Here is a 72089-nt window from a genome sequence, read left to right as displayed (position 1 = left end):
AGACCCGTAGGCTATCCTATCTGAGGCTAGAGGTTGTTCAAGCTTGAACATTAACAGGAAAACCTCCATTAGGTGTGCCTTCTCTAAAAATATAGGCCCTCATTCTGACCTTGGCGGGCGGCGGAGGCCGCCCGCCAAAGTCCCGCCGTCAGGTTACCGTTCCGCGGTCGAAAGACCGCGGCGGTAATTCTGACTTTCCCGCTGGGCTGGCGGGCGGTCGCCTTCAGACCGCCAGCCAGCCCAGCGGGAAAGAGGCTTCCACGATGAAGCCGGCTCGGAATCGAGCCGGCGGAGTGGAAGCTGTGCGACGGGTGCAGTTGCACCCGTCGCGTATTTCACTGTCTGCGCAGCAGACAGTGAAATACATGTAGGGGCCCTCTTACGGGGGCCCCTGCAATGCCCATGCCAGTGGCATGGGCACTGCAGGGGCCCCCAGGGGCCCCGCGACCCCCCCTACCGCCATCCGGATCCCGGCGGTCCGACCGCCGAGATCTGGATGGCGGTAGGGGGGGTCGGAATCCCCGCGGCGGTGCAGCAAGCTGCGCCGCCGCGGAGGATTCAATGGGGCGGCGGTACACTGGCGGGACCCCGCCAGTGGTGCCGGTCCGACCGCGGCTTTACCGCTGCGGTCGGAATCCCCATTGGAGCACCGCCGGCCTGTCGGCGGTGCTCCCGCGGTCCTCCGCCCTGGCGGTCAAAGACCGCCAGGGTCAGAATGACCACCATAGTCTGTCTATGATGGCGAATCCACAGCAGATACAAATAGCAGTTAATATGAGACAACCTCTGACTGCACATTTATTAGCAAATGGCCTAACGGTCCAGGCCAGGGGGGTCCAGTCACATTTGTGGTGGATGCCCATGCAGCTTATAGAACAGAACAGTTTTATTCTTGGGTCACATTTCCAGCAGTTGATGGGACTTCAAATACATTTCATCATTATACACATGTAAATGCACCGGGACAATACAGAGCATACGCATATTCAGAAATACCATTCTTATCAAGAACATAATAATTGACTTGATGGTGCCCTACCCCACACAATTTTACCAGTAAGGTTAGGTCCTCTAAGTAACAATGGTCCTACCTGGCCTCTATTGGCCACCTATACACCACATCCTGCAATTGCAAATTTAGTGGTAGCTAAGGTTCGTCACTTATATATTGAATTAACAGCGATATATAGACGATTAGTACAATTCGTAATGCAAACATTAAATACAAACCCAGCACGAGCTGCTCCAGCGCATCCACATGCAGCAACGCCAGGTATAAATCATGCGACTGTACATTCGATTATGGGTAAAGTACCCGCCAAACGGGAGGAAGCTCAGTTTTGGTTAGTAGAAAAAATAAATGCGCTGGAGGCAGTATTTCCCCATACGGGGCCTCAGGATAAATATAGAATATTAACGATGTGCTTGCCTTTTGGGATGGTCCCTACAGTGGATAACTATAATACCTGGGGCACGGTATTTGCCGCGCTCTATACAATCGCACACTGTACACTGACACTTGCCAATTTAACTGAGGTGTTAAAACAAATTCAAGATGAATATGGGGCTTCCCCGGCCCTAGATTTGTGGATGCAATTGATGGGTAATTTTGCCACAGTATCGTCAATCATTTTAAGTAACCTTAAAGGGGAAGCGGTCGCACTTGCAGTGCGCATGAGGCTCCGTGACGTTCCGCAACAGGATCAGGAACGCAAGCTGCCTAAGATAATTGCAGAGACCTATTCTAACATTGGTCGATACAGTCTAGGGGCCAGAACATCTAAACCACAATTTCAGGGCAAATCAAATAAAGATTTTCCCAAGCAAGCACCTGAGGGTAATAAGAAACGCTGGGATAAAAAACAACAAACTCCTAAAAAAGAGAGGGGAGAATCTCTGCGTACAGAGACCCAGCAGAATAGATATAATCTCAGAAATAGAGAGAATATAAAAACGCCTGATAGATATCAATATACTGATACACTCCAATCTTTCAGGACTCATCGGAATAACGAAATGAGAGAAGTGGGAGATCAGAGCGAAGAACAGAGTATGTGAAACCAAGACAGGAATCACAACGCTCATCTGAGGTTTCTGTTAAAAAGGAAGAGAAACCCGCCCAACAAAAACCCCAATTCAAAAAGAAAAAAGTGGCAGCGGTCACAGTCTGACATGCCACTCAGGAAGAGGGTCCTCTTGAAGAACAAGAAGTGGGCACTAGCACTGCTAGACAGCGTGGCAGAGGTCACAATAGTTCGCCAGAGTCTTCTAGAGCATCTGGAGGTGAAAGCAACTGATGACTTTATACAAGTAGAAACTGCGGACATGCATGTCTCCACGCCTGCTAGGGTGTATAAAGTAATGCTACAGTTAGAAGGAGACATTGCGTGCATAATAGAGGCAATCTTTTGGGATTGCGTAGTAAATATATATGACGTTTTGTTGGCCGAACAAGATTGGCCACCTGAATTTGTCCATACCTGCCCAAATGGGGAAGACCTGATTAAGAGGAACTCGCTGAATCCTATGCCATTGATTGGGCTTTGGCACAGGCACCTGCATTATACCGAAATCACGTAGGATGGGATAGAGAATGCCCCTTCCATGTAATTCTGATCAAAAATGAACCTCAACCTCAACCCCAGTATCCAATAAAACATGAAGCAAAACCACCTGTGATAGAAATACTCACACAATTAGAGTACCAGGGCGTAATTGAACCCTGTGTCTCCCCAATGAATAATCCATTGTTCCCAGTAGCCAAACCAGACCATTCATATAGAATAGTCTTAGACTATAGACACTTAAACAGTCATACACGCACTTCTGCTATTCAAAACTCACATAGCACAGCACTAATGAACAATATAGTGCGTAAAAAATGCAAAACAGCACTGGAAATTTCCAATGGTTTTTCTGCCAGAATATAGCACCTGAGAGTAGAGACTTAACAGGTTTCAGTGCACTAGGCTCCCAGAAACAATTCTGTTTACCTCAGGGGTATAAGAACAGCCCAGGACTGTTCCCAGCTCGTTCAACAGCAATTTTGCACCTGATCCTGAAGCATTGTCCTATGTAGATGATATCTAACTTACGGATGATGACCTGCTACAACATCTAAGATGGGTAGCCCGTATTGTGGTAGGATTTGCAGAATTTGGCTACAAATTCAATTTAGAAAAAACAAAAATCGCTTTCCTCAGCGTCCTGTTTCTGGGATATGAGCTGTCAAGTGAAGGGAAGAGCCTAGCGCCACAATACTTAGAAAAATGCACACAGTTACAACCTCCTTTATGATTAAAAAACTCCAATCTCTATTGGGTTTCCTAAATTTTGGCAGAACTTACATTCCAGATTATGCTACATGCATAAAACCTTTATATGATCTGAAACGTCCTTATTTTTCAAGCAAATTCTGGAAAATTGAACATACACGCATTCTATGAGAATTGCAAGCAGACATGCTTGCTGCACAACACTTACACACAAGGGACAACAAAACACATTTGGCCATCAGAGTAATTGCTGGTGCCATCTGTTTCACCTATGTGACATTTAATGAAGGTAAGAAAGTCCGATTGCGTACAAATCACACTTATATTCAGTGGCAGAACAACGCTTTGCTCCCAGTTAGAAAATTCTCACTGCTGTACAGATGGCTGTCATTAAAGAATGACCTCTTGCCCAAGGAAAACACATTATTGTTGTTTCTCCGATCCCAGCCCTAGAGGCTGTTATAAAAGCCAGTGTACCTAACGCAAAAGCATTACATCCACGTTGGATACAATGGGCTACGTCTTTGACAGCCACTGATTTTTGCAGTATGAACTAGAATACCCAGTTCCAGCAAATACATTGCCTATCGAACAATATCATAGAGTTATGTACACCGATGACTCAGCACAACCTGCGATTGGCACAAAACACCAATATTCAGCTGCTTGCGCTGTCGTAAGCGGCTATATGGAGGATGATACATTTTGTCCCCTACATATCTTTACACAAACCCTAGGGGATTGCACAGCACAATTGGCAGAACTAAAAGTGCTGTTGATGGCACTGGAACATACGGCTCCTGCACAGCCCACGCTGATTGTTTGTGATTCATATTATTGTGTCCAGTCCTTTAATGAATATCTGCATTACTGGCACCAGAATGGTTTCGAAGATTCCAAAAGCAACACCATTAAACACAGACGTCTGCGGGGGAAAGCAGCGGATCTGTAAGAGACGCTACCAAAAGTCCATGTTGTATATACACTTGGACACCAGCGCGTTGGGATACACGTTGCTGGAAATACATTGGCTGATGAAGCCGCAAAGTCAGCAGTGGCTATGGCTGCTGTAGCTGCAGTGACTCGTTTGAGTTCAAAACCGCACGCAGACATATTGGCTGCTGTGACAGCTACGGCTGATGGTACGCCCTATCCTAAAGGATTTCCTGACAAAGATTCCTACCAAATGGGAGGTATGCTGAACGCTGAGGTTAAGATTCGAGGCGTAGGAGTACGAGACATTCCCAATAGAGATATAAGATCACAATTGATTAAAGCAGCACATGAGGGAGTGGCATCTGCCCATGCTGGTGTGGCGGCTACAATTTCGATCTTGCAGGTCCGGATTTGGTGGCCAGGTCTCTATAAAGAGACCAGGCAGTATGTCCTTTGTTGTGACATCTGTCAACAAATTAAAGTTTCCACTGCCAAACGCCCGCTGCAGACACCCCTCTTGATTTCAAACAAACCATTACAATGTGTGTACTTGGATCATTGCGGTCCCTTAACACCGGATAGTGCATACAAGTACATATTAGTCACTATTGATTCATGCTCCAGATTTTTATGGGTGTGGCCACAACGCTCGGCTGACGCTCGGACTGTTATTAAAGATTTGCGAGTCTTTATCGGTACATATGCGGTTGCGGCTTTCCATTCGGACCGGGGCCCTGCTTTTGCCTTAAGGGCATTCAGGGATGCCATGGCTTCGATGGGGTCCAACTTCAGTACTCGTCTCCATTTCATCCTGAGGGAAATGGTGTTGTGGAGTGATTAAACCGTGATTTAAAGCAATCCTTAACAGCCGGAGTCTTAGGTATGGGTCGTAGTTGGCTTAATCACCTATATATAGCCCAGAGAGCACTTAATAATCTGCCTAGTAGAACCCTGGGTGTCGTACTTCATATGAGTGCCTATTCAGAGCTCAAATGTATGTTCCAGATCTTGATGGTCCTGGCGTAGAGGCAGCAGAAACACCTTTTGACATAAATGAAAGTGTCACTGTCTTACAGGACTTGCAACAGTTCTGTGAAGATAATTCTTCTATCAGTGCTGCCTCCACAAGAATCAAGGATGTGCCTGTAACATCTACTGGCTGGATTCCCAGAGTTGGGGATCCTGTCTGTGAAAAAGTCACTGTGAAAAAGGAATTTGTCCAGTCCTATCAGGCACCAGTCCCAGTATTGGGGATACACGGTACCAGAACTGTAATTCTACCACCGTTGGCAGGTGCCAAAGAAAATTGTTTTGTCTCCATTGACAATGTCAAATTACACCACGTGGCCGATCCGGCACAGCCGACCAAGGGGAACATCCAGTAGTTTCCGAATCCCTCTCACTACTGGTGAAGACGTTCCTCTACAAGTTGTTTATACCAACACTGACACCTCTTTGAGCTTGGGGAGGGTGGAAGATGATCTTGCATTGGTTCCACTAAGATTGAGCAATACAGAAATAATTGACCGATTTGACTCAACTTCAACACAAAGGGATGGTGCTATTTATTGTGTACCACCACGGGAAACACCAACTCCACCACTGACCACGGCTCCAGCATTTGCACGTACTGCTTCTGGATATTTTGCCGACATCAATGATGACGTCTCAGACTCATTCGCCTCTTCGATCCTGAATTATCAAAAACATGTAAGCTAATGAACTGGCTTAAAAAAAACATATTTTATTTTCCCATGGAACTATCTATGGCTTTCCTTGACTGTCCTAGCTTTTCTACTTTGGATTGGTTTTGTTATCACTTTCTTTTTGTTAATAAATGGTCATTTTCTTCCTGAATAATCAACAGTTGAATTGGTGGAGGAGGTCTTAAAACTACAGAGAGACTTATCATTTGTGAACATTTCCGCAGTACCAATTCCTGATGGGTTTGTTTGGGACAAAGTAATATTTGATATATATGGTCCCACGGAAGTTATTCAAATAGCATATGTGTTTAAACTATCAATGAACGATATTATAATACCAGGCATTGTTTCTGATGATTGGGGTGTGAAAACAGTTGATTCTATGATGACTGAATTGCAGTATTATACTGTATTTGAAAACTAAGATGTTTATCAATCTCAGGAAAATTATGATGATGTTTTGCTATAATTGTTATGGGCACCATTCCATACATAGAGCGAGCAGCCCCAAAACTCTTTTTAGTTATACACAATGGGAATATTGTCCAACTCAACCACAAAGGAGTTCCAAAACATATTCTGAAAAGTTTACAAGTTTTTCTGGGCACAATGTAAGAAATGCTGAGTCATGTTATTTTAAAGTACCACCTACTAAAGATTTACATATACTAATGACAGATACAAAATGTATATATTCAGAATCCTTTCTTTCCCGGTTGTCTATAGAAGGCTATGAATATTGGCTGAAGTCGATCGCTCTGAAAAGTGTATCGGGAACTAGACATTGGCAAATTAGGGGAAAGGAAGCTTTATTTAGAGCATGCCTCATACCTGTACAAATGATATTCTTAAATGAAACAGTACAACAAGCAAGTTGTTTAGGCTTCGTAAAAATTAAGGAATTAAACATGCCCAGTATACTTGCCCCTGCAAAGTTTTATAAATGGCAAAAATATACAAATGCAACTGAAGATCAGCTCGACGTATGGGTCCAGAATGGTACATTTAATGTTTCACTAACACGCCCTGGCGGGTGGTTATTGTGGCCAATAGATACCAATGGGTGTCATCAACGTTTTATCAACTCCTCCAGGGTTTAGGACTAGTAGGCCAGACACTTGCTACATATCATTGAACATGCGGGTATAGTTACGACATATAGGGCCTCATTTCAACCCTGGTGGTCGGTGACCACCAGGGGAAATGTGACAGTAGTACCACCAACGGGCTGGCGGCACTACACTGCGTATTATGACCGTGGCGAAAGCGCCACGGTCATACCGCCGGGTCCAACGGAATACCGCCATGATGGTCCCGGCAGACGTAATCCGCCAGGCAGCGCTGCCCTGGGGATTTCGACTCCCCTTACCGCCAGCCTTTCCATGGCAGTGAAAAATGCCATGGAAAGGCTGGCGGTAAGGGGACTCATGGTGCCCGTGGGGCCCCTGCACTGCCCATGCACCTAGCATGGGCAGTGCAGGGGCCCCCATACACAGCCCCATTGCGCAATCCACTGCCCAAATTTCGGTCAGTGGATTGCACGACGGGTGCTGCACCCTCCGCACGGCCACTTTTCTGCCAGCTCCATTAGCCGGCTGCAATGTTACAGCCCAGCGGCTGGTGGGATCCTGGCTGTATAGGGGGCCGACTGGCATTCAAATATTGGTGGTCGGCCGAGGCCGACCGCCAATGTTGTAATGAGGGCCATAGTGGGGGAAAATTGTGCCAGCAATGGTTTAGAACATCCTCACTAGATGCAGTTAGAGAACACCTCAGTCTCCTGTCTAATAACACTGACTTACAGGACTTCCTGTTAGGCCTCAGAAAACACTGTAGGAAGCGTTTCATATATGGAGTATAAAATGAAATTTGGAAGCTTTCCCAACAAGAAGCAACTGTCCGGTTAAGGCAAATAGACCAGGAAAATTTGAAAAAGGCATTAGCTGTTGAGGATAATGACATTAATGCCTTGTCTGACTGGATATACACTTTAAATAACATTGGCCCTCATTCTGACCTTGGCGGGCGGCGGAGGCCGCCCGCCAAAGTCCCGCCGTCAGGTTACCGTTCCGCGGTCGAAAGACCGCGGCGGTAATTCTGACTTTCCCGCTGGGCTGGCGGGCGGTCGCCTTCAGACCCCCCGCCAGCCCAGCGGGAAAGAGGCTTCCACGATGAAGCCGGCTCGGAATCGAGCCGGCGGAGTGGAAGCTGTGCGACGGGTGCAGTTGCACCCGTCGCGTATTTCACTGTCTGCGCAGCAGACAGTGAAATACATGTAGGGGCCCTCTTACGGGGGCCCCTGCAATGCCCATGCCGGGATCTGGATGGCGGTAGGGGGGGTCGGAATCCCCGCGGCGGTGCAGCAAGCTGCGCCGCCGTGGAGGATTCAATGGGGCGGCGGTACACTGGCTCCCGCGGGGTTTGACCGCCAGGGTCAGAATGACCGCCATTGTCTCTTCTGCTATAGACATTATACCAACAGATATGTCTTCTTCACGCCATGGACAGAGTCAGCTAAGGTCTATTATGAAGTTGGGTTGGACACTTCAAACTTTGAAGTGGGTCACGTTCCCTGGCAGCATGTCAGTGTGAGGGAGATATTTTCTTCCTTTAATTTAACGTGACAACAACAACTAATGGCTAAGAAGGAAGCAACTTATGTCATGCTTAATACTGAGAAATTAGAAAAGTTGCCTTTTACTGTGGCTGAAATACCATCTTCTGAGTGGCTAATACATGGGGTATTAATCTGCCTATTTCTACACTTCAATTCACCTCCTGTTTAAAACACATTCCGGTAGGCAGATATGAAAGGCTGGGAGATAGTTACATCCATGAGGTGTGGGAGCTTCTCTTCTTGTATAAATGTCTCAGTGGCATGAAATAAGTCTTTCTTAGCTGTAGTGAATGCAAGACTTCAGTCAGCCATTCAATGGTTTGTAAACAGCTGTCCTTGCGTGGGGCATGTAACGCCTCTGCTGCGAACTTAGCTTGTTATCTGAAGGGAGTTCCAGTCCCCTTGATTAGACCTACATTCCAGGTGCTTTCAAATGGCTGATACATCCTCCTCAATGGTGATGACTGTTGTGGTATGCAAGCCAGAATAGTTTACGTTGCTTCGGTCTCTAAGGTCGTTACATTCAGTGGAAACATACTTTTTCCCCCCACTAAAATTAAAGAGGTAGCTGACATTTGGCCTCACTTTGCTACTTCAAATGTGAATTTTGACAAGTTGAGCAGTATTTTGGAGCAACACTCCTGGAGCAATTGGCTTGTGCCTGGTCTTTGTCATTCAGACCGGTTTTGCATTGTGTGCAGCCTGTGTTTTGGTGCCTCTGGTGCTCTATTGAATACGCACTGGAATTCTGTCTTCCGACGCAGCGCTTGCCTACATTAGACGCTGATCTGTTGATGTTCTCATTTAGGGTTCATTACCAGACATGCACATTGAGGTTGCGTTTGCTACTAGAAGCTACTTATGAGTTTCCCTTCCTGGAGGATGTAGCTCACGACTCATCACTGGGCACTCCTCCATGGTCCCAGAATCAATTGAAATTTTTCAAAATTGACTTTGTCTTTTGAGATTCGGTTTAATGCCAAATGCTCATATTTTAATTTATCCTTTACCTGCTCATGTATCCCTTTGACTTGTCATCATTAACATTGCTTATATATATATATCTTAGGTTGAGCTCTTAGTAACAATTTATATGTTTTTAGGCTTTGAACTACCTTCAACCAACAAGGGGACGGTGTTGTGTAGCCATTTTAGTTATAGCTCCATGCACGTTATTTTAACACACTAGGCCGCTGTGCACTTTAACCTAGATATATTTTATTCAGCTTCAACTTATTTTGTTAAAATAACCATTTTTACGGTCTTGTTTTATTTTCTGTCTATCTAACTGTTTTTGCCTAGGCCAGCACTCTGTTCTCAAAAAAGACATTCTTGATCACTCTGTGCTTCTTCCAAGGCTACAGCACGGTACATTGCCGGTGAACGTGGTAGAAGTTTAGTCTCCAACATTCGTAGAAAACACACATCCTTACGTAGGGACATTTTCTCAGAACATCAGCTGTGTTATTATAAAAACACTTCCTTGTCCCTCACACGTTAGAGGGAGATTCCACCCAGGGAACCACGACTGTGTGCTGATTACTGAATGCTTCGCTACAGATGCTAACGCAGACCACATGCCTTTGCTCAGGTATGGGGGTTGATGTCTTCCCAGGGGAACCCAAAAGGCAGATTTAGAGCTTAACATGCTGTGCTCAATTATAACCTAGATAGGAACTAGCCCTTTGATTATAGTGACAATATATAGAGTTGTTTTTATGCTTCACTCTTCTCATCACAATTTTAATACTGTCATGTTGTGTTGTCCTGGTTATTGCAGCTCACGCTTTGCTATCTAAGATGCAGTTGTTTTATTAAATTCATTATTAAAACACATACTGCTTCTGTTGTCATTTATATGTGAGACTGAATTGTAAATGAAAGAACCGGATCAGACCTGAGTGACCATGACTTCCCTGAGAAGCCAAATATGTCATGCACTCGGCTGCCCAGTCATCCCTATCCTTGGGTAGAGATGAGGCACTGCTAGTTAGCTGGAGCAAAGCCCGGATTGGAGCGACAGGTGTCACCAGCAGTGGGTTAGACTTAGTCTCCCACACCATGGGCGATTCTGCCGCTCATAATCCAGCAGTCTCATTAGAATAATGAGAGCCTACGTGACAAATGTAACTCCCAATTTGAAACTAAAATTCAAAAATTCATTTTAGCATTCCAATTTATCACTGTTAACATGTTCTTTCAGTATTAGGTATTAGAACTAATAGTCAAGTTAATCTGCATAGTTACATGTATCTGCAATTCCTGTTTTCGAAACCTTAAAGTAATCAGGTTTCTGTAAGTAGGCCATTAGTAAGACAAAGGGCCTCATTAAGACCCTGGCGGTCTGTTGACCGCCAGGGCCGCGATAGCGATCATACCGCCGCCAATGCAGTGGTCCAAGCATCATATTACGACCGCGTCAGTAGTGCCTCGGTCAGACCATTAGCACTGCCAGATTCCATCTACACGGCGGTCTGGCGGTGCTGGTGATCCTAATCCACCAGGGTCAGCAACGCAAGCAGCACTGCCCTGGTGATTATTACCCTCTTCTCTACAAGCGATTTCATGGCAGTAACCCTGCCATAAAAAGGTTGGCAGAGATTGGGTGCAGGAGGCCCCAGGGGGGCCCCTGCACTGCCCATGCTCTTGGCCAGGCCCCGCAATACTCACTGTCTACTTTGCAGGAAATGGACATTGCCACGGGTACAGGTGCACCCTATGCACTACAGCATTGCCGCCAGCTCTATTATGAGCCAGAGACAATACTGTAGGCTGTTTCCCGCTGGGCCAGCAGGTGGAAACTGTGTTTCCACCACTGACCCAGCGGGAAACTCTTAATGGCCCCTGGCGGGGAAACTGCCATACTGGTGGCAACCTACCCTTCGGGACTTCAACAGACAGGCTTTTCTGTCCTCTGAAGTCATAATGAGGGCCCAAGTGGATGTTCAACTGGAAAGATGAAATGGGTGACTGATTTAATTTGTTCAGGGGAGTTAGGTGCTGAGTTACGTTTTCTCAAAGTAAAAAAAATCTCCCCATAAAAAATTTAAAATCTTCTGGAGTGGGATTTGTTCTTTTTATATAAGGAGAAATTGTAGGATGTCTGCATCTCTGTATAAGACACCCACCCCCAGTAGGGGATTTCATTCTGGAGCACCTAAAGTATTGAGTAAGGTTCTTACATTTTAAATACTTTCTCCTAACCCAAAGATCCAGCATTGTTCTACCCTTTTTCTCCAACCTTTTTGTACGTTTCTCCTCTCTTTCCACTGCATTTCACCCCTCTGAATGTATTTGGCTGGTTCCTAGCATCTTTCTTCTTTTACTGCCACAGCCTAACTTCACTCTCCTGTAGACGGCTACTGTTTTTGCTAATCTCTTTTACAGTAACCAATAACTGTATTTTCATACATGCCTCTATCACTTTTTATAGTTCACCAGATCTTTTACTCTACTCGTGTAAAGTTCTGCTTGTGTGTCATGCATAGACACAGGCTCTAAGCTGACATTCAACAGTGTATGCCAAGTGTGTGTTGTGTGTACGGAGCTTGTGAGAGGACTTCATATTTTATGTGAGGATGTGTATGCTGTAGCCAGTGGGATCTATTTAGGATTGCACCAGGTATAGGCATTACACAGGACAGAGGTGTTGAAAACACCTCTAGACACATTGGATATATATTGCCTAGATTACTGATTAGGGGTGCGTAGCTCTCAAAACATTGAGCCAATTACAGCAGGGGGGCATTTGGCCTAGTTTGCAGTTTAACAGTAGGAAGAACCTCAGGATACCTATGGTGCTGCCTCATCCTCTCTGCCCATTTTGAGTTCAGTAGAAACACTACTGCCCCCACAGATTTATCCTTTTATCTGGTTATATCCCCCTTGTGTGATTAAACTGAGCAAGTAAGCCACATCCTAGAGTGGAAACATAAACTCTGTACTGGTTTGCGTCACATTGGCATCCTTTTAACAAACCAGGAGCACTTTGCATCTATATTCTTAATCCTCCTATCATGTGCAAGAGTGGGAGGGCCTTCAGACATCACCAGTTTACATGGAAGCAGGTATGGAAGTGGTCAAGTGTCTGGTAAGTGCTGAGAGCCTGCAGTAGTGGCTAGGGCCTTTGGGGCACAAGCTGAGGGCCTGTAGTAGTGCTTGTGGGGCTAAGGGACTGTGGTGGTGGATGTGGGCCTGTGGCAGGGGCTAAGAGCCTGTAGTAATGATTACGGGGCTGTGACAGGGGCTGACAATGCTTGGCTGTTGCTGAGAGTGAATGATGGTGGTTGAGAGTCTGTGGCAGATGCTGAAAAGCTGTGGTGGTGACTGTGGGCCTTTGCCAGAAACTGGAAGCTGAGGTCCAGTGGTAGATATCAAAGGCTTGATGTGATGGGAAATGGTCCAGTGGATGCTGAGAGTCTGTGGTAGTGGCTAGGGGCCTGTGAGAAGAAGTGGGCTACGGTGGATGGGGAGGATCTGTAGCAGGTGCCAAATGCCTGTGTGTTATGGCTGATGGTCTGTGACAGAGCTGGGGGCATGTGGCAGATGCTGAAACCATGGCAGATGCTGAAAGCGTGGGGTAGTGGGGTCTATGTTGGTGGCTGAGGGTCTGTGAAATGGACCTGGGGCAGATGTGGAAAACTTAGACTGGAGACTGACGGCCTGTGACAGGTGCTGAGGAAATGGCAGATGATGAGGCACTGTGGTGGTGAGAGAGAGTCTATGTAGTGGCTGAGGACCTGTAACAAGAGCTATGGTTTTCCAGTGGTGGTCAAGGGCCCATGACAATAGCTGGGAGTTTGTGGTGAAGCTAAGGGTCTGTGGTAGATGCTGAGAGCTCAAGGTGGTGTCTGAGGCTCTGTGGCAGGTTTTCTATCCCATACAAGCAACAAAGGGGCATCTATGTGAATCTGAGATTCATGGGACAATTCTTTTTAATTTGCTGATTTGCACTGCTGGACAATTGCTCCTTCCACTTAACCCCCTTCCTCTCTGCATCTAATCCCAGAAGAAAGTGTCCTTTACCTCTGCATACCTGTACAAATCCCCTCTGTTATTATCTGTTTATTAGAAATCACTGGTCTGGGTGTTTTTTTAATCTAGTTCCTTCTGTGCCTCCGAGTTTTGCTCTTCATCTGCTCAAGACTGTTGAAACGGGGACACTCGCCTGAAAATCAGGATGTCTGCAGGGGCGATGGTATGCCTCCCGACCTCCTAAAACACCTCTTTGAACTTCCTGGTAGACACAGAAACCCCAGCAGGTATCCCAAAAGGAAAGGGGGCATGGAAGAGAAAGAGACAAAACACTGCCACGTCTTGCCAGTCCAGCCAGGCACCCTGTAACTTCAGGGGGCAGGTTGTTGTTGACAGAGTGATAGTAGAGTTAGTGCACTGAACTTCCTTGAAACTGAATCGCTCTCTCTTTCTAATATTGGCACAGGAGTGGTAGAAGAACACTGGGATGCTCCAGCACTTTTCTTGGATAATAATAACTGTTGGCACAATTACTAGCACTGCATTACAAAAAACCCAAACTGAGTACCATAACAATAAGTACTGCAACACTAGGGCTGGCTTCACAGAGATTCACTGTTGCACTCTACAATTAGAACTGTGGTTGCATTTATCATGCACAAGAAAGACAAAGAAGGGCATTAATTATATCACGTATAACTTTCCTGCATGCATAGGGTTAAACTAAAAGGAATAATCCAAGAAATACAAATGTCCACTCTGGGTTTAAACAGTTAGGGTGACACAGTTGGTTTGGTTTCAGTGTGTGTGTGAAAAACCCTTCAAAAGCAAATTCCTCGAACCTGAAACATAGGCATGAATGACACAATTTTAATCCAAGAGTTATGCTATTAGAGAAAGAAAAGTCACGTAAATGCTCTTTTAAAATTGCACTGTCACTTTTTTGTAGTACTTGAGCTCAAGCAGATTTCCTGAAGCACAATTAGGCAACTAACTACAATAATAATGTAGAATGTTCAGAAATGCATTTGTCTCTTCAAGATAAGCAAAATACGAGGTCTGAAATACACCAGCTGTTCTAGGAAAGCACGGCGCTCACAAAACAAACTCCCTGGAGAATACTAGTCACTTAGCCGTAGTCTTAACCTGAGTGCCTGGAGGAATGCCTGGTGTCAGCTGGTACAGGAAGGAAAAAAATGAATTGCCTCAAAAGTCTTGAATATGAGGCTGACAGCAGGGGCTCGACTGCCAAATCAGATGCTGAGATCAGGAAGCAAAACAAAGCCAAGCAGGGAGGCATGCTTCACTCTGCTATTTTTAGCCAATCAGGAAGCAGTTGGAGTCACCACACCCAATTAGAAGCACATGTCTACACCACACCCAATTAGAAGCACATGTCTACACCTGCTCACTTTAGCAAACAAGCATTGGTAAGACAAGCATTGATAAAACCAATTGTGTAACACAGCACATTATGTTTACTTAGAAACATGAAGGTTTAACCAAGAACAGAGATATGAGTTAACCCTAAATCCTGGGGGTGCTGACAGATAACGCAGGAGGCACCTTGGGGATTCCTGACTAAGACTTGGCAGAGTCTTCCTCACACCAATCCCCCTAGTTCCCTGCAAATCCCTCTCTGTTTCCCCACTTTCTGCTCTCCTTTTCCCTTCATTTGTTCTCCCTCTCCCTACCCCTTTCCCTCATCTCTTCTTCCACCTTCATCTTTTCTGCCATTTCACCCCCCTCTCCCTCCTTTTCTGTCTCTTTTTTCCTCCTCCTTCTGCTTCAGTCCTTGTATTTTATTTGCCCTTCTTTCCCCTTCCCCCTCTGTGTCTCCTCCATTGACCCCCTCTTAGCTGCACCTTTCTCTTCCTCAACTCACTTCTCTCTCACTGCCCATTCTCTTACTCCCTAAGCCCCTCCATCGCTGCTAATTTTTTGCCTCCCGGTCACATTCTGTCCAAGCCAGATGCATTTTCTCTTGTTTATTTATGTTTTATTAAGCCCACAATAGTGCCCATTGTACACTCACCTCGCCCCTCTCTGTGCTCCCCATCTTTCCTTGTCACCTTTGCTCTTTCTTTCCTTGCATTGCTTTCTCCCTTTCTTCTGCTTCACTGCTTCCCCCTCAGTTTTTCTGCCTCGTGGGTGTCACTGCCTCTCCCCCTCTGAAAACTTCCATTAGCCTGTGTCATGCTCTGCTACAAACTACAAAGTAAACAACACTTTCTCTGTCAGACTCTTATCTCCTTTTCAATAACTGTTTCCCCATTTTTTGTTATTGCTATCCTGTCTTTTTATCTCACTTTGTGTGTGCACCCAAGAGGAGCAGATTCATGTTACTGGGTTTTATCTACTTTTCTGAGGCCTAAGGAGGACCTGAGCACCCACAGTGAAGACCCTTCAATTTCAGGCCTAGAATACGCTCTTTGATTGGTGGTGCAAAGATCCTCTTCTATCTGTGGTCATCACACACACTTCCTTGACAGACTGGAGATTGAGGATGAGTAGCTACGAACCCACTCCATCCCCACTTTGCATGTCCAGTGCTAGATTTCTGGTTATCATGTGTGTTTCAATGTGAAAAGTGGCACACATTTTGCATGTCATTCTTCGGTGGGAGTCTGTCCTGCTTTTCTAGTTCAACAATCTTAGTGGTGCCCTCTCTATTGTGGAAGAGATCATCATGGACACTACAACGTATGAACATTATCTGCTTGGCCAGCAAAAGGTGCTAATAGAGTTTAGTGGTATTTGTGAGTCTTGTCTAAAGAGTTCTTCAGCTCTATGTCTTACATCTCTTTCTAGTGAAAAAAAACACAGGAAGAGGTCTTTAATAATGCCAATTTGCTTTCTGTTTGCTTTCAATCAGACAGCATGGTATGTTTCAGTACCCCATGAGGAAAGAGTGTTTTGTTTGTCAAAGATAATCTGAAGAGAAATAAAATAATGTAGACAACACCGACTGGAGTAAGTGGTTTCGGTCTAGGCTGCATACCTACTGAATAAAATGCTGGAAATATATTTGGCAATCTTGGGCTAGGTTTGCACTCCAGAAATACCGCATACATACCTGTGATTAACACCCTCATCCACCACAGCTGAGGCTCAATAACCTCTCTTCCCAGTGGCCTGCCCAAATGGGTTCTGACACTGTACAAGCATACAAGCAGTAAGTCAGGCTTTTTCTCTGGGCCTGCAGCTGCATGGGCCCCCAGGCACTTAGAAAGTGAGTATACTGAGTGTCCCAACTAATTAGGGCTAGGAATACTGGATCTGCCTCATTCAGCACTCTTGACTCTCTGGGTAGATGCGGATTTCATGTCAAGACCTAGCACAAGGTAGGTGGTGTAGGTTGATTCATAATACAGTGTAATATATTCCTCACACTTACAATAAACAAGTCAATGAGCAGGCGAAAATTAGTCAATGAGCATACTGAGCTCTACATACAAATTACTTTATAATAATAACTCAATAATATATGAATATAATAATTGTACACATGGTACATTAAATAAAATAACATACATAACATAATCGCAAATAAACAATGCATATTCAATAAAACAGTAGGAGGCAGATGAAGGTAGGTCTGATTTTGAGAATTGGAAATTGCGAGTCGGTGCGACTCGCAATTTCCGATTCGCAAAATCAGATGCAGAACGGTGTCTCAGACACCGTCTGCGAGTTGCTATGGGGTCGCAAAGGCCCACCTCATTAATATTAATGAGGTGGGTCGCATTTTGCGACCCCATAGCGAGTCCCTGCACTCACAGGGATGGTGGCCTGCTGAAGATAGCAGACCTTAATGTCTGTAACTGCTTTTTAAATAAAGCAGTTTTTTATTTTTATTTTGCAGCCCGTTTTCCTTAAAGGAGAATGAGTTGCTAAATAAAAAAAATAACAAAACCATTTGGTTTCGGATTTTCAGAGTAGGCAGTGGTCCGTTGGAAAAACAGTGGTCCGTTGCCTGCTCTGAAAAACCCTTTTTGGCAACATTCACAAAGGGGAAGGGGTCCCCCCTTTTTGCGAATGGGTACCACCAGTGTGACACTGGTGGTAACAGCGAATTGCTTTGCGACCACATTCACAGTCACAAAGCAATTTAGCATAGCGATGCGAGTGGCAAATAGGAAGGGGACACCCCTTCCTATTTGTGAGTCGCATTCACAATCGGCATTTTGCATGGTGCAAACTGCGATTTTCGCAGTTTGCACCATGCAAAATGCTTGCTACATCTGGCCCTAGTTTTCTAAAACTAGGGCTTCTGACTATTTGAACTCCATAATGTTCGTGGCCACTAGCTAATTGCAGAGCTAGCCATGGCCCTGAAAAACAATGTAATTACAGAACTGTTCAAAGAGCTAAGCAATGTTGTCAAAGAATATTGAGCACAAGTAATAGTTGACTGCAAAATGCTAAACATTTACTGTGTGTGAATGCAAAACAAAGTAATGGCAACAGGAAATGCTCACCCACATAAGAAGTGAACATTGTCTCTGAATTCAGAAAGTAGATATGCAGGGTCCTGGAAGATAAGTCTACCTCTAGGGTTTAGAGTTATTGAGGGTGGCTCTGAAAGGGCTATAGAGGCTTCAGGTCAGCTTTTCAGTGACTTCCTCGAGGGGACCAACCTTGATAATAACAGTAATTACTCCATTATCTGACCGATAGAGACCGATGGAAGTCCAAAGGCTGAAATGGCTCTTATGGCATATGAGCCTCTGCCATTTTGCTAGTTTGCTGGTAGATCAAACAGGTGCTTAATGATCACAACAACAACTGGTTTGAACGAAGAACAGGCGCAAGAAAGTATTGTGAAGAGCGGGAGTGTGCTTGATGGTCACCAGTTAGTTCATGTGCACTTGTAAAGGTTGTTTCTTGGGGCAATCTTTTTATAGTCTCTCTTGAGGAAGAACGAGGTCTTTATTGTGTTCTGCTCATGTCGCCGCAGTCCTTGTCTGGGAGCTTTCACTTAAGGTCAACACTTGAGGTCCAGTAAATGTATTTAGAGACCTAATCCAAAGGGGAAAAACTTCCACAGAAAAAACGTTTTTTTGTTAGAAAAACCCTCACCCACCAGGGTTACCCATTGGTGGCATGCTTCATCATTGGGTTTCTTCACTTTCTGCTGCAGAACGAGGCGTGCTGCGACCGACGGAATATGTGGGCGTACTATTGGTATCAGAGATGCGTATGCTAGGAAAGGATAGGAGTGGTGGGGTATTGGTAAATTAAAAATCCCCCCGGATGATATTACTAGTTTAATATGTCTCACAGCGGTGGTATGATTAAAAAGGGGTGTCAGGAGGGTGGGTATATTATGTACCTGACCTCCTTAATGGTCTACATGTTTCGGAGTTTACCCCTAAACTCCTCTTTAGGACTAAAGTGATCTCCCTAGTATCACTCCTTGTGCGACTTACACTAGTAGAAGTACTATTACTATTTACTGTGGTAAGGTGATATATACCAATTAAATTAAATTAAATAAATACTACCCATCAGTGTCACTGCTCTGGTGGGCAAATCTGTGGAAGAAAAGAGAAAGTAGTAGACATAAATGCATCTCTCAGGGGTATGGTGGAGTTGTCACCATCACCCAGCCAAATGGCATCAGTAGTTCATACATAAAAACGAATACAAGACAATACTCTCCTCAGGTTCTCTTGACGGCCAGGGACAGAGCAAGAAATGTCTCTAGAAAGGATCTCTTTACACAGAGATCTGGCTCTTCAAAAGATGAGGGCAACGTAAGATTGATCACCTCCTATAATGCTGAATTTTTGGAAATTCGGAGGATGATCTCCAAGCACTGACATGTGGTTAAAGCAGATAGTGTGATTGGTGATAAGGTGTCTCCTTCTCCTTTAATCACTTAACGGAAAGCCGTATCAGTGAGAGATTTCCTGGTACATAGTGATATGAAGCAGCTTCCAAAACAGGCCAATCAGTTAGCTGAACTGAAGGGTGTCTTATCCAGGTGACTGGTTGACACCTGTTCGGTAGAAGTCAATAAGGACGCTCAATGAAGGACCACACCCCAATTATAAATACAATTTAGCTTTACTAGAATTTCAGGTAAATGTAGGCACATATATATATATATATATATATATATATATATATATATATATATGTACACTACAAAGAGCATCTATGCATATATATAAGCAAAGAGTTCATTGACAGATATAAGTTTTGATTAACTGTATTCCAAAATGCATCACACTACGATGTTCAGGAAGCAAAATATAAATGAGTTGAATACTTCAGATAAGCTTTGATTTACTGCACACCAAAATGCATGTTTCAGTTACTGCAGCAGGCTCACACTACGATGTTTAGAAAGCAAAATATAAACGAGCTGAATACTTCAGGTTATAAACATAGTGCAAGCATAAATAATCAATCATAATATTAGAGCAGAGAAACAAAGGCCTTCCATCCCTGTGTGGAACTTAACTTAGTCCACAAAATGCTGGGAAGCCCTCTACCGCCTGCTTGGACCTCTCTCCCCCTCAAGCATCACCGTCAGCAAAACAGGGAGGCAGCGCTGGGCCATGGCAGCTTTCACAACTCCATCTGCGAGCTTCATATCACTCACCCACACTTCAGTGCTTAAATAACTTGAAGCTTGGATTCTATCTCTTTCTGGCATTTTCTAGCTATGTTATCAGCACTTTGCTGCTCTGCCCTTCCCCAGCTTTTGTTTTCATTCCATCTTCTCCCTGTACTCTCGTTCTCAAGGTTGGGACGGAGTCTTCTACACAAACAAGCTTGAAAATAATATCATGAACTTTTCCACGTTGTTCGGGGGGTTTCAGCAGGCATCACGCTCATCTACACTGCTCAAGCTAATTAACCCTTCACGTCACAATGTCTTCCGCACCTTTCCCTATACTGATCAAAGGGTTTTTATAAATGTGGCAATTGTAAAGCTTGTAAGAACAGTGTCAATGTTAAGACGTATACAATGCAGAATGGACAAGAAAAGAAGATCTATAAGGTAATCACATGCAATAGTGATTTTTGCGTTTATGTTTTAGAATGTCCGTGTGGTCTACTGTATATTGGAAGTACCATCTTCCCAGCAAAAAACGTATTTTGGAGCATTTACTAGCGATTAAAAACTGTGATAGGAATTAGTAGCTAGGCATTGGGAAAAAGAACATGCCAAGAATCTTGATAATTTGTCTTATTTTGGCATTGACAGGGTGGAGTTTCCAGCAGGAGGAGGAGACAGAGAGTGAAAACTCCGGGTGTTGGAGTATGAATATATTGTGCGCTTAACAGCAAGGCCCTGCTGGGCCTGAACCTTGATGAGGAGCTTTCAGTGACCATTGACAGTTAGCCAGAAGTGAGATGACTGATATTGATTGATGTATTTGTTAAAGATACATGGTGAAGAAGAATTAGAGATAGTTAGGGAGAACTGATATCACTGTTCAGCATTTTTTCACATTTACATATATATTTTTGGTGCACTAAATAACATGGATGTGTGTTTTTCTTTCTTTTTTGAAGTGGATATTATGTATGAAATAATAGAGTATATGAAATAAGAAAAAATGAATAATAAAAATAAAATGCAATTTTGTGAGTTGGACATGAAATAGTTGTGGGAGATGGTTATAAATGTTTTAAAAAAAGATTAATGATGTGCTATGGATATATATTGTAAGAAAACTTTGAAACATATACACATATACTTTGAGCATTGGCCAGATTTGTTTTATAGATTTGACTAGACATTTCTAGAGTTTATTAGGCATTAGATATTATGATATATCATTTGGCCTTTGTTTGGTGTATAAAGGATGGTTATTTACATAAAAGTTTTCTATAAATAATAATAGTATGATTTTTATCTTAACATTTATAACATATGTATGTTTAATATGAAGATATGTATATATATATTTTTGTATTATCTTTTACAACTAAAAATCCAATTTACCATCATGGATGTAATTAGAGATTGAAAAATTGTTAGTGTTGAAACATTATGCATTTTATTTCTTCTTCAATGGTGATACGTTTATAGTCTTTTTTCCAGGTCTATTGTTTGTTATGTCTTTTTAAGGGTGATAGCGCACTTTCATTTTATTGACTGTGAGGAAGATCTCGAGTAGATCGAAACGCGTTGCCATTAAAAACTTTTCTTATCACTGATCACAAGCCTGTGGAGTGCATTTTATTATCAGGTACTGGGACCGAGGTGCCAGTTTTCTTTTTCTTATATATAAGACCGGGTGACCGTTTTAGATGACATTTAACAAATGACTAAATGTAAGTGATTGCTTTATTCTTTTCTAATGTTATTTGGAGAAGTTATATTCTGGTCCTGAAGAAGCGTCAACGGATCCATCTGGAACTTCAGACGTGAAACATGTTGACCTTCTGGCAGAGGCACCACACTTTTTGGGACCCTCTATGTCTATTTTGAAAGTTGATGAGCATTACACCCAATTTCTACTTTCCTCTTGTGTTTTTAACCTTGGTCTTCATTTCCCTTTTCTGATGAAAATTATGATGGAGGCTGGAAATGATTAACCAATTTTAAACTATTCTTTTTTGCTCTCCTGTTTTTGGACTGGTGGTTTGCTTCATTCCACTAGTCATCACACTAGCAATTACGGCTGACAGCTCCCTTCTTGGGAGCACGTCAGGCATTGCAGTGCCGGCCTGACTTGGAGCAATTCCAGATGATGATCCCTGTCATCCAATGTGATGCGTGAGGGCTTTTGCTCCTGACCATCCAGGTTCCCTAGACCTTTTTGTCTTTTAGGAACAGTGTACTCTTTATGTGTTTGTCATTTTGAGTAGGATAAAGTGTGTCAGAAAGAGCTCACCTCGGAAAAGGAAGATTTAAGATATGCCCCTTGTTTGAAAGCATTTATACCAGGTGAAGAAACTTACATTATAAAAGATGCTAGTGTAAAAGGACCAGGTGCACTTTTAGCTAAAAAAGGAATGGGATGGAGCATTTAATTGCTTGTGCATCTAGATGCCCAAAAGGTTCTGAGTTAAATTACTCTAACTGAAAAATAGGCTCTGGTCATTTATTTGGTGTTGGGAAAATACAGGAATTTGATTTGGGGCATAAAAGTTAAGGTGCTCTCTGGTCATACGCCTTTGAATTAAGTTTTCTTAAAGAAGGGATTAGATGTGCGAGCGCCCCACGAGATCCTAAATATTATCAATACTGAATAATGGATCTTGCGCTAGAGGTCGAGTATTCGAAGCAACATAGGTTTGAGGGGATGTCACCAATGGGAAATGTGAGGACCAACAAATCAACAACATTCAGTATTATAAGGCTTCATACAATAATCAGACCAGTTTAGGAATAGGATGTCATAGATTTATTTCCTTATTTTAAGAATGCTAAGGTCACGAAAACAACTCTCAAACACAAATGATAAGCATATAAGATCAATTGTGGCTGATTAAACCGACTTATATATCTTAATTTGATTAATACAATTGAACAAATTATCTCCAAAAGGATCACACTTATTAATAATACAAAAACTGGTAACTGGTCTACACAGCTTGCTATACTAAAATCTAATCAACTCCTGATTGGCCAGTCTATGGAGTGTTTTATTTCAGCCAATGGACAACTAAATTGATGACCTAAACTTGACAGACCTACGCTAACTTTTTTTTCAGTGGAGACACACTCCTTCCGTCTCGTCTGTAACTCCATTGTTTCATCCACCTCTTGCGTATCTTGTTCTCAGGAAGAAGCTTTCTCTGATACTTTTACTTTCATCCTCGAGGAAATACCAGATATTAGTATAACTCTCAAACAATAGGACATTTCAACTTATGCAATGCTTCGTTAATATATGACCTTGTAAGACATGACACCGCAGCCCACTAGGGGTAGCTTTGGATACATCTACCCAAGTTCAAAAACATTTATTATGAAATCTTTGAATCATGGAAAATAACTGCAGCGTCTGAATATAATTTTACTCAGCCAAAACAGAAAAACATACATTTTAAAAGTTTTCCCATTTTACACGTTAGTTCATCACACATTATTGATATGAAAACCATTAATAAACATGTTAGAAAATTCACACTTTCACAGATGCAATCTTGTTAAGGATCATGAGATGGATTATTTCATTACAAGAACATGATTTCACTGTTGACTATATTCCTGGGGTAATTAGTTGGTCTGTGGATTGTTTATCCTGCTTGGTGAACGTGACCAGAGCAGGATGCAGAAACAATTTTAGATGATAAGGTGAATGTATATGAGGCCGCTTTGTGTGCTATAGAAGAGGTAGAGAGGAAGAAGGAAATAGACAAGGATCAAGAAATGTCTAAAGTGATTGAAATGACATTATCTGGGAGAGGTAAACAATTGGTTAAAGCCCGGTAAATTATTTCAAATAAACTTTCACTGGTGAATGGAGTACTCATTCGTAGAACAAAACTTATGCCACCAGTTGGTGCGTGTGGAAAATTACTCAGTTTTGTCCATGATGGACATATGGGTATTGTAAAAACTACAGAAAGGTTGAGATTACAATTTTGGTAGTCAGGAATGGCTACTGCAGTGGAAAGATTAGTGAAAGATTGTATGCAGTGCAGAGTGAGTTATAAGTTGTTACAAAATAAACAAATGCCCATGGTATGGAGACACCTTCCACAATAACCATGGGATGAAGTTGTCATTGAGATAGGAGGACCACTGCATGGTGAAAGTCAAACTTCTAATCTTATAGAGGCATTAGATTTGTTTTAAAAATGGATAGAGGTAACTTGCTATAGAGATTGCTTAACTTCTAGTTTAATAACATTTTTAGGGTAGATATTCCAAAGGGAAAGCTATCAAAATTATATTTTGTCTGACAATGGTCCCCAGTTTTGATTACATGAGATGTAGGAATATTTAGGAGATTGTGGAATTTTACATAGAAAAGTTAAATTTGTCATCCATAAACAATTACATGTCTCCTCATACCACTACTGGTAAAAACACCTTTTGGAATATTCAAAGTAGCATTGCGATTTCAAAGATATATCCAGGTTGGATGACATGGGATAAAGGGTTCAAAAACAATGATGTAGGTGAATGGAAAAATAAAGAACTAAGGGCCAGATGTACCAAAGGATTTTACCTATTTTGTGTCTATGGGAAAAAAACTTTCCTAAATATGGCCCTAAGACATCAAGAGTACAGGAAACAGTATTTTGATCAATACAAATGTACTGCAGACAACCAAGTTGATTAGAGAGATTTAGTGAAGACAAGGGCACTTGTGGGATGTTAACTGTGGTCAACATATTCAGAGGAGAGAAAAGTGGTGAAGTTATTTAAAAATCCCATAAAAACAGAGGATGGAAGGATCTGGAAAAAGAGTCAGGTTGTATTTATCAAACCTCTGAGTGACTCTATTCATGATCAGGACAGTCATGAGTGAAATCAATATACAGATCAGGATGTTACTCAAAGTCATAGAAAGTAACATCTGAGGCTCATTAGGGAAAGAAGTGTGAGAGCATGTGGAACAGCAATGTACATGCAAGATTATATATGCAATGTGTAATTTGGTGCAATGTTGTCGTATAGCATAAATGCAAGTTACCTTTATGATTTTTTTGGCAAAAGGAGAAGTGTGGGATGATGGATTATAATTATAATTTTATGTAATGTTATAGGATAGTATAGATATGAGTTAATTTTATAAGTTGCTCGTTACAGGGGGAGAAGTATGGGATGACGTAGTTAAGTTATTTTAATAACTTTAGAATGTAAGTGTTCTACATTGTGGCCCAGATTTACAAGCGACCTGTGCCACTGTTGCGTCACATTTTTGGAGGGAGTGGCAGGGCAGGCTGCTGACCCATGTTTATAGGGCCATGCAAAGCCACATAGGTTTTGATGCATTCCCAGATTTACTAGGTTTTGTAAACCTGGGAATGCGCCAAAACCCTACACCACACCAAGGGGGGCGTAGAAGTGACGCATTTTGTAGCACACATAGAAAGAGAGAAACTCCTCTTTCGATTGTTTTTGTGCAGGAACTTGCCCCTTCCTGCACAAAAACAATCAACTCTGCAATGCAGGCACTCTTGCACCATGGTGCAAAGGTGCCTGCGTTGGCGCACAGCAGCCATTTGTACGTCAGTGCAGGGGAAAAGGAAAGGAATCTCGTATCTTGTAGATAGGGCGCATTCCTGTCCTTTTGATTTGATGCAGGGTGGCACAGCAAGAATGCTTGCGGGGCTGCCCTGCGCCAAAACATTTAAATGTGGCCCTAAGTTTAAGAAAACTGTGAAGATTTTGACAGTATCAGTTGATCTGCCATGCTGGGGGATAGATGAGGTGAATACAGCCAGGCACTTCTCAGAAGTGACCCAGGGCCTGTATGTTCATTTTAATGTGGAAACACCACAGACAGAAACGCGTCTATGTTGAATGTAGAACTTTCTGAGTATGTTTTGCAGCTCATCAAGAGTCAACCAAGCAGGAACGTTTTGTCTGGCAACCCTGAATAAGTTGGCGCAATAGAGGCTTCGGTACAGCATAGATTTGGTAAAGCTCTCTGGAGTGAGGGAATTAAGTTGCTTACAGCCTAAATAACGTATAAACAGTAACTGATAAAAGCTCAACTGTGCTTCGTTGTAGCACTATCATAAAACTCTTGGGTTAATAGAAACACCCACAGCTCTGTTTTATGACAGGAGCCAACAGTGTTCTGCCGTGAAATCCTACTAAAATGTTATATAGAAAAAAACAGATCACCTAGACAGGTATCCTACAAAGTCCTGTGTTCTCCGACATTACATAATTATCACTGTTAGAGAATAGGGTCAGCATCTGATTTTAAACAATGCACTATTATGGATGCAAATCGCTCACTTACTATTTGCCACAGTTGTGGGGTGTGGGAATAATCGTGTGCAAATTTTCAGGAACTATCGTGAGCACAGTTTGCACCCAGTTATGAGTTTGCTATCTCAAAATGGGCAAATACTTGCAAATTATGGGGGTCATTACGACCTCGGCGGTCTTTTCGCGAGACCGCCGAGGTACCGCCGTGCTGAAGACCGCCATTGATGGCGGTCTTCCGCGCCACGTATTATGACCGCTGGCAGCCTGCCGTCCTTTTTCGTACGGAAAGCCGCCAGCAGCCATTCTGGTGGACGACGGGAAAGTGGAGGTTGCTCAACCTCCACCGCCACGTCAACAGAATACCGCCCACTGAATCATATCCCATGATTCGGTGTGGCGGTGTTCTGGTGACGATGTTCTGGTGGCGGAACTGCCCCCATGGATCCCGTCCCCTCCCGGAGGATCAACAGACAAGGTAAGTTGATCGTCCGTTAGGGAAGTGGGTGGGGGGTATTGTGTGTTGTGTGCGTGCATGGGGGTGTTCGTGTGAGAGTGTAGAGGGGGTGACTGAGTGAGTGTATGCGTGCAGGGGGGTGTTGTGTGTATGGGAAATGTGTGCGGGTCGGACGGTGTGCATGTCTGTTTGTATGTGTGCGGGTATGTGTTGTCGGGGTGTATGTGTGCGTGTAGGGGTGTGTATATGTGCATGTTGGGGGTGTGTGCATGTAGGGGTGTTTATATGTGCATGTTGGGGGTGTGTGCGTGTAGGGGTGTGTATATGTGCATGTTCGGGGTCGGGGTGGGGAGGGGGCTTGTGCCACCTTTGGGGGGTGGCACGGTGGTGGGCGGGTTTGGGGGGAGGATTCGTGGGGGGTAGCGAGGGTGGGGGAGACCCCTATCAGTGCCAAGGAAGGAATTCCCTGGCACTGATAGTGCCTACCGCCATGGATCTCATGGCGGTTCCCAGCCACCCGAGATCCATGGCGGTATGCAGGGTCCTGATACCGTCGGCGGTCTAGTGATGACCGCTGGGCTGGAGACCGCAATCTCCAGCCCAGTGGTCTTCACCGCCATGGTAGTCGGAATGGTGAAGTGGCGAATGACCATGGCGGTAACCGCCGCGGTCATAATTCCATTTATTTTTCCGCCGGCCTTGTTTGAGGTCTTACCGCCGCTTTACCATAGACCGCCAGGGTTGTAATGAGGGCCTATGTCTGAATTTACCCTGTCTTGAGTGCGCCAATTGGAACTACACAAAATTTGTCCTCACAATTCGGAACAAGATGTGGGTTAAAATTCTCACATTTTCTCGAAATTTGTATTCCTGCGCTTACATCAAAAAAGGGGTTAACAGTCTTATCATAAAATCTATTTGCAACATTAAGGACAAACACCAGAAGAAAAAAAGAACATCGATTGCTTTGATTTCATTTACATGTTTATTAAAGTTTAATAATTTTTATCTCATGGCAGCTTCGTTTTCTTTAAAAAGCTCATAATTAATTTAATTTCTCCATAAAAGACAGCAGGAACTCAGTACAAATTAGCAATGGACTAAAGTGCCAAGAAAACTGGAACATTCAATAATCATTTGCAATGCAAAAGAGCCACAGAGTCCTTTCTTTTCCCATAACCAAGACTGTAGTACGTTGGATAACGCGACCTTTAATGGGTTGAATATTTTGATTGTGAACTTATCATCACACAATTTAACTAACCGCCACCTGCGTAAATCATGCTCACACGTCCCTGCGTCAGGTACCAGAATCCAACACCAACGGAAAATACAACTATCAGCTCCCTTCTCTCATCCATGCAGGTCATTTTCAGAATCTATGACAAGGTCTACAAAGTGCTTTGGTTGGTCGACAGGTGGTAGAAACTATAGAAATTATGCAATTTCTTCCTGAACACAGGAGAAATAATGCCAGTTCTTTTGAGATGTAATAACAGCGAAGTCATACTAAGGAAATTAAATAGGATGATGTGGCAGTCCAAATAGCAATGCATATCTTTCAAATAAACATGCAAAGATTAGCACCTTTTAGAAAAAAAGAAACAGTGTTAAACACCGCAATTCTCAGTTAGGGGCACATTTATCATTACTGATGCAATGCTGTGTTGTACAGGGTTAAATCAGAAATGTCTGCACTGTGTAGTGCCATTTTCCAAAGCCATGGATGCGCCTTGTTTAAGAGACAGCGACTATGGTGCAATGATCAAAGATGAGTCACGAATTCCAACGAACAGTTTTGAGAATTGACATAAAATGCCACAACACAAGTACTACCCACCTGTCATAAAGTTGATTGTGTGTTGTAAAGCATCTATATGTGCCGCAAATCAGCATTGCGTCACAAAGGAATACTTTGCATCACAGGAGCGCTTGAAAAACCTACACAATCTACACAGCCATACTCCTCAATACAGAGAAGAACAAAAGGAAGCCAGAAGGGTAACAGCCCCAACCCAGAAGACTTGCCTGCATCCCTGGCCAATAGGAAGAGGTAGCCCAACTTTAATGAGAAGGAGAACCAGATATGAATAAGTGAGGTGGCAAAAAATTAACATCTCTTATTCGTCACTTCAAAATTGCCAGTCGAGAGAAACGATGCCATTTGCCAATCTATAGTGGACAAGATAAATGTTTTTGCACAAACAAAAAGGACCATCCTGGAGTGCAAGAAAAGGTTTCATGACTACAAACACAGGCCAAAGAACAACTGGCCAGCAACATTAAGGTAGCCATGAAGACTGATTGCCAGGAGGAGTTGGATCCATTGGAGGAACAGGTGGAATCCCTCATTCCAACAGAATTGGGAGCTGGAGTGGAAGGTCAGGACACTGTTGAAATAGAGGACCAGCAAGAATTATAGGGTGAGTGAAAACAAATTAGCATATGTTAGCAAACTGTCATGCAGTGCAACATAGTGCTGTGATGTGTGAACTGTGTACTAACAGAACTGTAGATCTGATGTTTTAGTTTTACTGGACAAAGTGCGAAGTAAGATCCCTTGACCAATAGGGACTTAGGAGGTAGTTTTAGGAAATCTAACTTAGTGGGACTGCACGGAGGAAAGACACCGCATTTGCCATTCGCCCTTTGCCTTTGTGCATTTGTTCATTTCCTATCTTGCTATCAGGCTAGTATTCTCTTGTGTGTCTTAAGAAGAGACGTGCTTAACTTTAATGCTTAAAGACTTTGCCTTTTCTGAACTTTGATGCTGAATCCTGATGCCTTGCTCACCGAACTGATGTCCTGAGGACGAAGACTGACACTGCTTGCTGATCCACACTGGGGTTTATGGTATACAAATGGAATTATATGTGCCATGCCTATTTGCCTTTGTTTCTAGGTACCAACCACAATATTTTGATCGAGCCATAGTTAGATGTTTTCCAAATTTGTGTTGACTAAATTGTTTTGCATGAAGCCCAAAATGCTAATTCTAATCTGATGCTAGTTAAGGCGCCCACTGTGAAGTTCACTATATGAAATAACATTTGAGGTCTTTTTTTGCTGAAATTAAATGTATGTGATATTGTTTGCGCAGTTATTCTTGCTGTTAATTTGCACTATAATATCAGAAAGTGTAGTAGCTCAAACCTTGATTAGATTGCGCTTCGTTAGACGCTTCGGTCAGCCAGTGTTGTTTCCGTATGTTTATCATTTGTTTTTTAGATTAATTTACTTGCCTTTAGCATAGTTAATATAGGAAAATAAAGATTCTAACTTTTACATAAAGGTGTGGTTATTCATGACTTCAAGGTCATGGTTTGTCAATTACTGAGCCAGGTGTGCAGCTCCCAGAACAAATCCATAATTAACCTGACCTGATGTGCTGGGGGCGGTTGTTCCAGTTGTAGCCTGCCATGGAAGAGAACACCCTAGCTCCTGTCTGGCTCTAATGGATATGGAGGTTGTGGGTAAATGCATGTTCTGCAGAGCAGAGTTTCACAACAGTTGGGGAAAGTGTAGATGGTGGGTGAGCTAGGTGGGTCCCAGGTAGTGTAGTGCTTTGTGAGTGTGGGTGAACATCTTGAACTGGCAGCGTGGCTGAATGAAGACCAAGCCACTTTGTCTGAGGTGAGTTGTGATGTGCGTGCCATAAGGTAGGTTGACCAATAGTCTGGTAGTGGTGTGTTTGAATGTTTGCCCCTTGTTTAGCAGATTTGCAGAGATGCTGTAGTAGGAAGTATTGGTGTGGGCATATCACATGTAATGAGTGCCTGTGTGATGGACTTACAGGTGTAAGAAGGGAGCCATATGATGAAATGTCTGAACATACAAAATATGTAAAAGCAGGCGGAGTTGATAGTGGCAATTTGATGTCACATGCTGAGGTTGGTGTCCAAAATGATAGACAGCTTTTTGGGGTGGTTGGGGGGTGAGGGGTGAGGGTCTATTTATGTGGGCAACCTGGGTGAGTTCATGTGGCAGAATATCATCACTCCTGTCTTGTCAGGTTGAGTATGAGATACTAATCTCATACAGATCCAACCTTGTTGGTCAGTAGCATATTGTATCAACTTTTGGTGGTGCTGATTTCTCCTTAGAGTTATTGTATGGTTGTATTGTTGGCTTCTTGTGTGCACGAGGAATTTGATCACGTGACACATGACGCTATGTGCTTCGTGCGGAGATCGGATCGGTGCAGGGAGCAAGGAGCTCCTAGGCTGTCGGGTCGGGTCGCAGCCCCCGAGCGTGGAACGTGGTGCCGGGCCGCAGCAGAGGAGCGGAGGGGCTGAGAAAGCCCAGTGATGTTGTGATACATCTCATACCCCTGACTCGTCACTGGACCACATGAGCAGTCAGCGATCCGTGGGCGGCCCATGAGCGCGGTTAGCTGCTGGTAAGCTTCTGCTCTTTTGCTGGCGGCCACCCCGTCATTTTGCCACTACCTTGCTGCCCTACCATTCTGCTGCAGGTTGCCGCAAGGGGGGAGAGTGGTCCGAGAGTGACCCTTGAGGGGCCCATGAGGGCAGTATCCCAATGCTCCCTTGCCTGCCTTGCTGGGGGGCCGACTCCCAACATTGCCCTGCCATCTTGCCGCTCTACTGTTTTGTTGTTTTGCTGTTGGGACCTGTGGAGTGGACTGCAGACTCTGTGAGTAAGGGCTCTGCAAGGGTTCCCCAAGGCCTAGTTTCTGCCTCCCACTGGGTGCCATTTGGCGGATGTTCCTTTGTCCTGCCGCCTTGCACCAAAGGCACTTTGCCCCCTATTATCTCACCCAGGAGACTATTTGGAGGGTGAGGAGCCGAGGTAGAGGTACTGTGGAGGTGCTGTTGAGGTGTGGCTGGTCTTGTGGCACATTTGTTCCCTGTAAAGTACCAGTAAGCATCAGACAAGGTTCAGAAAAGCCGCAATTTTTTGTCTGAGGCCATCCCCACGTTCCAGGTAGGTGCTGTAGGGGCTGAAGGAGGTCCCCCCCCCACGGACGCTGCACCTAGCTTCACCCCGTATCAGCCCCGAAATCGCCCTGACTATCCTGAGATGCAGTGGGGGTAGAATTAACTATGACCATGAAGAAGCTCCATTCTGGCCGCTTGCTCCTAGGAAGATCTTGTTTAAAAAACCAAATCCAACCCTATACGGAACAAAGCCAAACCTGTACTCCTGTTGAAGGGTCAGTCACAGACGCAACTATTTACCTTCTGGGGAAAAGAGAACACCTTATTGCAAGGAACAAATGGTGAAGACCTTTCCAACTCTACCCTGGTCACAGAGCCCTCTAAAGGGACTTTAAGGGAGCCTTCAAGGGAATCATATGAGGCGGAAGTGAGCCAAAAGAAAGGAGTTAAAGTCCTGGAACAGGGCCTTAGGATGTCCCTTGCGTAGACTGTCAGGACAGTCCTGTCCCCTCTCTTCCTCCACATCCGCTCGGTCAGGCAGTCCTCTCTCTTTAGCTGATATGGCCTCTAAAAGTTCCCAGGAAAGTGGTGCCATTTTATCAACAGCGTCTGTAGCTATTGGGCCCTGTGATTTTACGCTGCCGGATTTGGACCCAGAACTATTTCAGAAATGTTGCCCCCAGGCTAATGATCTCTCGCCTTCGCCTGTGGACCCCAGGTCCAAATGTTTACCGACGTCAACTGGCCTGCAGTTGTTTAATAGCATACCCATGTTACAAGATTCATCTCATTTGTCAGTGACGCCGGCCTTAGAAGCAAGTGGAATTCAGCCTATTCCACCTCTGGAATCTGAGACTAGGCTTTCAGCCTCTTTGTTCAATCTGCAAAACCTTCTTGCTTCAATCTTAAAGTTCTTGGAGAAATTTGTAGGTGGCTAAGATTGTATTCTTGACTCTGTTACAGCAATCTTAATGGAGATGACTAAAGATAAAAGGGGAGCCAAAATTTTAGATCCATAAAGATGAGAGGTCTTCTTGTATGACCCCCAGGGCACCACCATGGGAGTGCCCGTGTGAGGATGTGAGCACTCAAGCTGGTAGAACCTATTGCAATGCAAGGCAAGGCAAAAACATTTTCTGTTAGTCCTGTGGATTTCATTCAATTTATCTTTGATACTCCTCCGCCAAAGGATAATCAATCTGCACAGAGCAACCAGCCCCCATTGAAGGTATTCCCCATCTTTGAAAGAACTGACATCCAAAAGAGTGGGCCCATAGCTTCTCCTCCTACGCAACCCTTGGGAGACAAATCAAAGAAGAGAAATAATGTTAAAGGTGGGAAGAGATCGAAGAAATTAAAACCGACTTATTAGCAGGAAAAAAATAATGAAAGTTATTTTCCCCGATGTGATAACTGATGTGACAACTTCCCCCTGAACACGCACAGTTACTCACAAAGCAATCTTGTTTACCTTCATTGCGAAGCCTAGTGTTTCTAGAAGGGGGCTTGAAAGTGAGCATAATAATTACTTTTCTACCACTTCTGTCTTGAATACAGCTGCCTTGCCTTTCCTGCCTCCCATATGGGAGGTTGCCCCTAACGATTCCTCTACTTTTTTGGCTAGGGAAGGAGCACCTACAACAGGTTATTATGTGGGCTCCCAGATAGTAGACTTTTTACCAATCTTTGATGCAGATTTAATTGTAAATAGATCCACTCTCTTAAGATGCTTCTCAGAATCCAGTTCTCTGAAACACATTTCTAGTTATGACATTGATCTTGTTTCCCTAATGATGATTAAAGGTGGTTTTAGGGCTAGGGTCGCCTTTCGCTCCTTGCACTCAGCGAACATGGTCCTCTCTCACGCAGATGTTTTGCAGGGTCAGATGATAGACGTGGTTCTGTTTCTGTCTCACACTGTTCCTTGTGGGGATAAGGCCTTGATTAATGCCCCTAATAGGCCACAATCTCCTGATTATTTTAAAGGCACTGACTGTTCTGTGTTTAGAACTAGAATAGATTTACAGGCTCTTAAAGTCTCCCTAATAGGAAATGATAGGCAGGTGATGCTGCGGGAGTTACGATCCGTACCTAATCATTTAGCCACTTATGCCCAGGAAGATTGGGGTTGGCTTTCGGGTGCCCTTTCTCAAGAGCAGAGGCCCAGGGTCTCGTACCATCCCTCTTCCTAACAAAGGATTAAAAATAATTTCCTGGAATGCAGCAGGGGTAAAATTTAGTAGGGAAAAATTATCTTATCTTAATTTGCTTAAACCGGATTTAATTTGCACACAGGAGACTTGGTCAGACACGGATTAATTATGGGACAACTACTTCGTCATTGATTGTAAGGCCTCTTCGTTGTGAAGGGGACATGCTAAAGGGGGGGTAGCTTGCCTACTGTCTAATACACTTTAATGGGATTATACCTGTTATAAAGACCCCAGTAACCTCTTCATGGCCTTAACCATTCAATTGCATAGCACTGCACGAGGCCCTACATCATTGTTACTAATTAACGTTTATGTCCCCAATGAGGCAGCATATGATTCTTTATTACGAAGGGTTTTCGCCTATCTTGAGGACGCCCTAGACACTGAGTTTCCCCCATTATTAGCACTAATGGGAGACCTAAACTGCAAAATTTCCAATTTTGCCTTAAGTCATATGCGTGAAGCTGAGAGAGAAATATCGCTTTGAATTCCAGCCTGCGTTTCCCCCCCTTTAATTAAAACTAACAAAAGAGGAAAACTTCTCCTCAGCCTTCTTAAGAAAAATGACTGCATTATTGCCAATGGTAGGTCCCATCCTGATTCTCCCGCTTCCTTCACACATATATCCCCACGGGGAAAGGCCATTTTAGATTACTTATTACTTGGATATTCTTCCTATTGTTTATTGGAAGATTTTAGGATTATAAGTACCCCCTACAGTGACCATAATTTGATTCTTATCACTCTAGAAACGATCATATCATCACTAGATTCTTGGAAGTCTGGTGGGTTTACCCAGGGTTTTGATAAAAAGACAGGGAGGACCCAGTGGAATTTTAAGAGGGTAGCAGGCGTTTCAGCGATACTAGCACCCATGGTTGCTGACTTGATTAATTGGGAGGGGATGGAACTGCAAAATTTCTCTAATTTCATGAAGCAGTTGTTGGTTAATACCTTGTCCGGAGAGCAAAAAGTAGCCCATAAAACTATTCCCTGCACACTGCTTGATTTTAATAGAGATATAAATATTTTGGTGAGGGCCCAGTATCTAGTTTATTCAGAGGATAGGAAAGTCAGGGTTGCCCTGTTAACAAGGAGAAGGAAGCTGTTGAGGGCCCACCTCGCAAAAGAATCTAGGGATAGGCTTTGGATCCAGCTCTGGGAAGCTGCTACAAAGGGCCAGGCAAGGTGAAGGGTGCGGAAAGGCGAAGGGTGCGGGTCGAGAATCCGTCCCCACCGCCGCTATCTTTGAAGCCCACTGGTTTGAATTTATTGCCTTCCTGTATTCCTCAAATGGGGTCAAACCATTTAGATCCCCTGAAAGTTCAGGAATATAATTTTTTTCCCCTAAGTCTATAAAAGAGATTGACTGTGCTATTCACTCTATGTGCTCCTCTGCCGCAATGGGCTCTGACGAGCTTCCCTAATCAGTAATAAAACAAGACAGGAGTTCTTGGAGTAAGATCTTGTATGTGGTTTTTAGAAGATGCTGCCTTTCTAGATGCATACCTACCTCTTGGGTTGGTAGTATCATTGTTCTTTTATTTAAAAAGGGTGACCGAATTTGTCTTGGCAACTATCGTCAGATTGCCCTTCTGGATGCAGTGGGCAAAACTTTCACCAAAAGTCTGCTTTCCAGACTAAAATCTTGGGCAGAGGAGAATGCCATCATCCCCCTGGAACAATCTGGATTTAGACGCAATCATAGCACCCTGGATAATATCGCTGTGCTACAAGTTATCTCAGAAAAATATGTAAAATTGAGAGGCAGGGTGTTGTATGCCGCCTTCATCGATTTTTCCACTGCTTTTGACAAAGTAGATAGAGATCTATTATGGGCTAAGCTATCCATTCTGGGGATACCTCAATCCCTTTTCAAGTTAATTATAGCTCTTCACTCTAACACCTGGTGTAGAATCCTTCTAGGGGGTGATAGAGGTTTACCCCACAAGAGATCTACTTTTAATGGGTTAAATCAAGGTTGCCTGTTAGCTCCCTTGCTTTTTTCCCCTCTACATTTCAGATCTTCCCTCTTCCTTGGCTCAGGGCAAGGGTTTTCCCCCGCTATTAGGTGGGCTCCCAATTTGCTGTCTGCTATACGGTGATGACATTGTCATTTTTGATTTAACCCCGTAAGGGTCTACAGGATCGTCTGCTGTGTTTATCAAAATATTCAGACTTACACTATTTAAAGATCAATGTTTCAAACAGTAAGGTTCTTTGCTTTCTGGGGGGGAAAAGATGATTTTTCCCAATTACCAAAGGACATTGGGAAAGCAAAAACTTGAAATAGTGAAATTATATCCCTTTTTAGGGAGAATAGTTAGCGGGAACCTTAGTGATGTTGCCCACATTGCTTCAAATAAATCTAAGGCCGAATGTCAGGCAAGAGGCTTAGGGGCCCTATATACAGCCACAGGGAGAAGGCATTTTTTATTTCTTTTATCTGCTTACCGTGTCAAAATTCCTGCATCCCTGTTATATGGGGTGGAACTTATAGATACTTCTACATGGGGGTTCCTGAATCAGTCAGACGGAACAATTCTTAGAAAACTAATGTCTGTTAATACGGCCGCCTCAGTTGCGGCCTTGAGGTTGGAATTGGGGCTTAGAAGTGCGTATGTTCAAGGATTAGTAGGGGTTATTCGGTTGGCTGCTTCAATTTTGAAGAGCGAGGAAAACACCATAAGATCAATATTAAAGAAAGATCTCTTTTCAGAAAATAGTATGGCTAAATATGCCTTTTGTAGGAACTTTTCCTATGCCCTTGAAAGGCTAGAGCTAGATCGTAACCTGGTCCTGGAACTATCCCCATCGCATTTGAAAGTTATCTTGAAGAAAGCATCATGGGCATTGAGTTATCGTTTATATCTTGAGACCTTAAAAAAAAAAAGTTCTTTTGTGAATGTAGTAAATACTTTAGTAATAACAAAATCACAACCTTACATCACATGGAATGTTCCTCATAGTGTTAGGTGCTTTTGGATGTTGCTTCGCCAGGGATTTTGAATAACTTTTTGGCGAAATGGCATGGTACAGCTAAAGAGTGTAAATTCTGCCTGGCTGAATCCCAAGACCTAACCCATGTATTATTTGTTTGTCCATCTCTTGCTTCATTGCGGCGCAAATGGCTAAAACCAATTTGTCTTCAGCTCTCTTTGTTGTGGGTGCCTGAGTTCCTCCAAGCCTTGTATGATCCCCCTAATGAACTTTTTCAAATGTTATTGACATTTTTTAAAGACTATTTGTGGAATTGTAAGTTGGGTGGTAAGGTCGAACAAGAAGAATGTTGTCCTAATTCGTTTGTAACAGTATAATATATGTGTGGCAGAGGAAGCAAGGCACTGCATGTTAAAACTCGAAAAGAACAATCAAGTTTACCCCGTGAAGATACTGTTGTATGCATATGTGTTTATTTGTAATATTATCGTCAGACTGGCCCCATTTTAGACAGTTGGTGTTTGTATTTATGGTACTCCTTTTCTTTATTTACTGTGTTTTATTTATACTTTGGCACTCTGCACTTTCTTGTTATATATGGTGGGCAATTAATTTAAAAGCATAATATTTTTGTATTTTATGATATTTTAGTTGCACTGATGTGAGCTTTTGCACTTTTTTCATCCTTTTCTATTTTTATAAGTGCAATGTAGTGGTGTAATTTTAGGTTTGGAAAACTTTGTGGTGTGTTTTGATACAACTTTTATGGTATACAAAAATTGTTATTGTGTCCAACTAGATTTTAGGTGTAAATAGTGGTAGAGACTAAAGTATTGTTGTATTGTTTATTTTTATGTGGACCTCAATTGGGTTCTGCATAATAAATAAAATAAAATAAAAAATAAAATATTGTATGGTCAGGGTTCCATCAATTTAAGAGATAATAGAGAGTCCCTGGGTCTGAATGATGCTTGGTAGAGGAGTCATGTATAAGCTGAAGATAGTGGGTTTGAGTGAAGAGCTTTGTGGGACTCTGCAGATGAGTTAGTTGTGGTCTGAGGGAATGGAGTGAGCTTGAGCTGTCGCATACTTCCAATTATGAAGGAGGCTATCCACTTCAGAGATGGTCCTCACATTCTTGTGTTGTGGAGTCTGCAGATGACTGTGTATGTGCTAGGAAACTACACGATTCCCCTAAAAAATAGAAATATGGCATATACCTGCCCTTCTCTTTTCATGCAGTGCAGCAGAATGGCTTGCTCTGTAGTACTGTGTTTATGTTTGAAATATGACCCCTAAGGGGCCATAAGGCACTCATTGGATATAAGACAATATAGCAAGGCAGCTTGTTGTGTTTTGCTGTGTGAAATGTAGAGAGCAGGAATATGTGAGGTATAACAACACATGGTGCATTACATATTTTGGCTTGTACTCGTGCACAAGCCTATGGCTAGAGCAAATGCTGGTACCATTGATACATTGTGCAATTGTCCCTGCAGTGGTGCTAGGCAGCAGATTTTGCATCAGCGCAGGAAGAGAGCAGAAATGAACCGTGACATGTTCAATGTGACACATTCCAGCACTCACTCTTTCAGGCAGGGCAGCAAGTTGCCTAGATGTGTTGTGTTGTGTGAAATGTACACAAGTGCGCCCCCTAGTCAATACTGAGGTTGGGTGATCAATGTGCATGTAGTGCCATGTGAAAAGCAACAATAGTACAACATGACCTATTCACTTGTAGAAAAATATGTTCCATATAGCCCTGTGTACTTGCATGTGAAGAAAAGTGCTCCATAATGTAACAGATATCACTTATGTCATATTCAGTCATGGAACCTTTGTAACATATTTCTATTTCTTTCCAGAGGGGTGGTAGATTGGCCTGTCTGTGACACCCAACCGGTTAAGGACACCATACTGCCCCCCCCCCATGGATGAATACACCCTCCAACGGCTTCTGGATACTTTTGAAGCTTCGCTTCAGGAATTGGCAAGGGAAAACAATGTCCTTGAGTCTCCAAATCAGGTGCTTCCAACGAGTAGTTTGTGAGCTATTAGTAGCTCCCGAGCTACCCATAAGTAGCTCTTCTGTGTGAACCCAGCCTACAAAAACTGAAAAGTGTATATTTAAAACAAAATTTTACATTGTCTGATGTGATCAGTGTTAAAAGTCTAATATTCATAGCTACGGATGATTTTCATTGAACATTAGTAGTTTTTACTGCAGACAAAATTGGAGACCCCTGCTCCAGATAAACCAAGTTAGACTGGACAATGACGATCAACCTTCCTCATAACAGGTGAGGACTCTGAGGACCCCCCAAGTAACTTTTCAATTGTGTGTGGTAGAAGTCCATCAGTGAAAGGCTGATGAAGTCCAGTTGTGGATGGAGGCCATAGCAGGCACTCTTGAAAGAGTCCGTAGGTGTTGCAGCCCTAATAAGTGGTTGACAAAGGCAACCACAGACAACCACTCTTGGCTTCATGAGATTGATGACTCCCTGGCTGACTTTGCTGTTGTCATGATGCAGAAGGAAAAAGAAAACCAGCCTTCTACATCTGACACCAGTGAAGTTGTCAGGCAGTATGGAGCCATCAATACATCCATCCAGTCCCTGGAGGCCAAGACCGACTTCTTCATAGCATCAACAAGTGCCCTCAATCGCAATGTTGTTGCTTTGTTGGCTAATGGTAAAACCCAAGGACTACCATGTTGCTGTAATGACACTCCCAAACGTTGTTGGGAACATGATATTTACATCTTCTGCCTCTGACGTGTGTGTGTGCCTGAGGCCAGTAACATCAATCAGCTGCCTCTCATTCCAACACCACACTTTCCAGGAGAGGCAGAAAACTCATCAGAGGAAGAAGATGGGGAGTTCCCCAGTTTCAGATGAAGATCTTCCTGATAAACATTTGTGAATGCCCCTTGACCAGTTTTTATATCTGTCCTGTGTAGGACATCATGCCACCGTCTTTGGAACTCACCACTTGTGCTCCAAAATATTATGCTACATCTGCTAATGGCAAATTGTCCTTCTTTACTTAGCTCAATAAACAAATGTAAATGTGAAGTCACACATGTAACCACATGTATTTTGATGCATAATATATCATAAATTGCATATGTGTTGTTTGTGAAAAAATAGCTACTCACATACTGTAATGTGAGGATCTGAAACTCTGGAATCAAAAATAATTTTCAAAAACGGTTATGAGATTTGTATGATTGTTTCTCAAAAGTCCATAAACATATTATAACTCTAAAACACAAAGTTACTTTTTTGAAGCTGAAGAAGAGAGAGCTGAAGTTGATTGCACATGCTGTCTTTATATGTGCACCTACACTAGTTGTACCAATTGCGGTAAAAAGAGCAATTTGAAGTTTCTCAATGTAATGCCAAAGTGTATCAACAATCTGCATTTTGTGAATGGACACACAGTGAGCAGTATTTGAAAAATACACAAATACCTACTACCTATTAATGGGATGTGTGAGGCATGTGAGGCCACAACATTGATCCAATGATTCACATAAATGTTGCAAAGTAAATATGACAACATCATTGACTAATGTGAATATATCACTACACACACTGAAGATAATCAACAATACATAACTGTGGATGGTAGTACCATTACTAGGCAGATACTCATGTCCATATTCCTCATGACTTTACATTGTACACATCCCACAAAAGGATGCACAAGGATAACCCAATACCTTCAATGACTGTAACCAAGTAATGCAAGGGCACCTTGACTTGTCCTCTGTATACCGATAAATGTTGAGTAATGCAACGCAGCCCAAAATAGCTGAATTATGTTACTCTGCCCAACAGAGCCCTCACATATGTTCAGTGTGAGTGCATCGACACATTAAATCATTTGAATTACTATTTTACATAAGTAGCAGACCTGTAAAAATGTTACACCTCCTAAGGGAAGGGGAAATTGGGAGATATATAGCTAAAAATTATTGTTGTTAGCGTTTTCTAAGTTAGCTACATGATGTGACACACTTAGCAAGAAGTAAATGCCAATGATGATGGATGTTGTCTAGGCACAATTCCAAATCAGCCAACAACACTGACCCCTTTGCTCAATGGTGCAAGTGCGTCTGCATTAATGCTAGGCAGTAGTTTGTGGCCCAGTGCTGGCAGCAAACAGCAGTAAAATGCCAAATCCAGCACTTACATGCCCTCTCCCTTTCACACAGGTGCTACAATAAGGAGACTACCTGTCTTGTGCTATGTGTAAAATCAAACACTGAGCCCCACTTACAGTGTCTAACGTATGGAAATGGTTCCATACATAACTCTAATGTGAGTAAGACCTACAGTTGTCCAGAGGACTCTGACAATGCAGCATATTCCTGCAATGTATTCTTGACAAATTGAACATCATGTACTCACCTAACGCAATAGTACCAACTCATGACAAATAAAGAACAATGATTGATTCATTTAAATGCAAAACCTACTATCTAAAAACACTGACTAACCCTAATTAACCGACACCTACTATCAATAACACTAGCCTATACTACCACATCTAAAACTCGACCTATCTTAACCACCATTGACAGCACAAAAACTTCTTGCTTCTAAAATTAACCTAAACTATTCCTAAAGCTACACCAAACACTTCACCTATAACTATGAAGACAAAAAATAACAATATAAAATGTATAAAAATAGGGAAGGTGATGTCCACTGGGAGAGTTCAAATCTGTGCAGCAATCTGCTCCAGTGCATACTGGCACTTCAGCAAAATGCCCCCCTGCCACTTCTACTTCTTTTCTATGTTCTTATCCGATGCTGGTGCAATCAAATGGGAGAAATTTGGCGCTCAGGGCTACGAGGTAAGTATCAAATCATGCCTTGATTAGCATACGGTGCACCCTTGGGGGACCACACCCCTAATCCCCAACTGTGTGGCAGTCCATACAGCTTAAAGTAATAAACAAAAAGAGGCACTCGTTTATATCCACAAAATTAAACAAATAGTACAAAAAAATCTGTCAAAATCATTGAAACATCCAAAATTGTAGAACAACATCCCATATATCTCTAAAGAGGTGCCATGAAAATACACAAAATAAGATGCAAAATAAACTTCAGTGTAATTCCAAGTTTCTTGTGCTTTAATGCCAATGTCACCAATATTCTTGTGCTTTAATGCTACTGTCCAATTTTAGTTCAGTTCATATTGATGAAAGTTGTAATTCGTAATGTTTCAATCCATTCCATGGCCAAACATCAATGTCCCAAATCGTTCAGGCCATTAATCTACGGTGCTTGCCATAAGAAATATTCCAATTAAACTCCACAGCCAACGCGTGTTTCGTCCGGGGATTACCCCGTTGACTTTGTCAGGGCTGCAATATCATTGGTATTAAACAAATTAAGTAAATATAAGTAATTCACAAATTCCAACATAATATGAAAACCCTTCACCAGTACTCCAAGGGTGAGATGGATAGTTGTGAGTTACTCGAAGGATCATGCTTGACAGCAAACGCAAGCTTAATGTGACAAACCCAAGTAAGATCCACATGTTGAATCTATGACTAGAAATTAGTAATAAGATGTTGTGCAAATGTGCAACCTAAAATGTGATTAATCCTTGAAAAATAAAATTATATCTGTGCATAGAAATTAGTAGAAATTAGTAGTACGATATTGTGCAAATGTGCAAACCACAATGTAATTCGTTAAGAGATTCTTAATCCTTAGAAAGTAAACTAATAGCATCCACCCCTTCTGAAAAGTAAGCTCCCATGCAATAAGCAGTCCACTTCTACATGTGTGTGCTGTCGAAGAAATCAATAATGTAGTTACCTGAATGTTAAGTCTACCGTATGTCATACAATCTTGAGTGCTGCCATTGCGAGTCATCTGCTAATGAGCGCCACTATGTTCTGCTTCCTAAGCACCTTTATTTAAAGTTACTGTCCATCTGCCAAGTAGTGTGTAAACAATATAGGTTTCTACAGCAGTGCCACTATGTTGTAAATCATCCAGTCCATTCTACGCATCTGCGTGACTTGCAATAAACTTTGGGTTGCCCAGTGGCTTGCAGCAGCTGTCATCCTGAGGGTCCCGGGGTGGGGTGAAACGTGCTTGTCTGCTGAGTGGCATGTTGTGAAGCTGTTGGGGTGGGCCTTTTTTGAGCCTGTGGCAAAGTATGTCCTCCCCAAAGGCAGGCAGACTTGCCCTTATATTAAGTGCAACCCATTCTCTGAAAGCCATGGGTAATCTTCTGGATGTGGCCATACTGTGCCTGTCTCAACACATATGTCTTTGCCTCGTGTCATGTGAACTAGGAAGAAAATTGTACCTCATATTAGGGCAAGTATAATATATACATCAAGCATCACAAATTGTAACTGACATACAACTGACGTCATAAGTGCCTGGCCATACATACACCTATTCTTGGTATTTAAAATTGTACAATATATCTTCATTACAATTACTTTTCCAATTACAATATGTCAAACTAACCTAAGTGAGGTCAGAGTAAGTGTACTAAATATCTATTTAGGCAAAATATAGAACCATGCATTTCACTCATACCAGTGATCCCCACTCATTCTGATGTGTCAATGGTAAATAATTCCAATGGGCCCAATATGTAGACTTCTGCTGTTGGTCTTTCATCCTGCGTAAGGGGAAAGGTCAAGGCAAAACCCAAGTGAGATGTGTAAAGCTTAGTAAACACAGCCTGTGATGGTCTGCATGTATTAAACAATCTTGAGTTACGCAAGGCAGCGCCCATTGCTGACTTGCCTTACTCTGCAGAAGGGAGCCATTCCAAAGATGGAGGGGGGTGTCTCACTACATCAACACAGTTATATTGACAGCTGCAAATATTTGGCATCACTTCTAGACCTGGAAAGGTGTCATAATGCATCAAGTCCACAGGTGAACGTAAACCAGGATGAAATAATCCAATTTCAAATTTCAGTTACCTCATTCTCCTTGTACTGCATTCTGCAGCATACAAAGAAAGCACAAAAAGCCTCTCAGGAGTGTGTTTATGCCGGCTGCTGTCCTTACCTGCACAAGAAGTATTTTGCCGACAATGCAGGCCCCCTTGCACCATGAGGCAAAGGTCCCTGCATTGGTGCTAGTCAGGCAAAAGTATGTCGCCAGTAGGAAAGGACAGGAATGGGCTGTATCATGGATTCACTTTGCAATCCTGTCCTTTCCCTTTCATGCAATGCAGCAAGGTGGCTTGCTGTGTTGCACTGCATGAAAGCTTGACCTAAATGCCACATAGGTTAGATAATGACCATGAGACTTGCATTTATATGCCAGTATATGGAAAATCTAGTTCATATATCCTACTGGCCAAACGTAGGCCATTACTTTGTATCTATGCAGTGAGGCCGCTGGGGCTGCATAGGTTTCACAGCAAAGATACTGCCACTCCGTGAAATAAAGATACATATATAAATGTGTTATGCAGGCTGCCATCCAAGGTACAACTGCAAGGCCACAGCACACGTTCCCTGCCATGTAGGCATCTACACTCACAATGTGCATGCTGAAAGCTATTTTTTTAAGGCACACTTTTGTTTGATGCATTAGCTGTCCTACATTCATGCAGCCTCTATGGCATCAGTGTAGTGGGGCAACATTCACTCCATTCTACATAGGTCTGACACGGCCATCTCTGATGGAGGTTCAGTCACTCCTGAGACAGGATTACAACAGCTATAGCTCAGTTAAGTGGAAATACTGAGGGACTGTTTGGAGGTCATAAAAATGAGTCACACGGCTGTGTGAACACATGTAGAGATGTCAATTGCGCCTTTTCATGGGTTGTTTTCACGTTAAAACTAAAGTTGGGGTGTAACTGGTACATTACCAACATCTATCTGTTGTACAATGATTGCAATGTGATGGCTAACCTAGCAACACTATCATATATGTTTATGCAAAGTGTTGTTAGGCATGGCATACAGTTGCTGTCACAAATATATTATCCCCATATTTCAAGTGGAGTACTGCAAAAAAACTTGCCCCCACCTATATTGATATTACATGCACATAAAAATGCCTCCTTGTTTTTACAATCTATTGACACAAGTGAAGTGTTTGCTCAGTGAATCTGAGTGATCTGTTGGCAGATGATGTATACCTCTCTATATATATCGCACAGTTGCAACTATTATGGATCACAAACACACTTGTCACAGAGCTACAACCATAAAGTCATGACACTTACTTTCTGCATCACTATCACCAAGGCTGTCAACTTCAGCTTGGGTGAATGGGTAATGCCCACCTGCAAAACAAAAATGAAGAAATTGCATCTAGTGAGCATCTACACACACACTTCCAAATCTTAACTAAGCTCTATGTCATGTCAGTGTCATAGCACATTTAGACACCCTTACACATATATGTTTACATTCTGAGACCATGGAATGCAGCTAGTCACCTCACAGGGCTGATATGACACGAGGTGAAAGGTCAGGAATGTCTTACATCATATGTCAAAATCAGACTCTCTGCATGTGATGTTGTAAGGACTGCTGACTGACTTCATCACAGGTCCCCATGCACCATGATGCAATTGACACTGGGCAGCCAAAACTGAGCCAGCATTAAGAGAGGACTGAAACGCACTGTAAAACATTAAATACAACACATTCTTGTGCCTTCACTTTCAAGCAGAGCAGCGAGGTGACTTTCTGTGCTGTGTGAAGATTAGATGAATGTGTCTGTTGTTACAGACATACAAAACGTGCCACACTGATGTACCTATAACCTTGTGCAGTGTGTATAACAATCTGTATTGTGAATCTAGCCATAGGGGCTGATATTTGTAATGTAGATTTATATAGCGCAGCTTATCATCCATGAGGGTCCCAAGGCTCTGTCCATGGGCACAGAGAAATTAAGGCCCTCATTACAACCCTGGTGGTTGGTGATAAAGTGGTGGTAATACCGCCAACAGGCCAGCAGTAATTACCGCCAAACTATGACCATGGTGGAAAGAGCTCAGATAGACAGCCACTTTACCACACCGACCCCCAGGGCAGAAACAACAGGCACCAGCCAGGCTGAAGTCAATGTTCCGTCCACCGTATTAAGACCCTGCAATCCGCCACCTTTTCCGGGGTGGTACCAATGCATCAAAAGCCTGGCGGAAACACTGCACAGAAGGGAAACGACTCACCTTTGGAGACACAGGGAGCAACCACGCTGCCATGGAGCCGAGCTGCAGATCTTCCCAATGATCTTCTACGTCCTGTTCCACCACGAACACCAACAACTGCGAAGATGCCCACGGTGAGTACAGCCACCTAGCACACAGGGGAGGGAGGAAAAAGAGAGTGACACACACACGCAACACACAACACCATTCACACAATCAGATGCACAAGAAAACATTTTTACCCCATACCCCTCAGGAATAATGCAAGGACAACACCAATAAATGAAAGTGAGTGTAATAATATAAAAACATCAAAAATACATACATCAAATCTAAATTTATATACATATGTACAAATCAAGGGGCACAGCCCAGTCCTCAACATGTGTGGGCCACAGGGCCACATCACAAAGTCCAAGGCCCCAATTGTCTCCTGCAACAACACGGAGAGAACACTGCAGGGGCATCAGTTAAAAAATAGGCAGGCACCTCAGGGAGATGGAGAACGGGGGGCACCTCCGCCAGCAGATGGAACAACACCACTGGTCCGGGAGGGGGCAACATGCCAATTGCTCTTTGTCCTGGGGACTGCAAGGCCACAGTCTCTCAAGTGGGTGACTTGTCCACTGGCTCTGGAGGGGGCAACATGCCCTGTGTGTGGTCCTGGGAGTGCAAGGCCACAGTCTGTCAAGTGGGCGACTTAACTACTGGCTCTGGAGAGGGCAACATGCCTTGTGCTTGGTCCTGGGGAGTGCAAGACCACAGTCTCTCAAGTGGGTGACTTGTCCACTGGCTCTGGAGGGGTCAACATGCCCTGTGCCTGGTCCTGGGGGGTGCAAGGCCATAGTCTCTCAAGTGGGTGACTTGCCCACTGGCTCTGGAGGGGGTACCATGACCTGTGCTTGGTCCTGGGGAGTGCAAGGCCACAGTCTCTCAAGTGGGTGACTTGCCCACTGGTTCTGGAGGGGGCATCGTGCCCTGCGACCTTCATCCTGGGGATAATGGGGTGAGTGGGTGCTATCCCCACTGGTTCTGGAGGGGGGATCGTGCCCTGTGATCTTCATCCTGGGGATGATGGGGTGAGTGGGTGCCATACCCACTGGTTGTGTACCTCATAGGGGCTAATAATATCCAATGAGGCGTTGCACAGCAGTTCACGACCGCCTCCCGCAAATGCGCACAGCATCAGTGGAATTACCTCACTTCCACCTGTCCATCCACACAGGACAGGTGGACGCCATTTCAGGGGGGAGGGCAGGACCTGGATTACAACTGCGTCACAATTCACAATTGTACAATCTGGACAAATGCAACAAATACATTTCACAATCACATCATGCATTGTACTGTTGTGGCTCCAATGTACAGTTTATGACCACCTCCTCACTCGTTTACCCCCTAGATTGCAACTGCTGCGGATGAACACGAGATGGAGACATACCCCCGTGTACAGACCCCTGGTAGACTTGGCAACAATGGAGGACAGGCACATGACAGAGCCACAATCACGGAGCTGTGTGCCCAACTGGAGCCTGACCTGATATCTGCTCTCCGTCACCCCACTGGGATCCCCCATTTTGTGCAAGTCCTATCAGTGCTCCATTTTCTGGCAACTGGTTCTTTCCAAGTGACAGTGGGCTTGGCAGAAGGAATGTCACAGTCAATGTTCTCAATAGTGCTGACCAGAGTGTTGTCTGCCCTGATTAAACAAAGGTGCAGTTACATTGTTTTCCCCCAAGTGGATGATTTGGCCACAGTCAAGGCTGCCTTCCATGCAATGGGACAGATCCCCAACATATTTGGGGTGATTGATGGAACACATATTGCATTTGTCCCCCCCCGGCAAAATGAACAGGTGTACAGAAATCAAAAACGTTTTCATTCAATGAATGTGCAGATGGTGTGCCTGGCGGATCAGTACATCTCCCACATCAATGCAAGATATCCTGGGTTTGTGCATGATGCGTTTATCCTGATGAATAGCAGCATCCCAAATGTGATGGCCCAACTAAGGAGGCACCATGTGTGGCTAATAGGTGAGCCCTGGTTCCCACCCAGTGGATGTTAGTGTATGGGTATGAGGTAGGCCATAAGGGATAGTGTGTGGCTAAATGTTGTCCCTCGATATTTGTTGGTGACTTTGGTGACTGTAACCTATCATGGCTCCTGACCCCTGTGAGGAATCCCAGGACAAGGGCAGAGGAACTTACAATGAGGCACATTAGCGAACCAGAAGAATCATTGAAAGAACCTTTGGTCTCCTGAAGGCCAGGTTTCGGTGCCTCCATCTAACAGGTGGATCCCTGTGCTACTCACCCAAGAAGGTCTGCCAGATAATCATCACATGCTGCATGTTGCATAACCTTGCCTTGAGACGCTGTGTGCCTTTTCTGCAGGAGGCTGGAGATGCCCGTGTGGCATCAGTGGACCCTGTGGACAGTGAAGATGAGGAGGCAGAGGATGAGGGCAACAGAATTGCAGTGATTCACCAATATTTCCAATGACACACAGGTAAGACAGTGGTACCTCACATTTCATTGTCATTTTATTGTTTGTGATTGTCACTGGCAGGCTGTGATTTCCCAGTTCTATGCCCACTCATTGTACCATTTGGTAACTCTTTTTGTGGGTGCCCCATTATGGCTCCTGGTGCGTTCACTGCAACCAACTACAGGTCTATCCTATTTGCACATTACTGTACAGTTGAATTGTAATGTTTGAATCTTGTTAAACTAATACATACTTAAATCATTTGACATACTCCATACTTGCTTTTTCAAAGTGTGTTTATTGCAGTGCTAAGAAGAAAAGGGGGAAGTGCAATGAGCTGGGGTAATGATGGAGGAAAGTCCAGGGTATAGTTCCAGTCTATTTGTAGCACAGGTGCATTGTCCAAGGGGGCATAGGAAGGGGAGTGGCAGTTCAAGGTGGACAGGGTGAAAGAGTGGGACACAAGGGTGACAATCAGGAGAGTCTTATTTCCTGGCGGGGTCTTGGCAATAGTCTCTGGCTTCTGCCTGGATCGCAGGGAACGCTTGCGGGGTGGTTCTCCTTCTGCAGGGGGAGTGGTGCTGGTAGCTTGTTGGTCCTGTGGCAGGACCTCCTGTCCACTAGCGGCAGCGGAGGTGGAAGGTTGTTCAATTGTCTGGCTAGTGGCAGGGCCCGCTGTTGTGAGGCTGCCTCCCTCATAATGTTGGCCATGTCTGCCAGCACTCCTGCAGTGGAGACCAGGGTGGTGTTATGGGCCTGCAAGTCCTCCCTGATCTCCTAGTACTGTTGCTCCTGTAGCTGCCTGTTCTCCTGCATGTTGGCCAGGATCTGGCCCAGTGTATCCTGCGAATGTGGTATGCTCCCCGGATCTCAGTGAGTGCCTCCTGGAGATTTGGTTCTGTGGGCCTGTCCTCCCCCTGGCGCACAGCAGTCCTTCCAGCTTCCCTGTTGTCCTATGCCTCTGTCCCCTGAACCGTGTACCCACTGCCACTGACCCCAGGTCTCTGATTTTCTTGGGTATGGGAGGCATCCTGGGGTCCTTGTAGTCGTGGACACACTGCTAATTGACGTGTCCTAGGGACAGACGTGTGGGTACGCTGGGTGGGTGCTGTGGTGGTGTTTCCAGATGGGGAGGTCTGTGGTGATGTGTGTCTGTGTCTGGTTAACCAACTGTCCGGAGGTCCCTGATGGGCCAGGTTGGTCATCCAGATCCAGACTAGCCGAGTCACTGTCATCACTGTTGGCCTCTTCTGTGGGGTTCTGGATAGTGCTGGCACCTCTTCTCTGGTGACATTGGCTGGGATACCTGTGGGGATGTAAATGCAGTGTTATTGTTTCTGTGTGTGACATTTTGTGCATGGGTGGGTTGCCCTCTTAGGTTATATTTGCCCTGGCAGCTTTAACTTGTGTGAGTTGGTATGTGGTGGGCTAGCTGATTCTCTACAGTGTGCATGCTTTAGTGATTGGTTTTCATGCAGGTCTGTGAGTGGTGTCCATGCATTGGTGGTGCATGCAGGGCTTGGCATTGGGATGGGTGAGATGTGATGGTGGGGTGTGTGGGTAGTGGTGGAGTGATGAGAGTGAGGGTAGGGGTATGTGATGGCATGCAGGTAGGGGGTGATAGTAGTAAAGAGTTTACTTAGCAGAGTCCAGTCCTCCTGCTACTCCTCCCAGGCCCTCAGGATGCATGATTGCCAAGACTTGCTCCTCCCATGTTGTTAGTTGTGGGGGAGGAGGTGGGGGTCCACCGCCAGTCCTCTGTACAGCGCGTTGGTGTTTTGCTGCAATGGAACACACCTTTCCCTGTAGGTCATTCCACCTCTCCTGATGTCGTCCCTTGTTCTGGGGTGCTGTCCCATGGCATTGACCCTGTCCACGATCCTCCGCCATAGCTCCATCTTCCTAGCAATGGATATCTGCTGCACGTGTGCTACAAATAGCTGTGGCTCTACCCGGATGATTTCCTCCACCATGACCCTCAGCTCCTCCTCAGAGAATCTGGGGTGTCGTTGTGGTGCCATGGGTGTTGTATGAGTAGTGTGGGTGAGGGTGTGGAGGGTGATGTGTTTGGGTGTGTGTTGTGAGGTGCGAGGGTGGTGTGTAGGTGATGGTGGTATGTGGGTGTGGTTGTGTGAGTGGTCTTGCTGTCTCTCTCTGGTGGCAATTATTTGTATTCCTAAAGGAATGGGGGTAATGTGGGTGTGTGTTTTAATTTGGTGTGGGTGAGTGGGTGTGGTGTGTGAATGGGTGTCCAGTGTATGTAGCTTGCATTGTCCAATGTGGTGCTGTTTTGTTTGTGTGTGTGTATTTTGAGCGCGGTGGTATGTACCGCCGATGGTTTAACGCCGTTGAATGTACGCCGTGGTGATTTGTGGGTCATAATGTGGTGGGCGTAGTTCTGTTGGCTTAACGGTGTGGGTTTTGATTCTGCCAGTTTATCACTGACCTATGGTGTGGCGGATTTGTGTGTGTGGCTGAATAGTGACGGATTGGTGTGTGTGTGTCATATTATGGTGAATGGATATCCAACGCGGTGGTGATATTTTGGCGGCAGCCAGCATGGTAGTAAGTGGGATTTACCACCAATGTCATGATGAGGGCACAGAATCACAGGATGTTGCGCCGATGCCGGGCTCAAACCCAGCCTTCCAGCTCCTGAGGCAGTCGTTCTGACCACTGCACTACAACCTCTCCCATATATTGTGCAATGTTTACATCACATGAGTGAGAAAAAACTGCAAAAAGTTATTTATCCAATTACATTTACAAGCGAAAACCTTCTTTGTTGCTGGAAACTTCTACATGGTAACCGTCATTTGGACAAAGGGCTGATTAGCATTACTTAGCATCAAGAGTTGTAGCTCCCTGTAATGCAACACAGCATTATTGCCAGGTGTGGTTCTTTGTGTGACAGTTTGATACATCCTTCGGATCTTGGGTCTGTAGCCTTTGCTGACCCTTCCCCTGCAGCCAGCATCTGTGGCAGGAAGTGGACAACCTGCCAAATGAGACTGCTACCTTCTCTGTCCTTGAATTTCTTCCCTCTCCCCTTTCCAGACATGGCTACAATGGTACAAGCCCTACTTATTGTTAACACACTACAAACAAAATAACCCCTTAAATCTCTGATTGTACCGAATTAACTATCACCCCAAAAAAGACAAACACCCAAAAATACAAACACAATTACATTTACAAAAAATAACACTTAGGCACAAAGACTATAGATACTATTAATCCCAGACAGACCAGACACAGACTACACCAGAAACAGCCAACCCACAGACTAAACCAGAAATAGAAAAAAAATCCTCAAACTCACACAGCACTCCTCAAACCACCAGCACCAACCAACATACACTACCACTAACAGAAAGTGAAAGTAACATTTACACTTCCTAGTATGCGGCCACACCCATTACATTATTTCCTGGGAGTGACAGGCAGGTTCTCAACATTTGCATACATTTCTTCATCTCATTGCTGGGCAGATATACATTGCATGATGCACTGTGCAGGTGCACTTGTACGCAACGCAAAGGGCCATGCAATGGCGGTGAAGCATCGGTTCTGACCCAGGTAACAGAGGTGATGCACCAGTTCTGACCCATGCATCAGATGTGATGGACTGGTTCTGACCCGTGCAACTGAGGCGGTGCACCAGTTTGACAGAAGGTGCGTGGCTTATGCTGGAGCAAACACCTTAGGTCCACTTCCAAGGGTCCTGGACTGGGGTGGCACCACTTGGCAGGGCAGAGAAGGGTGGTTGTAAGTCTTTTATGTCCCTGACACTTTAGATCAGAAGGCCAGGCATCTATCCCTTCGAGCCACTCTTGGTTCAGGTGCAGACCTTCTCACGCAGGCAGGGAAACAGCGAGCAGCAGGGCAGCATGGCAAGGCAGGAGTTCAAAACTGATAGATCCCACAACATTGTGCCAGAATGCTTCTTCTGAAGCAGTTGAGCACCTTACAAGTTCAAGTGATTGATTGATGAACAAGATTCAGATGATTTACCAGGGTACACACTTGGATGTCAGCCACAGTCATATGTGCATCAAAAGGTTGATCCTGGGCCTTCTGCCCCACTCTTTTTGATTCCCTTTTCAGCCCAATCCCTCTCTTTTTGAGATACGTCAAGGCCCTTCTTTGTGATCTATTACTGAATGATAAACACTTAAGAAGGCACAGAGACCACCTGGCTCTCCCATCTTCCAGTGTATATCCCACCCTGCTTGCAGCTTCGCTGGACTATCAAACTCAGACTGATGGGATTCCTCTACTCCCCAGGCAGGCATGGCATTACCCAAAAAGGAAGCCAAGGTCCTCCATTTTATGTAGCAGTGCAGGAACTTCTGCACTCAGTGAACATTCACAGCACATTAGGTGTGCTATCCTGGTTTTAGTGCTCTGTCCTGTTGCACTTGGAGAAACTTCACAGCAAAAGCAACAACCATAATATAATCACCAAACGTCTTCCAATTTAATCCATTTTATTTGTTCTTGTCAGCTTCTCCTATTTTGTCCATATATTGGGATCCCGATATTCAAATGCATGTGAAACACACATTTAGGGGCTTATTATGACTTTGGCGGATGGAAAGGCCTGTCCGACAAAGTCCTGATGGGTTGGTTGCTGCTAGTGTGGCAGCCTCCCTGCTGGGCCCATTACGAGTTTCCTGCTGGGCCAGTGGTGGGAAACAAAGTTTCTGCCCGCTGCACCCCATCTCCGCCAGCCTTTTCCTGGTGGGGTTACCGCCATGAAATCGCTGGCGGAGAAGGGGGTCATAATCCCCAGAGCTGCCCTGGTGGATTAGGACCGCCAGCACTGCCAGACCGTTGTGTACACGAAATCTGGCAGTGCTGGCAGTCCAACCGTGGAGCTACTGCCACAGTCGTAAAATGGCACTTGGATCGCTACATTGGCAGCGGTCCAACCATCACCGCGACCCTGGTGGTCATTAGACCGGCAGGAACGTAATGAGGCCCTAAGTCTGTGCACACTGCTCACTACTACAGCCCCTTTGTGCTGTACTTGAGTGTGTCACTTTTAACACACATGACCAGCACACACACACATTTTCCATGTGCACATTGCTCACACATTTCACCCTACATGTAGTGTATGTCTTGCACGGGCACATGTATCCAGCACATGATTTTGTTATGCACATACTTCCAGATCAATATAATGTGGGGTTCGGTGAGGTGAACACACAGCAGAAGAAATTTAAAAGAGGTGACTGAACCTATAGGCCTTACTTCAGTGACCCAGGGCAGAATGGTCATGTGCACTACTACTGATCACTACACAGTATGCTCTCACCACCAAGCTTGCACTTGCACAGTTGTACTTCTGGCAAAGGCAGTAGTGCACCACAACTAGCTCTTTGGGTGCCCTTCCTGGTGCAACAAGACCTCAAACCATAGCACACACCTATGTAAAGGCACACACACATATTCCATGTTCCCAAATGGAAATACACCAGAATTAAGGATCCAGACAACAGTACAGTTGGGCACTTAGGGCAGAGGTACACAGCTATTACCACGCAGAGGAGCAATCTAACCCAACGCCTCCATTGCACTATATTTCAAATATTTGTGTATAGCCACATGCATTTGTGCTTGTATTATGACATACATGCTTCACACATTATACATCTCTGTATTCCTGATATTGATGTGATTGGCAAATGTCTCCCTTCTCTTACTTTCAGATAAATGCTAGGCATTGCTACTTCAGCAGTTTAGTATGTTTTGGCCAAGGCCTTTGAGCCTCCTTCCATTGCTCTGCAAAGCATGGTAAGTGTGTATTGTATCAAGTGTGGGTAAATAGAGACCTTACACCATCTAGCCCTCGGATGGTGTCACATGTGTGCTGTTTGTGGATCCTCACACCTACATGAATGCTAATTTGACTTTTGATATTTTGACAGATACACTCCCATGATCTGTGAAAGTACCTGCTGGATCATCTGTTCCAGCAATGTGCAGACATACTAGTTCTTATCTGCAACACACATCAATTTGACGACTGCGTCATGGACTGACTTATTGTGAGAAATGTGACCCATCATGTACTGAGGGCCACATTTGACACATTTTAATGTAGCAGAACACAGGAAGACAGCTTTTTGTATTGCACTGCACTGCTTAAGACATGGAGGACAGGAATGCACCATATCTATCAAGAAGTGGGACAGTAATGGCCTCTTCCTTTCATGCAGTGCACTGCATAACATTGGCTTGCTGCTTTGAGTTTCAGATATGTACCATGTTTAGCAACAGCTCAAAAACCTAGCTTTGTACATGTTGAGACCTCCATCTAGTTGAGATGATGCTGGTGACAATATATGTGCCTTGACACACATACAAACACCACACAATGGTTGTGCTAAAAAATGAAAGTTATAGGATGGTAGGTTTACATAATTTCTGTCATTATTACCATATTTTCATTTAATTATGAAAAAAAACGTAGCCACTACTTGGTCCTGCCTCACACGACCTGCCATTATGTGCTTTATATCTGTATCAGTCTCATCGTCCTCTTCTGGTTCATGTGTGATTTCAATCTCATTGTCCTACGGCAGTTTACTTTTGAGGCAGATGTTATGCAATATTGCACACACTAAGATTATCTTGCAGACCATAGGAGGTGAGTACAGGAGTCTTACTTCTGATTTATCCAGGCAGCAGAGATGGGACTTTAAGACCCCAAACCTTTGCTCAACAACAGTTCATGTTTTGCGTAGAGTGAAGTTTTACATTGTTTGTCCCTCCTTCTGGGGATTTTGGAATGGGGTCATGATCCATGGCTGCAAACAATATCCTTGGTCACCTGAAATGTGGAAAATACCAACAGCCAACGATACAGTGCATTGTTACTTAGGCATAACTAGCTATATGTGTTCATCATCATCATCATATACTTTATTCGACCATAGGTCATAAAAGTTACATATTAAATTGTACAAAAAAGGTACGTTTTCTTCATTATACTTTTAAACTGGCTGAAAATAGTAAGGTTTAGAATAGGAAAAGCTTCTGTAGGCAATGGCCTACTATAATCCACCATTGATCCCGATACATAACTTAACATTTAGATACCAGGGTTTCTGAGACAATTGCTTCATAACGTTAAAATAGTACAAATATTTAAAACTCTTAAAACAATATGGGGTGATTTCAAAATACATATTTCCCAGATGGTATCATCATCAAGATAAATACAAACTATCCGACCCAAGATGTAAAAATTTAAAGTGCTGATTTGATGTTGTCTAATAATATAATTCCTTAATAATTTAGATGGCATACTTTAACAAAAAGAGCCTACTACCGGCACAATCATTTGGCAAATTTAAGCACTGTCAAGTCGTTAAGACACAAGCACAGTGTGATAAAAAGCGTATATATTAACTTAAAATGGTTATCGGATTCATGTTAAAATGGCACGAGTACCAGACAGATGCATAAAAAATAGCTCTTTATGGCTAAAACTAGTGTTAAAATGGCAGAAACACATAATGATTACCTACATAATGTCTGAAAAATCTATTCCAAGCCCTATCCAACCCACTTCATCCAGATCATCTTCATCATCAACTTAGTTCATCAATGACCATAAAAGCACATAAAACAGAATATAATAATTCTTAAGTAAATAAATAGATACATGTCTGTAAATAGGTGTAAAATATTAAAACAATAACTTGATTTGCACATATGGCTCTAAATCTTACCTATATAGAGATAAGACCTTAAATAACTTTTTGAAGATGGCAACGTATGCGCCAAGCTGTTGCTAAATACTTACTTACTGAAAGAATTACGTCAGCTGAATTATGGCTTTTTAGAACCCGTAGAGCCAAGGAGCAATTCTTGAATCCCATGTCCCTGCAAATCTTGCGGATCCATTTTGTTCGCGGAATCGCATAGGCTGGGCAGAAGAACATAAAATGCTCAATGGTTTCAAAAATACTGCCACAGGCAGGGCATGTATCGGGAAGATTAATCGACCCCCACCTATGAATCAATGACATCAGGGGCAGTGAGCCAAAAGGAAACCTTGCGTATAAGCTCTTGCCTTGCAAGTCCGGTATCACATCCAAATAGGATTCAAACTTTGGGGACCATTTAATATCAGTAAAGGAATTAGTTAAGCGACCATGGGATTTATGGATTATGTAGTTGTCCTTAACATAAGACCAATAGGTTAACTTTAAAACATTTTTGTGCCGTCTCTCTAATTTGTGGGGATTTTCCCAATAGTCGCCCAAGCCCAAAAGCCTAAGCCAATGGGCCACATGGCGAATCCAGGGAAGAGTATTAGCATTTTGGCATTTCAGTAAATCGAGTAATGCGGTCTTATATATATCTAGTTCGGGGGTTGTCCATAATCTAATCCAATAAAGGAGAGGTCTTAGAGTAGCTAGATCTGCTACTCGGCTTAACCCCAGATCTAGAAATAATGGAAGCAAGGGTGTAGTGCGTGGACATGCAATTAAAGCCCTTGCAAAGTTGTTTTCCCCCACACTGATCTTATTGCAGTTAGCGTAACCCCATACCTCCGCTCCGTACAGGGCTGCACTTTGAGCCTTAGCCGTGTAAATTTTTATTGCTGGGGAAACAACCTTTGTAAAGGAGCTTTGATAAAAACGCAATATGGATGAGGCTCTATGTTGAAGGAGCCCTGCACTTTTCGTAATCTGCTCTTCCCATAGTAGTTTACTGGTTAACCTAACTCCCAAGTAATCTATAGAGCTTACTTCCTTCAGCGGTACTCCCTCAATGTGGATGGAACATCTTTTCCTAGGTCCCTTGGATAAGACCATCAATTTTGTTTTGTTAATGTTAACCTCCAGCCCATAATCGCTACAGAATTGGTTAAACCGGTCAACAAGGGTCTGCAACCCCATTGGTGTCTTAGAAATGAGGAGTGAATCATTGGCAAAGAGCAGGATAGGGATTTTTTGTGTATTCAGGGAAGGGGCATCATTCTGGCCTGTGGACACAGCCTTTACTACTTCGTTGATAAATATAGTAAACAGTAGGGGGGCTAACACGCAACCTTGGCGAACTCCTCTTCTGATTGGAATCCGTTCTGTCAATTCGCCTTGTTCACCCCACCTCACTTGGGCATAAGTGTTCTCATGCAGTCGTTTTAACAGGAGTAATAGATCCTCTGGGATTCCCAATCTACCCAGCACTTCCCACAGTTTGGCTCTTGGGACCAAATCAAAAGCCGATCGCAGGTCTATAAATACCACATACAGGCATTGTTTGGCCACAAGTACATATTTCCAATGCAATATGGCCAATCGAAAAACCTGGTCTATCGTGCTTGTTTTTGCACGAAACCCTGCCTGTAGATGGGAAAGGATTTGGTACTCCTCAACCCAATTGATTAACCTCTGTAAAATTTGTTTTGCAAAGATCTTTTGTAGGTTGTCTATAAGGCTAATTGGCCTGTAGTTGGCTGGGAGATTAGCATTCCCCTTTTTATAAATGGGTATGATCTCTGCCCCCTTCCATGTACCTGGAATTTGCCCCCCTGCCGCTATACTATTTGAGATGGCATTTATATACCAGGACCAGATATGTGGTTCTGATCTATAAAGATCTCCAGGAAGCTTATCTGGTCCAGGTGCTTTGCCAGGTTTTAGGCTATTTATAGCCTCAAGGGTCTCTTCTATTTTAAAAATGAGGCAACGCTCAGGGACACACTGAGACTCCACTTGGGGGGCCATACGGGAATTTGGTTCCAACAATTCTGTTGGAGAGTGGACCACATTGGTGTCCATTGGGCCCTCTGGTAGGGCATAGAGAGTAGTAAAATGCTCTACCCAGCTTTCTGGTTGGATATGGTTGCTGGGACAACTCCTACCTCCATTTTCCCTTTTAGACAGAAGCTCCCAGAAACGCTTATTGTTCTTCTCTCTGGAAGCATCTAATAATTCCTGCCACAGGGAATCCTCCCACTGCTTTTTAGCATAAGACAAAGTTGCTTTGTATAGGGACCTGGCTTGTTTAATTTCCCCCTGGGAACCAGACATTACTGCAACTCTTAACCCAGACTTAGCCTTTGAGCACCTCTCATCAAACCATCCCTTGCTTGCCCCTTTCCCTTCATGTGTCTTTGACCGCCTTGTTTTATAAAAAAAAGACCGTAGTTGGGTATACATGTTGTCATGTATTTTGAGAATCGGAATATTCCCCGCTGCCTGGTCTTCATACTCTGCCAAATTATTTTAAAAAATCTGATATATTGCTCTGATATGATGAGGGTTGGACACCACTTTTGGCCATGTAATCTTGGTGAATTTGTTATTCCAACAAGATGGCGGAATGATTGTGACATGGTTATTAAGTGTTCTCCTGAACGTTTCTCCAGAAAGAGTAAGGAGCAAGGGGAAATGGTCACTGTCACATCTTACTTCTATTTTCATATCTACCAATTGGGGCCACAACCTAACATCGACCAAGAAGTAATCAATAGTGCTTGTCGACATGCCCCTTTTAAAAGTAGGTGCGCTGTTCATATCAGATGGAGTTCTACCGTTACAGGCCCTAAGGCCATGATTTAAACATAATGTGGCTAATTGCATGGCCACCCGAGATTTTTTGCAAGGCTGGGTAATAGATAGTTGTGGGATCCCCCACTGCTCATCTTCTTCATCAGTTAAACCACTTGTGAGAATAGAAGGCTCGAAGGTACAGTTAAAATCTCCAGCTATGATTAGAATAGTTGAGGGGTGGAGGCTGCCTACAAATTCAGACAGAATAGCCAGGGTATGGGACTCGGAGCCATTTGGGACCGATCGTATATAAGCATTAACAATAACAATTGATAATCTTCTGTTAAATGTAATACACATGGCTTTTAGATCTACAGAATCAATTCCCAAAAGCTTGTAGTCACACTGCAAATTCTTGTTAACAAGTAATAAGAGCCCACCTTTTGCCCGGCCCCTCCCCTTCTCTGGAGGTATAGCAGGTGCACTAAATGAGAGAAATCCATCTATGTTGGTGGCATCCTCTGCCCAAGTTTCCTGAAACAAACATATGTCTGTTTTTTTAATAAAAGAGGCCCATTCACCATCATCTAGTTTCTTTGCCAGGCCGGCAACATTCCATGACATAAGTTCTAATGTACATTTATCTTGGTTTGTCACCACAGGTGTGCATCCAGCGTCTACCACACTCGAGTCAGTACTACAAGTGTTTGGTGATAATGTTTTGTCATCCCCCGTAAAATGTAAGGCCTTGGAGCAGGCCGTCACATTAGTTACTAGTTCAGTAGTCAGTCATACAGGATTGGGCAACAGCCTGGGATTAACTTCCTTTCGTGCAGCACCTCCGCGGGAATTAGTTAAACCATCAGATCCTGCCAGTCCCATGGCTTGTCCAGTATTTTGTGGGTGTAACATGAGTCTAATTCCCTCCCTGGTTGTTGCATATTCCAAGTGGGTACTACGATCAAAATCCATTAATTGTGTCACCATATACTTGTCTTCAAAATAGATAGTTATTATGTCAAGATTGGTCCCTGTGATGCTGCTTCTCTTGGCCGATATTATGTCAGAACGAATAACAGAGAGACAACTTCGTCGGGAACGTATCCAATGTATGACTTTGTTGATCAAGGAAGCTTGATTCTCAGCTAACCCTGGCGATAGTTTTGGAACATTTGTCAAATAGATTTTATTTGTTCCCTGACTTATAAACAGGTCCTGTTCTTTATTAACTATACTCTCAGTATTGTATCGGGAGAGAGTGATGTTGTTAGAGGGAGTCTTATGTGACTTGTTGGGGGGTTGTGTAAGGCTGGAATCTTGGACAGTTTCCGGTGGGTCGGATTTGCTAGTCCTACCTCTGGCCCTGTCACTAATAAGATTACTTGACCAACTACCTTGACGGTCTCTGTGCCTAGGTACATTTGTAGACCTCCTGGGTCTCATGTTGTCGATATTGGGATCACAACGGTAGTCTTCCCTCCCTAGAAGAGCTGCCCCCCTTCTAGTGGGGAGACAACAATTGTCCCTTAGCTCCGTCCCCATTGGTGGGGCAGATAATGGGAAGGCTTCTTCCCCCCTGACCTCCCCACAGACTTTACAAAGTCCAGCACAAGCACGATTGCTCTTCATAAGATCTATTAATACTAAAACCAGTCCCTTAACTTCATCAACTCTCTGGAGAACTGTAGCCAGGTTGTCTCTACTAGCTGCTGGTTCTTTGCCTTCTGGCTCGAGCTGGGGGATCGGTGAAATAACACTAGGGTTGGGTTTTCCAACTACTGACTTGCACTTGGGCACACTCGTGGGCACGGGCGAGTCCTCTATTACCAATAGAGGTTCAAAACGATTAGTACAGAATAGGCTAGGGACCACCTTGATCACCGGAGTCAATGGTAGAAGGGTTGGTGTATGTGGTACGTGTGGGAGACCCAGCTGGGATACTGGAGAACTCGCTATGTTATAAGTGGGTAGCGGTAGGGGGCCCTTGCAATTATGCGGGCCCCCGTCTCCATCTACCCCTATTATAGTATCTGTAGGATCCCTTGACCCCTTCTTTTTAAATAACTCTGGGATTTTCCTATCGTTAGGGGGGCCTCTCTTTAAATTAGTTGCCCCTAGAGTTGTTTGTGTACCTAACATAGACTCAACTTCTTTAACTAGGAGATCTATTTCATCCAATGGGTTTAACCCATTGGGTATAGCTGGATTCAAAGGTCTACTTGGGCGTTTTTTTGCGATTTTAGTACCCTTGGATTGTGCTGGTAAATCTATAGCCTTCCTTTTCCCCATATTGGGAAGATGCCCGCAATGGGGTAGCTTAGAGGAGGAATTAATGGGGGGAGGGCTGAGTGAAGAATAGGCTTCTCAATTTAGGAATAGTAGGATGGTGCTATAATCTGTACTCTCTTAAACAACTCTTAGATAACAAGTAATTCTCTTACTACAGGTGAAAGAGATGGGGCCCAGCCCAGCCTCCTCCGGTCTCTGACGGGCTAAGGACGGGCCCGCCCTTGGCCCGGGCTTCGCCCGGGCGCCGCCCGCACGCGTCCCGCGCTGCGGGAGCGCGAAGATAATTTAAAGGGCTCCTGCCCTGTTGCGTGACTCTCCTCCCGGCCTCCCGGCTGTGACAGCGCTACCCGCGACGGCGGGAGCGCGAAGATAATTTAAAGGGCTCCTGCCCTGTTGCGTGACTCTCCTCCCGGCCTCCCGGCCTCCCGGCCTCCCGGCTGTGACAGCGCTACCCGCGATGGCGGGAGCGCGAAGATAATTTAAAGGGCTCCTGCCCTGTTGCGTGACTCTCCTCCCGGCCTCCCGGCTGTGACAGCGCTACCCGCGACGGCGGGAGCGCGAAGATAATTTAAAGGGCTCCTGCCCTGTTGCGTGACTCTCCTCCCGGCCTCCCGGCTATGACAGCGCTACCCGCGACGGCGGGAGCGCGAAGATAATTTAAAGGGCTCCTGCCCTGTTGCGTGACTCTCCTCCCGGCCTCCCGGCTATGACAGCGCTACCCGCGACGGCGGGAGCGCGAAGATAATTTAAAGGGCTCCTGCCCTGTTGCGTGACTCTCCTCCCGGCCTCCCGGCCTCCCGGCTGTGACAGCGCTACCCGCGACGGCGGGAGCGCGAAGATAATTTAAAGGGCTCCTGCCCTGTTGCGTGACTCTCCTCCCGGCCTCCCGGCCTCCCGGCCTCCCGGCCTCCCGGCTGTGACAGCGCTACCCGCGACGGCGGGAGCGCGAAGATAATTTAAAGGGCTCCTGCCCTGTTGCGTGACTCTCCTCCCGGCCTCCCGGCCTCCCGGCTGTGACAGCGCTACCCGCGACGGCGGGAGCGCGAAGATAATTTAAAGGGCTCCTGCCCTGTTGCGTGACTCTCCTCCCGGCCTCCCGGCTGTGACAGCGCTACGTGTTATATATGCCGGCAAACTCATACACATTTCTTTAGCTTTTATTAGATATGCCTTAGGTACTGTTGACTATTGCTTTGTACATGTATGTTTAACATATATGTTTAATTGCGCATATTGTCCATGATGTAAGACATACAAAACATCAACATGCTAATTTTCATATTTAGCCAGAAGATGCCTATGATGAGTAATTTCAGGAGGGTTTGTTCAGGTATATGAGAACTGCACTGTATGCAAAGTATCAAATTTAGGATCAGATTATCTTGCATACATTTAGCCCATAATAGGTGATGACAGTTCCAACATGTTTGACACCCCACAATGAAAGAAATTGCCATGTTGAGCAAGGAGCCAAAGCCAGTACCCAGATTTGTGGTGAATACAGTGCAGTCAGCTTTGCACACATGATTATTCCTATGAAGATGATTTTAGCAAAAGGCAGTGTCTGGACTTTTAGATTCTGCTGCTTCAGGGAATTATAGGGAAATTAAGTCTGGACTCAGAAATCCCAATCACTAAGAAAGTTTCATTAGCAGAGTAAATTGTACTATCAATGAAAAGTACTGTTAGACATAAAAATGGTGGTCTCACCGCCATCCAAAGGCTGGCGGAAAGGGGTGTCAGGCAGTGCAAGGGCCTCCATGGACAGCCCCATTGCACATTTCACTGCCCGAATTACGGGCAGTGAAATGCGCGATGGGTGCTGTCGCACCCGACGCACCACAACGTTGCCGCCGACTCAATTATGAGCTGGCGTCAATGTTGCGGTGAGTTTTCCGCTGGGCCAGTGGGCGGAAACGCTGTTTTCTCCGGCTGGCCCAGCAGAAAACACCTAATAGGGCGGGCAAAAGACCTCCAGTACTGGCGATCTTTTGCCTGAAGCGGCTTCGGCGGAGGTTGTAATGAGGCCTTTTGTTTTTCTCTGACTATGATTTTGTGATTAATTTTAGAGCGGATTCTAGAGTGAAAAGGCATGTGCCTTCTTGAGATGTGATGCTAGCTAATGAAAATCAAGTGACTGAGCATCCACCACTACTTTTGTATGCAATGAGTTTTAATGGTCATCATATTGCACTGATTTAAATATTGTCTTTTTTGGTGACAGTACATAGAGAGTAGTTTTTTTTATAAAGCGGTTATAAAATTAAAAAAACAGTTTTGTGTGTTTTGCCTGTTTTACCTAGACCTTAGCATACGGTGTCCATGGTTTCTTTTGTAGAATTGACCATGAGTCACGGTTGTACTATATTTCTAGTGGCCGTGGACCATTCAATTACGATTGATCATTTTATATCTTTGCCTGGTCTAATGAATTAGCACAGGCATTTTCATAACATGTTTGTTTACATTGTATTGTGCAGGTATTAATTACCAATAGAGCATCCCAATTCATTTCAAGGTTTTGGTCAATCTTGTGTAAATAGTTAGATATGGAGATTTGTCTATCCACCAGATACCATGCTCACATTGATGGAAATAATGTAAGATTGAATCAGTGTATTGAACAGTACGTAATTGTGGCACAAGAGCCCGATTAGAAGGCATTGTGGTTGGAAGATTTAACATAGAGCAACTCAGAACATTTTTTAATTAGGGTGTCACCTTTCTTCTGTATTTACAGTCATCATAGTCGTATATATCCTCTGGATGAGTCTGGGTCATCCTCTGTTCCCTATGTGCAAGAAGGTTTAACTGAGTTAATTGCAATCCATACGTCTGCACAAAAGACTTTGAAAAAAGCTAAAGGCACTTTGAAGTTTTATGGTAATGCAAAGAGAAGTGTTGTACATTAGGTTTATAGAGTGAAAGTGATTTTGCTTACAAAGAATATGCATTTGAAAAGATTCTCTAAATTACAGCCTAAATTTATAGGACCATCTAGAATAGATTAAACTGTGATTGAAACTGCTTTAGTCTGAGAAGATTCATCCAATTTTGTCACATCTTTGTTAAAGCCTTGCCCTACAAAAACACATCTTGCTACACATTTTATGCCAGTTGAGTTCAATTTAAACAATGAGTCTGAGGTACAGAGTTTTGGAGTCAAGAGCTGTACGAGGGAAATTGCAATATGTGCAGATTGGAAGGGTTTTTTCTGAAGAAAGATCACAAGACTCAAGCTCCATGACTTGCAAGATTTCTGTGTAACATGTCATGCAAAATCAGGAGCCCCATTGTCGAGCAGTTATCCTTCAGGGTGTGTGTGTGTTGGGGGCGGGGGGGAGGATTGTCAGAATGTGGGGCTGGAAGAGCAGCTCACTGTCAGGCCAGGTTCTTGCCTGAGGAAGTAGTACCTAGAGATTATCTGCGGTGAGGGCCTTCCAGTCAAAGAAAAAGCCTGTGGGCATCATAGAGTGTGTATGTTGACCTGATTCTAGCTGTATGCCTTGTTGCAGAGCATCAGAAGTGACAATTTGAGGTCGGCTCCTGCACCACTGGAGAGACACTAGGCATTCTGGAAATTCAAGTGCAACTTGAAAACCCACTGCAACGCCCATGGAACACTCCCCTGATGCAGTGTAAGGCAACACAAGGACTTGCACTGCGTTGCCTTACACCATGTCTACGAGGTCGTGGAAAGCCATGTGGCTTTGTGTTGCCTCGCAGATATGGGTCTGCAATGCCGAAACATCATAAAAGTGACACACCGCTGGCGCAAGGGGCTTGTAAATAAGCCCCATAACGTCCACTCAAAGATTATTATCAAGCACTGTGTATGGTCACTATAGCTCAGGTACAGGGAAGGAGAGAAATAAAACACAGAGTGGAAGAGGGCAGCAGGTTTATATTTTGTAATTATTGACCATAGATGAATGCACATTCCAGTGCGGCTGCATTAATTTTATTTTGTGGAGAGCACTGTATGCACAGGCTATGTTACAAATGTTAAAAATGTTCTTCATGCAAAGCCCTGCTGCCTTTTGAGGTCTTGTCACGCTATACTGTGTGTGCAAAGTGGAAAATAAGAATTGACCTCATCAGCTCTAACCAAAAAAAATACTGAATAGACTACTTTTCATTATGAGCACAATAAAAATTATGTCAAGAATCCTTGTAAAATTATATGATATTTTGCACCCATTCCTGCTAGTAGAAGAACTGATGTGTAACCATGAATAAAAGTTGCATGACAGCTCCACTGTGGGCCAGTTCATCTGACTACGGCAACACAAGTCATGTTTGTTCAAATGAGTTGTTATTGCCTCTACACGCAAAGGAATAATTTCACCCAGGTTTTGTGAAATGCATTTCTAGGCAAAATATTTCAATTTGTTCTTGGGATTTGCACTCCAATGGTCTGATTCACAAAGGTGCCTAATATTTTTTAATAACTGTACTACATTGAACTGTTCACAAAATGCCCAATTCACAAAAGTAACTTACACTTCTAAGTAATTTACACTTTTGAGTAAGTTTATTCCTTTTTGCTTATTCACAAAATCCGGGAATAAGTTACTACTAAAAAACCGCACAGTAAGTCAAGCACCACATATGACCAACCATTGCTACTGCAACACCTTTCCATAGAAAAACATTTAGGCAGGGAATTAAAATAAAACTGATATGAAATAATGTTAAATTAAATTATTTAGAATAGTTAAAAATGTAATGTAAAAATAATATGTTAAATAAATAAAATATAATTAATTTTAATTAAATCCATACATCCTTTTTAATATTTTATTATTTCAGAATAAAAAATATATTTATTTATATTTGCAATAAATAAAGATATTTTTTAAATTGAGTTAATAGTGCTGTAGCATTTTTATCTACATTTAAATTAATATATGAAATGATTTGAAATTTTTGAGCTAAATAAATGTTTTAAAAATAGTCTTATATTTTACCATAGGAAGGCTCCTCCGTTGGGATGGAGCTTTCCACATGGTAAAAATGGGAAAAATACAGGGTCCAGAAGATGAATGGATTTTTGCTGTTCATAATGGCTGTCTGACCAATATACTAATAGTTCGCAATGCAAATTTGCCATTTGCAAAGAGACCTCCCTAATAATGATCTTTTAGGAAGGTTTTATTTTGCACCCCTTTGTGAATGGCTGTGAATTCAGGAACAGTGGAATGCAAGGATGCAAGGAGAGCAGACGACCATTCTTTTATTTGCTTTCTCCCACAGGAAGCTTTTTTTAACAATAAAACCAACTGGTGTGCACTAATTAGGCTAATGCTGCTTTTACAAATAGTGCTCTCCTTTGAAAGCACAATGGGGGCGTGCTCCCCTGAGGCAATCTAACTCAATTCCCGAAGAAGAAGCTGCACTATGTGGCTCACATCTCCCTATGGTAAAAATAGGGAAATGTAAAAGAGTTTCCTGAACTTGAAAAAACATTTTATGTTAAATATGAATGTAAATAACTTGTATTTATTTATTTTCATTGTAGAACAGATATAAAATGCTACAGCACTAGTAATATTTAATCAATTTAAATGTATTGAATTAAATTTAACATTTTCTTCAATGATGTATTAAAATAACTCCCATCTAAAGTAAAATGTTTATATTTATGTGTTATGCATGACAAATATATGTATGGAATTAATTTAATGTCATTATTTTTTACAAATAAAAGTTACATTTAACATACAATTAAAACAAGTTTATTCAAATATTATATTATATGATAATATTTATTTTTTATTACACTTACATTTTGTAACATTTATTTCATTTTATGTCTGTATTTAAAAAGCAAAATAAGTTCACTTAATTCAACATTTTTGCCTCTGGGGTTCTATATTACGTCCTTGTCTCTATTATTTAATACTGAAGGTTATTGCAGTACCAGTGGTTGGATATCTGTGGTGCTGGACGTACAGGTCCTCTTTTTTGGTTGTAGTAATTTAAAATTTTGGAATTTGGCTCCGTGCCCTGTCTACATGTTTGAGTAGCTTAACACTCGTAAATGGTGACTGAAGGAAATGTGTAAATGTACCCTTACGTGTAAGAGTAAACTTTCATATGCAGATTTACTCATGTGGAAATTTACCCTTGTGAATAGGCCTCAGAATTTTCTGACGACAAATCAGTTACTAATGAATGTGTGGAACTAGCCTGTATTTAGGTTTATTTTCCCCTTGCTGCCCTTATTAATTACTCTCATGCCTGTCTTACTCCTCTTGAAACTTCTGGCACCCACTGAAGTGCAGGTTCCACAGCAGCTTGTGTGATAGCAGAACAAGGCCCTCTTTCTCACCCCTCCCCTTTCAGTATGCAATAATTGCCAGAAGAATTATACCTATTACTATATGAGACTGCAGAAAGGAAGGAAGTCAGCTTCGGTGCAGGAGGCAAATATTACAGCTTTTAGATCTCAGGTTGCCTGCTCCCTTTGCCAGGCCACTCATTTTTTGTGTTGAAGCAACACGTTTCTTGTGGGTACAAGCTTGTCCACCCCATTCTTCATCTGCAGAGCCAGGTTGGCGATCAGTGGACAGACTGGAAAAATCTGCATCACGTATAAATTGCCAGTTACACCTTTATGCTATATTTCCTTTTCAATTTATAAATGAGTTTGAGCTAGGCACAACGAATCCAAAAAAGCATAGAAAGTAGTTAATGCTTGTTAGTAATGTTTGCACATCTGTCCTTATTTTTTCTTTTAATTTGCATTTATAAGGGGACGCATTAGAGGTTCGATAGACCTTTTGACTACGTTTAGAGTGATTCCCCCATAAGTCCCAAATACATTGTAGTTACATCATCATAATCAATCAACATCATCAAATATTCTTTGGAGTCAGTAATCTTTACACACCATGACCCATTTGGCCATGAATGACCACACCTTATGTAAAAGGTGGAACATTTATTTCCCTATATTAACAATGCTACTATCATGCAAATTAGTCTCAACACCAACTGATAAACATAAAAACAACACTGGTTGACCAAATCTTCTAAAGAATCTCAATTTAGCTAGCGCATTGATCACTAAACATTCAAAAGTAACAGTGCAAATCAGTAGCAAGAATAACTGCACAATAGAAATAGCATATATCTAGGTTCAACAACTGAGCAACATCAATTGTTATTAATAAGGTGTTATCATTCTCTGGGCCTCCCTTACAAACCTTCTGATTAGACTAGCATGTGTGAACTTCATGTACAACAATTTAGTCAAAGACAATTTGGAAAACATCTAATTGTGGCTCTATCAAAATAGCGGTCGGTAGCTAAAAACAAAAGACAGACATAGAAAAACAAGAACAATAGCATTTTGTTATACCTCTCCTCATATGGATCAGCAAGCTGGGATTATCTTCATCAGTTGGACATCAGTTCGGTCAGCATCGGCAATGGCAGTTAAAGGGAATGATTCATAAACGGGGACTCTAAATTATCTGAACCATTTAAGAAGCAAAGTCTAAGGATCAGCATTCAGCATCAGAAATGTAAGCAATAAAGTTAATGATAGAAATAAATCTTCAGGAACAGTTCAGCTCCTCAAACAGAAAAGAATGTGAGCCCCTCTAAGGGGGGAATCAAAGTAGGAAAAGGCGTGCTCCTCTCTGTGCAGTCAGGCTAAGTAAGAATCACCTAAAGAACGTCCCACATTGTCATTGGTCAAATAATTGTATGTTTACAATTAGTCCAATAAGGATTAAACCTCAAATCTAAGATATAACTAGACTGTCTTTCACATGTCGACGATTGGCTCTTCTCCTGTTCCCATCGTCAGGTAACATTTTTGTATCCATCTGTACTCCAGTCAGTGCATCCATTGTTATCTCCTGGGAACATTGCTGCCTCACGCATCAAACTATACAGTGTAAGAATTATTAATACAAAATATTCTAGCAAGCAGTTCTCATGAGAAAGTTAAAGACATCTGCTGTTTGGTCAACATCGTGTGAATAATGCTTGTATTAATTTTTCTGGACATACATTCCCACAAATGTATTAAACAATGCAGCTTAATATGAGGCTGTGCACAACTAGGCCCAAACTTCGCTAACTTAAAGCTTATAATTAATAAACAAACACATAACATGTATTCATTAATATAACACACTTCTAAATTTTTTCTAATTCAGGCACGTCAATTAATATTAATAAGCATTTATTAAAGACATTTCGGGGGTCATTCTGACCCTGGCGGTCATGGACCGCCAGGGCCAACGACTGCGGAAGCACCGCCAACAGGCTGGCGGTGCTTCCGGGGGCATTCTGACCACGGCGGTAAAGCCGCGGTCAGAAAAGGGAAGCCCCAGGAAATCCTCCACGGCGGCGCTGCAAGCAGCGCCGCCATGGGGATTCCGACACCCTTCCCGCCATCCTGTTTCGCAGGATGGTGGGAACGGGTGTCGTGGGGCCCCTGGGGGCCCCTGCAGTGCCCATGCCACTGGCATGGGCACTGCAGGGGCCCCCTAACAGGGCCCCACTGAGATTTTCAGTGTCTGCTTAGCAGACACTGAAAATCGCGACGGGTGCAACTGCACCCGTCGCACACCAGCAACTCCGCCGGCTCCATTCGGAGCCGGCATCCTCGTTGCTGGTGCTTTCCCGCTGGGCGGGCGGGCGGCCTTTTGGCGGTCGCCCGCCAGCCCAGCGGGAAAGTCAGAATGACCGCCGCGGTCTTTTGACCGCGGTACGGTCTTCTGGAGGTTCCCGCCAGGCCGGCGGCTTCTGCCGCCGGCGGGGGTCAGAATGACCCCCTTCATTTTTTAAAATACAGTCACTCAAGTGGGCAGATTTTCCAAGACGCGCATTATTTTTTATATTAGTCAAATTGTATGCCAATTCTTAACCCAAAATACATCAAATTCATTAGTACTGAATTCAGCGTTCACAATCCCTTCTCTTATGACTAAATTTGTCATCACACTTTACATCACTCCATACAAATTTTGGTTCACCTAAAATTTGTTTTCCCTATAACTTTTATTTCTCCTTTCCCTTTTCGCATTTTCCCCAAATAATCGTTCCATTTTAATTTCTTCCCCCTCTGATCATTTTCCAATTTCGACATTTTAATAAAATTGATAAATTCCCCATGCTCCAGTTATACACATCACAATAATCAATATTATCTGTATTATTTTTAATATTATCCCTTTCCCTGGGTTGCCCAGCCACTTTCCCAGAAAAGCATAAACTTTGCCAACATTTTCTTAAATTCCAGGTTTTTTCAGCTCTTTCCAATCATTAGTTAAATTGTTAATAAAGCTTCTAATTTCTTTACTATTGTTAGATGTATGTGAGCAAGAATGGTGCAAGTTAACATTTTACAAACTCAGCCCTCCTTTTCTAAAAGGCTGTCTAATGCAAGGCTGTTCTGAAGAGTCATAGATCTCACCGCAGCCTTTTCTGTATCCATTAGGATCATGGCTCCTGAAAAATTGTCAGTATGTAATCCACAATAGTAGACAACTTTCAAATGTTCAAAGAATTCAGAATAACTCCCACTGAAGGAGTTATTGCTCCAAATATGTCTACAACTATGGCAGAATGGTTCTCACTTTTGTCTGACATGATGCAATTCAGTCATTTTAGGTATTTTACTCAGTTCTCAAGTTGATAGATCTTTGGGAAAACTATGCCCAAGTAACATGTGCCATGTCATCCTCTAGGAAGATGGTAATAAGCATTTGGTCCACAGATGTAATAACCTCCTGGAATAGCTGGGTCTTGTCCATTCAACATGATGGTCCACTTCCTCTGAAAAAAAACACATGTCTACATTCACTTGTTCCCACAACAGCGTGTCAGTTCAAGACTTAAGCCTATATACACAAAGCTTTCCTATGTATTGTGCAGCTAAAGCTAACCTCCCTTGTGTCTTTATGTCGCTAAATGCATGATCATTTCTAAATGTCCTTTTTTGTAAGGCCTTTTCTAATCCCTCCTTCAATGCCTTTCTTCTATCATCTGTCTGGTCTGAGAAACTATTTTCTGCTGCTGTGAGCAAGCATGTGAAATTGTTGCGATGGGGGTAAGCTGTGCCAAATGTCGGTTCAAAGAATCTTCTCACCAATTCTATGGTGTTTTCCTCAGCTATTCTACTCAGATACTTAATCATAGGGACAAACAAAAATACCAAATCATGGTTGGAATGGAATCTCCTGCAATTGTCCTGAACTTTGTGATTCCATACAAAAAAAATGCCCTGTAGCTGTCTGTAGTCATCACATCAGTACACACTTGTAACCACACCAACATCTGCAAAATGGGAAGGCATAGTAAACAGTCAGTTGGGATGCTAAGCAAGTGACTGCCATTATGCTACAGCCACACAGAAATGACAAATAATCAGATGAATGGTCAGTTCCACTGTCTTACCTGTGCCATTGGAAGTACTGCTGTATGATTGACGTCCTGTTGTCCACATCCTCATCCTCTGCCTCATCATCCTCACTGTCCTCAGAGTCCACTGCTGCCACAGGAGCATTTCCATCCTGCTCCTCCTGCAGATAGGGCACATGTCATCTGATGGCGAGGTTGTGCAACATTCAGCAAACAACAACTATCTGGCAAGACCTTCTCAGGGGAGTAGCAGAGGGATCCACCTGTCAGATGGAGGCATCTGAACCTGGCCTTCAGGAGGCCGAAGCTCCTCTCAATTATTCTCCTGGCTCGCCCAGAGCATCATTATACC

The sequence above is a fragment of the Pleurodeles waltl genome, chromosome 10 (assembly GCF_031143425.1).
Source record: "Pleurodeles waltl isolate 20211129_DDA chromosome 10, aPleWal1.hap1.20221129, whole genome shotgun sequence".
Taxonomy (NCBI): domain Eukaryota; kingdom Metazoa; phylum Chordata; class Amphibia; order Caudata; family Salamandridae; genus Pleurodeles; species Pleurodeles waltl.
Note: the sequence above shows the minus strand (reverse complement) of the source record.